The sequence below is a fragment of the Cryptomeria japonica genome, chromosome 1 (genome assembly GCF_030272615.1).
Source record: "Cryptomeria japonica chromosome 1, Sugi_1.0, whole genome shotgun sequence".
Classification (NCBI taxonomy): Eukaryota; Viridiplantae; Streptophyta; class Pinopsida; order Cupressales; family Cupressaceae; genus Cryptomeria; species Cryptomeria japonica.
This window is the reverse complement of record NC_081405.1, coordinates 196,630,798-196,702,886: the sequence shown is the minus strand read 5'-3', so window position 1 is coordinate 196,702,886 and position 72,089 is coordinate 196,630,798.

Here is a 72,089-nt window from a genome sequence, read left to right as displayed (position 1 = left end):
TGATGGTTACCCTAGGGGGTTGGGTTAGGGTTAGGTTAGTGGATATTTCTTTTATCCAAGGGATAAATGAATGTGCAAGGGTTAAATGGTTACCTTAGTCAAAGAAATAAATGCTTTGAAGAGACCCATGAGTCAAAAGGATGGTTAGGTTAGAGGAAAGTATCTAACCAAAGGTAAAAGGCGAGTTAACCATAAATGGTTATGTAAGAGCCTTTAATGGTTTGGAAGACTTTAGAGGTTAACCATTTGAAGACATAAAGCCTTTAATGGTTATTGAAGACTTTGGAGGTTTTTGAGAAGTGACTTCCTTTGATTTAGGAATGTGACAATGATTAGGATAGGATTAGGCTAATTAGAAGGAGTTAGAAGAATCTAGAAGGGATTTAGGCATGCAAGTGGATTTTGTAGGAGAATGCAAGTGGGAGGAATTTTGGGGTTTTCAATTAAAATAAAATCATTTATTTCAATTAAATGGTGTAATTTGCATTTGGATAGATATTTAAATAAATATTAATTTATTTAAATGTGAATGTGAATTTTGGATTTTATTTAAATAAATCTTAATTTATTTACATGAGAAAAAGGAAGATAAAGCATTAAATGCTTGAAGAATTTAAGGGAAACCTTTAAAGGCTTAAGAAGACTCTAGAAAGAAGCATTTAAGTTTGAAGACTTTAAGGGAAACCATTAAAGGCTTGAGAAGACTCTAGAAGGAAGCCATTAAGTTTGAAGACTTTAAGGGAAACCATTAAAGGTTTCAAGTGGGTGAGGATAAATAGGATTTTAAATAAATAATTTATTTATTTAAAATAGTTGTGCAACTTGCATTTGTAGGAAAATACAAATGGGTGGAGGATAAAGATGATTTAAATAAATGCTAATTTATTTAAATGTGAGAGATGGTATTTTTGGGGATTTAAATAAATATTAATTTATTTAAATGTGAGAGAAGATTTAATTAAACAAATATGATTTATTTATTTAATTAATGGTCTGAATTTGGTTAAGTGAATTAAATCAAATAAATTGAATAATTTATTTAATTAATAGGAGAAGAGGGTTAAGATGAATTAATAAATGTTAATTTAATTAATTATTGATTGATGGTCAAATAATCAAATAAATACTAAATATTTATCTAACTAAGTGGATAGATTTATGTGACTACATTTGCCCCTCTTTGAGATGGTGCGGTTTTATTGTGTCATTTCAAAGAAAGAAAAATAGGCGTGAAGAAATATGCCACAGAAATGTTAATTTAGTGGGTGGTATGCCCCCTCGAGAGATGGGCCGAAAAATTTCAAAAAATCGGGTGATCTCTTGAAAAAGAACGAGAAGTGGAGGGGAGGTAGAATAGAAGAAATTACCAATAATGGTGAAACAATGGAAGAAAGCAGAGTGAATACGGAGAAATGGCAAGCCAGTGAGTACCCGTAGGTTATGTAGGAGATACAGTGCAAATGTGGTGTTGTGCTTTTGATTGAGGCTATATAATTGATCAAAATGGTTGGACAATCTAGTACAATTGGTTAAATTGCTCCAGTCGAGTCAAAGCGTGATAGTTGACGTTAGTTCTTCGCTTGGACATGATAAAGTTTGAGTAAGTGAATCAAAGTGACCCGATGGTGACTTAGACAATTGATGTAATTGCCCGATGAAGTCAAGGTATTTGAAGAAAAATACTCATTGAGACTTAGACAATTGATGTAATTGTTTGTTATGATTGTGTTGTTAGTTAAATGAGAGGGGGGGTGAATCAGATAAACTCACAATTCAAACTTTTCATCAGATTCAACCTCGGTAGAACTTACTTGATATGCAACTATGACTGTAATTCATTCAAGCTCATAAACTAATAAACTTGAAACATCAAAACACATTTAACACTAGATTTAATGTGGAAACCCAAATAGGGAAAAACCACTGTAGGATTTCGAACCCACTAAGAAAATATACTCTTCTAGAGTATGCTTGGTTAAAAGCCAATCCTGTTAAAGATTACATAAACACATTTGCTAGATGTGACCCGGTCAAGGGATTTCCCTCAGATCTATCAAAATCTTGCACTTTGTTAGAAGTGACCTTGTCAAAGGATTTCAAACACTCAACTAGAATGTTACCTTGCTAGAGGATTTACAAATAAGACTATTAGGTTCACTCGGTTAAGAGATTTCCTATCACTTACAAAAATAAATAACAGTAATAAAATATATCTGCAACTTCACATCTGAAATGTTATAGAAGACTCTATGTGCTCAAAATAATCTTGTCATAAGACCTATCTTCCTCCTTGCTGGGCTTCTCACTCTGTTCTTCAATCATATCTTCAATCTTCTGTACTCTATAGTCACTTCAGCAGCATCATTGTTCTTCTATTTGCCCGCATACTTTGTTCATCAACTTTCCTTATTTATAAGCAATTCCTAATTGCTTAATCTCCTTAATCACATTTCCCATGATTAATATTAGCCATCAGATCTTCAAACTTGACTAGGTTCATTGAATCCTTCGAACTGAAAAATGTTTTATCTTGCCTTGAAACTTGTATACCTTCCTTGGTACTTGTGCTCGGTTATGACCGTTCAATCTATGTTGTAGATCTAACTCTTGAATTTTAATTGTCGTTGATCCTTAACAAACTTCTTGCACATCATTCCAATCTTCTATAAATCTCCAGCTCATTGGCATCCTTCATTTAATAATGTATTTATTCATCCAATGCATTTTGTTACTGCTCGGTTGATACTCAGTTAATTCTGAACTTTACTCGGTAGACATTCTCGTCTCGATTACTGTCTCGGTAGCTTTGCTTGCTGATGACACTCGGTGACTTCTTCCTTCTTTAACCGACAATGATAACCTTGGAGTTTACTGATTGGCTCCTTGCTCAGTAAAATAGAATAGTATCAAACCTTTACTCATTCTATTGCATGAAATATTTTCTCCTTCTTCGAATACACATATATAGGATATCAAAACAATCAAAATATCATAATCTCATCACTGTCTAACTCGGTAATAGTTGCCCATTGAATAACTTATTACTCCCCTTCATTTTCACATTCTTTTAGTGTCACTTACTGACATCTTTATACTCATCAAAACATACTTTTTAAGATATGACAACATCATACTGAATTGGAAAATCAATTGCTTGACATCAATGAAAAAATAATATTATTTAGACAATAATCATCCTTTATCAATTATATCATCAATCTCCAACAACCTTCTCAATATCCTCATACCAACAAACTTAATGTAATGCCAACATGTGTTTGATTGGTTGATCAATTGATAGTGTGTGTGTGGGATGGATGATTGTGGTGAATCATGGCAGCCCCATTGAGACTAAGTCATTATGATAAATGTCCGTTGTAGTCTAGGTTTTCCATAATCGGTTACCTATTGAGACCCGAAGATACTTGATCAGAGTATTTGTTGATAGTCTAGGTGTGTGTGAGTCGATGTGCCTGTGCAGATAGAGGAATTTGCTTGATTGGGTTGATGGGAAATGATGTAGGGTATGTGATGTTGATTATTGAGATGGGGAGGGTGAGGGGGGGTTCGATATTAGATAGAAGAAATGGAGGACCTATGATGCATTCCTATGGAAGAAGAGAAAAATAGAGTATCCATTGTCATTACTATGTATGCATGATATGCATCTATTATGAATGTATGGATGGATGGAATGCAACAGAATGCAATATATACAAATGAGATGAAATGACAATCCATAGTGCTTTATTTTTCATCATTGAGCATGGTAGTATCAATCTTGGACGAGGCAGTAGGAACCAAGTTTGGAGCATTGTACCTGCAAACAAGCAACATAAATAAATAAAGAATATGGACCCTCCATAATGGTTCATGCTCATATGGTCGAGGTATACGCTGTATTCAGCAAGCCGTAGTGATCCATGACTGTATTTTGCATAAGATCACGTAGCTTAGTGAACTTCCCACGTAGACACCATTAGTGCATGCCCCAGAACTTTATTGGAATAATTCAGAGAAGACATACAAACAATGCTTAGGAACCATCCCGACCACTCTAATCAATTGTGGATATCCCGGAGTAGCGTAGGAACCTGATATAAATGAATAAATAACCTACAAATCAACCAAGTACTTGATAGCTTAAACATAATTTTCTTGTCAAAGAAAATGTCATCTTGTCTTTGTTTTGGTAAGGAAGGATGCATCCTTGTTAAGACAGTTTGTGTGTTGATGTTGATTGTTTGGTTGATATGATAAGTGGTCATCGTTTGAGTATGTCATAATGTTTGTTTGGTATCTACTTGGATTCGTATGTACAAAGCGTTGCCATGTTTTTGATTGATTTTTGATGTTTTGTAATGTTTTTGGATTTTGATTGGTTTCCAATGTTTTTGGAATTTTGTGAGACATTTTTTAATATTTTTGGATTTTGTGAGACAGTTTTGAATGTTTTTGGAATTTTGTGAAACAATTTTGAATGTTTTTGGATTTTGTGAGACAATTTTGAGTGTTTTTGGATTTTGTGAGTGGTTTTGAATGAAGAACTCAATGAATCACAAGTAATGTGGAATCCACTTCCATCAAATAGGTTAAGGGCATTGCCCCCAACTTAGAGATGACTATGAAAAAGTGGGATGCAAGACACATGAATTACTATCCTTGATTGCAGATCAATAACAAGCCATGGTTTGACTGATGGATGAGTGGATGCAATGAATGTGATCACAACAAGTTTGAAAGATAATGGAGGCATAGCCTTTACTAGTGGCACCTGTTTGCCAGGTTTTCACCATCGCACTAACTCAAGGTGCCACCGGAGTGGTTGTTCACCATTTGGATGCATGATTTTCTTTACTATTTTGATTTTTTTTGTTTTTTCTTCAGGACATTTATCTAAATGTTTTTGGTGTTTTTCTAGTATGTATGGGAGCTTGATGCTCTGGACAACTTATGTATAAAACTGTTTGAGGTGCATGTTGTTGATCGGATCTACTAGCAGTTCTCCTTCTGAAGTAGCCAACTGATATGCCCCAGACCCAAATACAATAGTGATAACATTTGGACCCAGCTAGTTTGATTCAAACTTTCCCTGATGTTCTCTATTTGGTAGGTTATGAGGATTTTCCCTAAGAACAAGATCACCTACCTCAAATGTATGAGGTCTAACTCGGTGATTATAGCTCCTGCTCATGCACTGCTGATAGGCTTTGAGGTGGTTGTATGCACCTTGTCGCTTCTCATCAAGTAGCTCTAAGTCTTGAAGACGTGAGACTTGGTATGATGCATCATCTATGAGATTATGCAAGGAAACCCATAGAGATGGTATCTCAACCTCAATAGGAAGGATGGCTTCTACTCCATAGACCAATGAGTAGGGAGTTGTGCCTATAGGGGTTCGAATGCTAGTTCGATACACCCATAGTGCTGGGTTCAATTGAATGTGCCAATCATGGCCGACATCATTGACTATCTTCTTGAGGATTCTCAATATGTTCTTGTTCGATGCTTTGACCTGACCATTGCCTTGTGGGTAATAGGGAGTGGAAAAGCGGTGTTGGATATGAAACTTCTCACAGAGCTCATGGACATCCTGATTTTTGGATGGGAGTCCATTATCTATGATGATGGACATGGGTACACCATACTGGCAGATGATGTAATTTAGAATGAATGAGGCGATCTACTTGCCAGTGACTTGGGTAAGTGGAACAACTTCGATCCACTTTGTGAAGTATTCTATGGTGGTAATAATGAATTTGTGGTTGTTGGATGAAGATGGATGGATTTTACCCACAAGGTCAAGTCCCCATTGACAAAAGGGCCATGGTGTTGTGATTGGTTGCAATTCCTGTGCTGGTGCATGTATCAGGTCTCCATGAACTTGGCATTTCTTGCATTTTCTAACAAAATAGTAAGAGTCTTTTTCCATGGATGGCCAATAGTATCCAGTGCGCATGAGTTTCTTGGCTAGTGATAGACCGCTTGCATGAGTTCCACAGATTCCTTCATGTACCTCTTCTAAGGCCTTTGTTATCTCATCCTGTTCCAGACATCGAAGGAGAGTACCATCAATATTGCGTTGGTATAGGGTTTCAGCAATAATGGTATATCAAGCGGATTGGCGAATGAAGGTTTTACGTTGGTTATTTGATCGGTTAGGAGGAAGTGTGTGATCACGGAGATAGGTATAGAACTCACCGGACCATGGGGATTTAGAACCGATAAGGTGACATATCATCTCAAATTTGGGGATATCATAAGTGGGAATCCAAAGCTGTTCGACCAAGAACTCATAGCATGTTGAATTTTGTGGAAGATCAAGGAGAGATGCGATAGTATCCATAGCATCAACAGCTTGATTCTGATCTTGGGGTATCTACTCAAAGGTGATAGTAGTAAATGATGCCTTTAAATTGTCCACCATTTGCTTGTATGGCATGAGTTTATCATCCTTGGTCTAATATTCATCCATTACTTGGCGAATGACCAGTTGGGAGTCGTCATATATTTGTAGCTCTTTCAATTTCCATTGGATGGCTAGTCAGAGTCCTGTGATCAAGGCCTCATACTCTGCTATGTTGTTCATGCATGAAAATGTGAGCCCATAGACTTCAGAATGCTGTCACCTTGAGGTGTGATAAACAAGATACCTGCCCCTGAGCCATGCCTAGTGTATGAACCATCAAAGTATAGTTTCCATGTTTGTGCTGCTATGATCATGAATATCTCTTCATCTGGAAAATTGGAAATGAGAGGATGATCGCCTATGAGAGGTGCATCGGCCAACTGATCTCAATAACTTGACCTTTGATAGCCTTATGGTCCACATACTCGATGTCAAATTCACTGAGAATTATCACCCATTTGGCCAAGTGGCCAGTCAATGCTACTTTGCTGAGTAAGTATTTTAGTGGATCGATCTTTGCAATGAGTTGCACTTTATGTGTTAACAGATAGTGCCTCAGTTTAATTGAGTTCATAGCTAACTAGTGTGTGAGAGATGTAGTAAACAACACATTCTTTCCCTTCTGCATTGTGTTGAGCTAGTAGTACTCCCAATGTTGTATTTGTTGCTGAAATATAGATTAATAAAGTTTTATTGGGATCCGGTGGGATCAACAATGGTGTATTCATGAGATAGTCTTTAAGCATCGAGAATGCTTGCTAGCATCTGATATCCCATTGAAAGTGGATGTTCTTATGTAGCAGGTGTGTAAATGGGTGACACTTATCTGTCAGTTGTGTAATGAATCTTTAAATGGATTGTAGCCACCCTTGTAGTGTCCTTAGCTGATTGATGTTCTTTGGAGGTGGCATGTCCATGATTTCTTTGACTTTTGTTGGGTCGACCTCAATTCCTTTGCTTCAGACAATGTATCCTAGAAGTTTCCTTGAGGTTACTCCAAAGACGCATTTCTTTGGGTTGAGTTGAACATGATATTGTTCCAGTTTGCCAAAGATTTTCTCTAATATGTTCAGATTAGCTTCTCTTGTTAGTGATTTTTCCAGTAAGTCATCAACATAATCTTCCGTTATGGTATGCATCATATCATGGAAGATGGTGGTCATTTCTCGCTGATAGGTTGCTCCTGTGTTCTTTACACCGAAAGGCATTACATTCCAGCAGTATGTTCCCCATGGACATGTGAAGGCCATCTTATGTTGATCCTCTGGTGCGATCTTTATCTGGTTGTACCCTAAAAAGCCATCCATGAGTGAAAGCATGGCATTTCCTGCTGATAGGTCCACTATCATGTCGATGTTTGGTAGGGGGAAGTCATCTTTAGGACATGTTTTGTTTAGATCTCTGAAGTCAGTACAGATATGGATGGCCCCATTTGGTTTGCCGATCGACACAATATTGGATATCCAATCTATGTAATCAATTGGTCTAATGAAACCAACATCCAAGAGTTTCTTAAGTTCTGCTTTGACAAGTACTGCAATCTGGGGATGCATCTTGCGAAGCTTCTATTTTATTGGTTTATCTCCTTCTGCGATGGTGAGGTGATGCATGACTAAATCAAGATCAAGCCCAAGCATGTCTACATATCACCATGCAAAGTTAATCTGGCGCTTCTGGAAGAATTTGAGAAACTTGGGTTGTTCCTCTGGAGTTAAAAAGAGATGTTAGATGTATGTGGTGAGGAGTTTCAGAAGTCCCCACGTTGTATTCTTTGGTTTCCTCAATGAGAATTGTTGATCATTCCTATTGTGTACTATAGGAGAGAATGTCTAACCTTGCATCCTCAGGCACCTCAGAGAGGTTTTCGCCATTGGATAGGCTCTTTCTTTTTACTTTTGGTGGATCAAACAGTGCCACAATGTGGTTTTCACTAGAAGATCCAGGTTTTATTGTTATATTTTTGCAGTTGAAAGGTTTGGCATCTGCCCCAAAGTATGTTGTGCTATTAAGTTCAATGGCGAATCCAACTTTGTGATCCCCGCTTGGTATGTTATCCCATAGTTCCAAAAAGTCAATGATCACCTCATCATTTTGGAAATGGTCAAGGTAGGGGGATTAGGTTGGTTCCATTCGATGAGTTTAGGATGGATAATGGGCATTATCTAATTGATTAGGTTAATTTCACAAGATGTGTCAGTGAGGGTTAAGACATTGTGGTGAAGATCGTTGATGGTACTCTCCTTGTCAAAATCAGGCATAGGATGTGGCGTAGGGTCTGTGGAAGATGTTTCTAGTTCAAGAACCCAAGAGGTTTTAATCTATGCTTCTTCGTAAATAGGGATGTCTTTATGAGGTGGAGGTAGTGATGTGTCTTCCTCATCTGAAGTATTAAGTTGTATTGAATAAAATTCCCACTCATGTGAGTCGGTCTCTGAGTCACTTTCTAGTATCTGATTACTATACCATACTAGGATATCCTTTGAGTTAAACATTGCAGGTGTGATCGGTTGATGTACCATTGTAGATGAAATGATCGATGTTGCAGGAAGAATTATGGGGATCAGTGAATTCGATACTGGGAGTATTGGTAGTGTTGAATCTGCTGCTTTTGCTAGAATTGCTGGTTTTGTCGATACTGTTATGGGTTCTGATATAATTGTTGTTGCTGATGGTGCTATTAATGTTATGGCTGCTGCTGATGGGGTTGTTGGTTTCATTGGTGGGATGACTGGTATTGTGGATGGTTTTGCTAGGATTTTTAACCTCAATGGGGCAGTTGCTATGGTGCGTGATCAAAGGTGGTTTCTTTGTAGCAGGCTGATATAGAGGTTTGGTGGGTTCTCTTTTGAATCTAAGCTTAGGAAGGATCTCCTTTTGAAAGCCTAATCCTGTGTTATCTTTGGGCTTTAATTTTGGTTTGTAGTGGTTCATGTCGTCCTTGCTTGCAAGGTCCCAAAGCACTCTGACCATCATAACCCATTCATTGCATAATGAGAAGGCCTTTTCCATACTGATCCGTGGGAAGCTTAGCTTGTGGGATATTCATGGTGATAGGATCTTTATAGATCCATTTTGCTAAGTCCTTATCTCTGGTCTCTTCTTCTTGACTATTTCCCAGGATGAAAGGTGTCAAAGTACATGCTGACTTGATCAGTGGCATTTGAAGTAACTGTTGAGGTTTACCATGAGTTTTAGGAGAAGTGGCCATTTGTCCAACATAAAAGAGTTGGCTTAGATTGTAATCCCTAGGACCTTCCTCTGCTATTTTCATCTTGAGCTTCTCTTGCTTGGGTATAGTGGTGTTCAAACTAGAAAGAGAGGCTGGACTTACATATGATGTGGATGAGATGGCTTCTTTGTTGTTGGGAATGGTAATCTCTAGTTGATGATTTATATTATGACAATATGCAAAGGGATTTGCATCTCCTAGGATTGTAATTTTCTACACCATTATGAGGGAACTTGATACACTGATGGTAGGTGGATGGAACGACTTGCATGGTGTGTATCCAAGGTCTTCCTAACAACAAATTATATAGTAGAGGAAGGTCTAGAACTTGACATATGATGTGCTTCACCACTAGGCCCACTCAGATCGGTAGCACAACAACTCCTTTGAATGAATGCTTTGCATCATCATAGGCTTTGATTGTTATTATTTTGCGGGGATCCATTGATTCAATTGCATATCCCAATGCTATGACCAATTGTAGTGTACAAATATTCAGGCTTGCTCCATTGTCGATAAGGACTCACTTGATTCTATGTTGGTTGATAAATCCTTCAATATGGAGTGATGCGTTATGAGGTTTCTGGAAGGATGTGTTGTCACTTTCAGAGAAAGTGAGACAAGGTGATGACCTTAGATTTCCAACCATGGCTTGGAACTGATCTGTATTTAGGTTTACAGGGACTAATGCCTCTTAGAGAGGTTGATCTAAGATTGTTTTATGAGATGGGGATAGGTGCAATAGCTCTAAGATAGATATCAGTGTGGGCATTTTATCTAACTGTTCCACAAGGTTATACTTCTTTTGGAAGGAAGGTGTGCCTTGTGGAGCTACTTTAATGGTGATCTTGCCATGACATGTAACAACATTGCAGGTGGAGCTAGGATTTTTTATGGTAATAGTTGCAATTTGTTCACTGACATCATATAGGTGATTCATAGTGTAATTATAGGCGGCTCGCGTATAATCATTGGTATCTGTGTTTTGCCCTGAAGTGGAAGGACCCCTTTGATCTTGTGATGGAAGTAGATTTTTAAACATAAGATGATCATTATTTGTTGTTTTTGGGTCGTGTCCTTCGATTTCAATTTCACCTCGGTCAATAAGATCCTAAATAAGATCTTTCAATCTGTGGCAATTGCTTGTCTTATGCCCTTTCCCTTGATGGAAATCGCAATGTTCAGTATCCCTCCACCATGAAGGTTTGACCTGAGGTTCGTAATTTGATGTTTTGGGCAAGGTCACTAGATTTTGAGAAACCAACTATTGTAACACTATTTCAATAGGTTCCCCTAAGGGAGTGTATGTTCATTTTGGTTTAAAATTTTGCTAGTGCTATCTGGGTTCCTCTTGAGGTACATTGCGTCCTTGATTTGGGGGAGCAACTGTGTTATTCTTGAGTGGGGGATTTTGTCCCGCAAAGCAGACCATAGGTTGTGCACTTTTGATAGTCCTTGCATCCACAACCCCGTCATTGATGACATTTTTGTTTTTGTTCCAGAAGTTAGGTTTGTCACTATTGAAGCGCGGGTGAGGTGCATCTTTGGGTTTATTGTATATTTTGATAAGGCCCTTTTTTATGAGAGCCTTTTCACATTTTAAACCCTGTGTGATCATGCCATTGAAAGATTCTGTTCCTTTCATGTCTAAATGAAATTCAATTTCTTTGTTTAGGTTGGAAATAAATATTTCCACTAGCTCTCTTTCAGGTAGCTGAAGGGAACGTTTGCTAGACATTTGTCACCATCGTTGCAGGAAAGCTAAAAATAGCTCCCCTGGTTTTTGCTTAGTGTTACATAGATCGGCCATGGTGATATTTCATTCAATGTTATGTGAGTAATGTGCAATGAATTTCTGGACCAGTTCTTTGAATATCCTAATGCTGCCTATTAATTAGGAAAACCATTATGTGGTTGTCCCTGCCAAACTTTGAGGAAAGAGACACATTAGGTATGTGTCCTCATATGCCACTTCTAGGCATGCTAAATGGAATTCTCTAACATGATTGTGAGGGTATCCTTTTCCTCTATATTTTTTGAACTTAGGTGTTTCAAACCCTCATGGAAAAGGTGACATATGAAGATTCCTATCAAAGGGATAGGGACAAATATCATTAATTGAAAACTAGTTAGTTTTCACACCACTTTGAAGTTGTTGGGTGAGATTCTCCACTTGTTGCCGCAACATGTCTATGTCATTTGGAGGAGGAGGAGGTGGGGGATTTCCTTGATGAAGGTTGTATCTAATGTGATATCAACCTCTTTCATCCTCATTACGACTTTGGTGTTCTGATGCTTGCCTTAGTTGTGCCACATCAAAATTAGAGGGTAGTTTGGCGCCCTCTTGAGCAAGTCTTAAAAAGTGAGTAGCAACGTTGCTCCTGAGTATTTCGTCAAAAAGTCTATTAAAGAGAGGATTGTGTTGTGCCCTTTCTATTTCCGCAAGAGTAGAAGTACTTGGATTTTCATCATTTGTGTTTCCTCCAAGAGCTTCTTGGAATTCCATGATATTTTCTTCCTCTTCTTCCTCAATCTCTATTTGTCTAGATCTGGATCTAGTTTGAGCCATTTTGTTTACAAGTTTTGTTGAAGTTTGATGAAAATGATGTTGAGTTGGTGATGAAATGAAAGATTTATGTTTGGTGGAGTGTTTTGCATATGGATCTCTAACACTAAAGGTAGATGTTACCAAAAGCTCTTCCTTGAATTTCTTGTTTTGTTTGATTGACAAAGTTTGATGTGATAAGGTTTAGAGAGGTCTGAGATGTGTTACGGATCCAACTACCTAGTAATGAGAGGATGCACTCATAGACTAGTTTTAACCTGTGTAGAAATGCCTCTTAGGATGAGTTTATCCTAGATGTAGAGACACTCTAAAAATTGATGTGTTGTGTTTGATTCAAACAATATCGAAAGAGAACTTAGGACAAAAACCTCTTGATGTTTTGAGAGTTGGAATGGATTTTATGTGAATGTAATAATGGATGAAATGTTTTAACTTCAATAGAAACTTTGTGTTACAAAGGGACAAACTCTTCTTCTTCTTCTTGTTCAGGGGTTAGTGGTTCTACCCTAGCTGAGTTATATGTGATACAAATGTCTGGAAAGAAGGCATGATTGACCTTTCCTCCCTTATTTTGATGATAACTCAAAGCTCTACATTGAGCAAAAGCTCTGCGATTTAATGACTCTTGATCAAACTCGTTTGATTTCCCTTGAAGATATAGATGCATGTGATGTAAGAAGGTTCTTTTAGAGACCAAGATTTGTCTATTAAGATAGAAGAATTTCCTCCTTTTGATAAAAGCCATTGAGCTCTTTGTTTTTGATCTTTTTGTTGTTATTTTGAAAATGTTTGTAGTGAAAATTGGATGAACACTTGTTTTGGAATTGGATTTTGATTTTTTTCCTTGACAAGAAAACAAAGCAAGCACACAAACACAAGAATGTTGCCTCAAAAGGCACAAATAGGTGTGGGTCTAGATCAACCCAATCCTTTGAACTTTTTATGAACTTGTCCTTCAAATGTATTCTAAGTGTTTTTCCAAAGCTTGAAGTTGGCTCAATTTGCACTGGTCTTGACTTAAAATGAAAAACACTTCAAACACTCTTTATCCCTAAGGTCAAATGGCCAGTTGCGATAATTTCAGCCCATATCTTGATATTTCATCAACTTTGGTACTACATACCTCATGAATCCCATCGTGGAAGGTAAGGATGTGATATACTAAGTCTTGCATGAGCATAGCAAATAGATGATCCCTATGATGGGGGAGTCACCACTTTTATCAAGCCACAAGTGAATTTTCAAAAAGCTATGTTTCTACTCAGGGGAAATATGTATGGTGAGTATCTTGGGAGAAAAACCATCTATGCTCTTGCACTGAATTTATCATTAATATCCTCAATCAATAGAATGGGTGGGATACTACTTAAAGGTGTTTAGTAATGTTCAATTTTTTTCGACATAAGTTCATTCTACAGTGACTCACTTAAGAGCCTTGTAACTTGTGGTGGGGCCCATTTGTCCTTTCGGCAAGTTACACTATAGGAACAACTATACCCAAGGCTACAACTTTTGCTCTCACCTGATTTCTATAGTGGCTCAAAAGATTTACCGCGTGAGTTCGTTCCTAAGACTGATGTGTCTCTTGGTAGGCCTCTCTTAAAAAGATAAAATTTGAGTGTTACTCACACTTTTCTCTTGCACCTAGGACCACGAAAGCCAAGGGAGAGGATAGTGTGTGTTAGAGGTAGGACCACTCGACAAACTTTTTTTTGCACAAGTGTGTCAAACACAAAAGACACTTGTTCTTTTTAACTCATCATTTGCAATGTGATCTAACTATTTGGAGATATTGCTCCAATAGTCATGGTGTTCTTTTTATCCTTCAATGGCAAAATGTGTTGTAATCTAGGAATTGGAAATCCTCGTCAACTGAATTAAGAGCACTTTTTGCTTGAAGTAAATCAATTTGAGAACAACTTTGACAAATTGGGGATTCTTTTTAACTTGCACAAAATGAAGTGTTGATTGTAAATTTTAGTTTGATGCAAGAAATAAAATTTGCCTTGTTGATTTTAAGCACCAAAAGAATTTGTTCCTAACTTTGCAAAAAATAATTTTGTGTGTTTGTTTTTGTGATTCTTTTTAACTTTGAACAAGTGTGATTCTTTTTTAGAGCTCAAAATGAAAGATGTGGTTCTTTTTGAAACTCCAAATGATAGTGTAGTTGATTTTAACCCAAAAGGAAAATGAATTTATTTTATCCTAACTTGAAAGACAAAGTTAGCAATATGAACAAATTTATTTTCTAAGCTAAAATTGCTATAAAAATCCTATTGTAGGGGTTAGTTAAAACCTGCACAAAAGATAATTAGTTAAAAAAATCCGTATGTTTTGGTGGGCTTCTACAAGCCTAAAAATTTTGGTTTTCGATTACAAGGAATTTTCTTACAACTCTCTGTTACAATAGCTCTACTCTCTGTAAAAACAAAATCTCTATTTAACACGAAAGAGCAATAGTATAAACAATAGCGCTAAAGTATCAATTTGTGAAGGCACTAAACTGAGAACAAAAGTGCAAGAGCATGACCCGTGTGTCAATTAAAACATTCAAAAGTTAGTAGTCTTCAAAATGGTTTCTCTTTGATTCACGTCGGGTTCACCAAATGATGCTCTGTAAAAAGGATTATAAAATTTGTTTGATGACAACACACAGGAGAGCACAAGAAACAAATGTTAGTGTTAGCAACAAAAGATTATCCTAAATAGGCATATCAAGAGAGATATTAAGCAAGAAATAGAAAACATACAAACATAGAATAGATAAACTATACTCCTCCAAATGCTAATCAAGATGCTTATAGTTGCTCCTCCCTTGTTCCTCTCCTCTCCAAGTTCCACATGAGTGTAGCTCTTAGCTTTTAGCACTAGCCATGGATGCGATATGGAGATTCAAGATGGTTGAATATGATAAAAAAATGCTATACAAGTATAGATAATGATGCTATGAAATATCTCTATGCTATTACCAGTATAACAACAATACTAATGCTTCCTTCTTTTCTTGAGGAGAAGAGTTCTATTTATAGAAGAAATGGGGAAATGAAGGGTTAAGATTGAGCAATCTTAACAAGGGTTAGGATTGAAAGATATTCAATCCATGTGAGACTTTCAACCCAATCCCATGTTGACAAGTGTCACCATGAGTAGGCTTGAGAGGAGAGATAAGGAGCATTAAATGCTTGAGGGGACATGATGGTTACCCTAGGGGGTTGGGTTAGGGTTAGGTTAATGGATATTCCTTTTATCCAAGGGATAAATGAATGTGCAAAAGTTAAATGGTTACCTTGGTCAAAGAAATATATGCTTTGAAGAGACCCATGAGTCAAAAGGATGGTTAAGTTAGAGGAAAGTCTCTAACCAAAGGTAAAAGGTGAGTTAACCATAAATGGTTATGTAAGAGCCTTTAATGGTTTGGAAGACTTTAGAGGTTAACCATTTGAAGACATAAAGCCTTTAATGGTTATTGAAGATTTTGGAGGTTTTTGAGAAGTGACTTCCTTTTATTTAGGAATGTGACAATGATTAGGATAGGATTAGGCTAATTAGAAGGAGTTAGAAGAATCTAGAAGGGATTTAGGCATGCAAGTGGATTTTGTAGGAGAATGCAAGTGGGAGGAATTTTGGGATTTTCAATTAAAATAAAATCATTTATTTCAATTAAATGGTGTAATTTGTATTTTAATAGATATTTAAATAAATATTAATTTATTTAAATGTGAATGTGAATTTTGGATTTTATTTAAATAAATCTTAATTTATTTACATGAGAAAAAGGAAGATAAAGCATTAAATGCTTGAAGACTTTAAGGGAAACCTTTAAAGGTTTAAGAAGACTCGAGAAAGAAGCATTTAAGTTTGGAGACTTTAAGGGAAACCATTAAAGGCTTGAGAAGACTCTAGAAGGAAGCCATTAAGTTTGAAGACTTTAAGGGAAACCATTAAAGGTTTCAAGTGGGTGAGGATAAATAGGATTTTAAATAAATTATTTATTTATTTAAAATAGTTGTGTAACTTGCATTTGTAGGAAAATACAAGTGGGTGGAGGATAAAGGTGATTTAAATAAATGTTAATTTATTTAAATGTGAGAGATGGGATTTTGGGGGATTTAAATAAATATTAATTTATTTAAATGTGAGAGAATATTTAATTAAACAAATGTGATTTATTTATTTAACAAATGGTCTGAATTTGGTTAAGTGAATTAAGTCAAATAAATTGAATAATTTATTTAATTAATAGGAGAAGAGGGTTAAGATGAATTAATTAAATATTAATTTAATTAATTATTGATTGATGGTCAAATAATCAAATAAATGCTAAATATTTATTTAATTAAGTGGACAGATTTATGTGACTACAATTAGTGTTTTTTGTCTATTTTACATGTACAACAACCATTGAGCTATGTGGATTTGTTGAATGCACCTTATTCGCCCGATGATCGAGAGAGGGCAAAGGTATGTATCTCTACTTTATTTTCTTGATTCTATGATTATATGCACGTGTAAATGTGAACTTGTGATAAATTATAATCTTATAATTTTTTCATACAAGAAATTTCCATAGCTTCTTCATCAATGGCGAGCCCTCCTTCATGCATGGGAGAAGCATCTAAGGATCCGATACACTTTTGTTTGATATATTACATTAATTATTTTTAACCTACAATACTTATCATTATATTAATTGTATTTAATCTCTGATAATTTTTTGTATAGGTAATAGCGACAGTTTCTCCATCGATGGTGAGCCATCCTCAGTCTTTTGGAGAAGCATCTCAGGCACCGGTATGCCATTGTTCTCTATATTATATCTTTTAAGTTTTTTTGATGTATTTATGTTAGTACATTGTATTAATTGTACATTTAATCTACAATAGCCCCCTTCACGATTCAACCATAACGTGGATCCTTTTAAGTTTGTCTTCAAGAAAACTCCTAAGATTGACAAGGAGAGGAGAGCGAAGAAATTAGATCCGAGATCAGCCGATGAGGTAATCTACATTTCAATTGAAAAGAAATTATATTAAAATGCATAGCTATGTTGTTAATTGTGAACTATTTTCTACAAAAGAATTCTAACTTGGCTTTTGAATTGTGGTTTTGTAGCCATCTACAGAGCCATGTTTTGCATCGAAGAGGCTCGATTTTGATGATCCACCACAACTTTAGGATCATATAGTGTTAGTTATGGTCATAGAATGACCAATACATGTAGATGTATTCTACATTTATATTGTATATCGATTTGGACATGTCATATGCCACATTTTTGTAATACTTGTATTGACTTGGCAGACATGCCTTTTTTTGATATATATATATATATGTATGTATGTATGTATGTATGTATGTATGTATGTATGTAAATGTTGATATTTAATCCAATAAATGTGTATTGATTTCATTATTGTGTATTCGTTTTATTTTGTGGCTGCCCTTTTATAAAGTTAATTGATCATTTGCTTATGTAATCAACAATATGAATATAAACAACAAAATATATGATCTAAAACATTACAATTATGGAATATGATTTGATAAAATTTCTAAAATGTTGAATTAACCCTACAAAACTCATTGTTTTTAGTTCATTATTGTGTATTCGATGTATTTGGTGGCTGCCCTTTTATAAATTTAAATGAATATTTGCCTATGTAATTAATGATATGAATATAAACAACAAAAATCGATAATATGAATATAACCAACAATATGTGTGTGGTGCGAGAGCACCCTCATGCTCGCAATGGTCGAATTTTGGTTCTCATGTTTCAGGTCATTTGGATCAAAGATGTAAAAGTTGCTCAATTGTTGTCAAAGTTGCTCAATTATCGTCAAATTTGTCAAAGTTGCTAGAATTTATTTGGTTTGTCCTATGCACAAGCCAACATCATTAGCACATCTAGGTGGGCAGGTTTACTGTTGGAATCCAATAACACTAAGAGGAGGGGGGGGGGGGGGGGGGGGTGAATTAATGTTATACCAGAATGATCAATTTTAGTCTTATTAAAACATGCATATACCAACCGGTACATACAGAATTCAAAAAAGAAAAACAACCAATAAGCCAATAACATAAATGAGAATCATAACACATAGAATTATACATGAAAAACCTCAAAGAGGAAAAACCACAGTGGGATTTGTGACCCACAATATCAATCCACTGGCCATATGAAGAGATATTACAAAACATGAGGGGTCTGCAATTACAGGAAGACTTATAGCCTAGAGCACACTACTCAATCACAAAAGGAGCCTCATTGACTACATATAAATCCAGACTACAATCTAGAGAAGTGTTAAACTGCTAAGATAACATCTTCTATGCCAGAATACAGTTCTGGTTTAAGCTCTGTCTATTCTGGTTCGTAACCCTAAACCCTTTACCAGAATAACCCTTACATAAATATCCTCACATACATAATCTTTCTAACATATTTCGCATCTCCTTCCAATTACATATTCACATGATGATTCATATATTCAAAATAATCTATCTAATTGACCTATATATCCTATACAAATTATCATGCCTTATGTCGGCTTACAAAGATACATACAATATCAAATTACATGTCAGATAGATAACATAAATGCATAAATATTATAACCAATTGCCGGTGTCAGATCCAAGAGGTGTCCACCTCCAATACTGATAACCATATTTTAGACTATGTCGGTTTGCATTGTCGGTAACCAAAGAAATCCTTCTATCCTGCCGGTGCCGGTGTCGTGTCTGTAAGTGCCTACCAGTACACAATTGAACTAAAACATGAAGCTGGAACACAATACCATGTTGCCATAAATGACAACATAGTGAAACCAACCAATTGAGTGTCAATTTCCAACAATCTCCCCCTTTGGCATTGATGGCAACACTCATGTGAAAAATGGTCAAGGTTTCATCCTACCCGCTTCCCCTGAGTTGAATATTCAAATAATCCATACTCCCATATCTCCATAACTCCCCCTAATGTATACAAATCCTTCTATTCTTTCTCACATCTATATCACTCCCCCTTTGACATCAATTCCATCAAAAATTCTAAAAAGAATGTCAAAGATAAAGAAAAACTGTACAATGAATATCCAAAAAATATCTTAACTAAGCTTGACAAATTTCAAAAATTCCGGATAAGCCTTCTCCAATAGCTCAAGATAAGTATCCCAACCAGTTTTGAAAGTGCCAGAAATGGATACAAGTCCAGTTAGAACATGTGCAAATGACTCTTTTTCATTTACCTCTGTTGGTGTGGGCTTTCCCACCATACCCATACATTCTTTCTTATGTAAATTGAGTGAATCCAATTGGAGAATCACCAAGCCTCTCAGACTTCTGGCTCTTCTTATAATTTCATCTCTTTCCTTCTCAAGAACAGAAATTTGGATTTCCAAAATGAAAATTTGACCATCAATGGATGTAGTCAATGAAATCAATCTGTCAAAAGAATTAGCAATATTTGCAATTTTCTCCTAAAGTTCTTTTATCTTCTTATCCACATTAGTTGTAAGTATATCCGTGTTACAACACACCCTATAAATATTTGTATATTACTTCAAAGAATTTTCTATTAGTTTCAGCTTCTCATCAATCTTTTACTTCTTAGATTCAATCACCTGATCAAATGCAACTCTCTTAGCCTAAGTGAACCTCATCTTCTACAAGGATTGAAAATCCTTTGAAATATGCTTAGTAATTATCTTAAGCTTATCAGATGGGCTTGCTTCATTATCAATCTTGCACTCTCAGACTAGTCTATATAAAATAGTGATTGACTCATCAATAATCCCTTTATCTGTAGATCCCTTTTTCATTAGTTTTTGTGTTGCCATCATCACAAGTTCAGTAGGACTCATCTTTGTTATGGTTTTCTTTTCAACTTGTGATGTTCAATTGACAACAATGATTGACCAACTATCGGTTCCCTGTCGGATTCCCCTTTCTTCTCCTTTGATGTTTTATCCTTTATGACTTCCTCACTTGCACTGGTGGCTTCACCACTTGGTGTTGTCTGTGTAACTATCGGTTCCTCTGTAGGAACTATAACATCAACCTGTACATTTATATCTAGAGGACTGTTATCCTCAATATTAGTATCCTGTACAACATTAACTTGTTCACTCTTTGTATTAACTAGTATCTCAATATTTATCTATACATCTGTATCAACCTGGGGCTTAATTTCCACTATCTTAATATTTTTCAAAATTGAGGGTGAAGTACCCATAATACCCTTTCCTTTTCCTTCAGCCGGGGTGTCTACAGTGTTTGTCTTGGATTCTAGTGAAGTAAAGAATCCTCTGTTCTCTCCAAAGAATTTAATCCATGCTTTTTGAGTCTCCTTTATTATTTCATTTACCCTTCCTAGCATCAGACTAGTTATTCTATGTTTTCTATTCAAGACTTTTCTATCTACCACCTTAAGTGTCCTTTCCATTTCCTCTGGAGCAATAGTAACATAAACAAATAATAACTCTTGAATTTCAATATGTTTGTCTTCTTGCATAGCTGACATTCTTCTAGCAGCTAACAGATTATAAAATTTAGTTGGTATTTGATTTTCTATTTCTATTAAGGCTATCTTATAAATATCCAAGTATAGTAAGACTTCTTCCTCTACCTCTATTTGTCCATCATCCTCTAAGTATTCATAATAGACCTGTACATTCTTTAACATGCCATCCTTAGTGATTTCATCTACTAACTCTACATAATTTTTAGGTGGAATGATAGTCACATTACGATATTGAATTGCTAAATCAATGTCACTCTTCTTCTTCCTCTTTGCAGTACTAGATGTAGCTAAAGGTGTTTCCTTTGGTGCTTGCTTCTGTGTCGATATTTTGAATGTAACCTTCCTAACCGGTTGATTTTAAGCTTCAACCTTTGTTTCCTCTATTTTCTTCCTTACAAACCTCTTAAATGCTAACAGTGTGTCATCCTCGGATTCAGACTCTGCAGTAACAAGCTCAATGTGTACTTCTTGATTCTTCCTCTTCCTGCCTTTCTCTGGGACAACATCAATTAGTGCTTTGATGTCATATGAGACCTTCTGAACAAATTTGCTAGCATTCCCTTCTTGCTTCTCTCTCTTCTTCTAGTTGAACTCAGTTTCAACCTCATGTGTTTTCTGTTGTGTTGTACCATAGGGCTTCTCTGCCTCATCAATAGGTGCATCAATCAACATTTTTGCATAGGCATCAAGAATCTATGCATCCACCTCATAGCCCATTTCTTCAATCCAAATATTTTGGGGCTTAACTTCTTCCATAATTGTCTCATCTTTCTTTACCATGAAGCATATGTCAGTTGAATATTTTTCCACATTATGCTTAGGAACCCTTATCCTAGACTTCATAGATTTCTGGAATGCTTTGAAATATCCCCAAACTTTATCATCTCTCTAACTTCCTAAAGCAGCAATTGACTATTTCAATTGTCTCCCTACTAGGATTTCAAATGCCCATTGTCTCTTACCAAAACCGGGTGTATCATTCATGAACATTAAACATAATATCAAGTTGCCATACTAGAAGGGTCCTTTCTTTTCTCCCTTAATCTTTCCTAGGTTTATTAATAACTCATCTAACATCCAACCACATAGATCCAATTTCACATTCTCTCTCATCATTTTGCATGCAGCTAAAATCCAGGAACTAGAAACTGAATTCAGTCGGTTTTACTAAGTTACGTTATACCTGATGATCATGATACCAAATCTGGTGTTCATGCCAATAATAGTTCTCACTCTCATTGATCTCCTATCAGATGTTGTGCTAGTGATTTTGTTCATGAAATCACTCGAAACCTTCTTGTTTGGATGTTGCCCAACCGATAGTAAACTAGTGATTGCCTAGATGACTTCCTTAGTGATTTTGTAAGGTCTTTCTAACCCTATAAATTCCCCATGTACTCTGCTCAAAATAGACCTAATTATCTCATCTTCAAATTCTAGAATATCCAAAATGTCGGTAAATCCTAAGTCTTCAATGTGATTGTATGTCAGTTTGATCTTTCCAGATTCACCCATTAGCTCACTCATGTACATGCTCTTAATTTCTAATGTTCTCAAGTCCTCAACGTGACAATGAATATATGCCCTAACATCTTCTACATAGACAACTCCCTCTGGAACAAAGAAAAATACTCCAACCAAATCTTCCAGGGTAGCCACATGTGGATACTGCTTGAAAATTGGCCTGGGGTGGTCTTTGAACTCTACTACAATTGAGTTTGCAACAAAAATAGGAATAGATGATGATCCCGCTTCCATGTTTAAAAATAAATACCTTTTGATCACTCTCGATGAAAACCTCCAATAAATTCTTCCAAACGTTGGTGAAATCGCTCAAGAAGAAATCTGATTGCTCTGAAATGCCTTGATTGCCCTTAGTTTCTCTAAAATCACTCTGAATGCAAGGTGATTAATAATAAATTCAATTCGACCTTTTAACCTCTGAGGAAAAAACCCTAATCTTCCATTGACATAAATGACTACTGGTGAAAGATATCAGATCTCGCATAGAACATATCCATGCTGGATAATCATCTCCAATGTGTGGAACATCTTCTAGAACCTCTTCCTGGGGCATATGCAACATGTTCATGAATTTTTCCTACCCCTAAGGCATCTGCCTCATCTATCGGATGAGCTACTTGCTAGTGTAGGAGCAACCTCTTCTGTCAGGTAAGTAACTGGGGCACTTCCATATGATAATTTTTCTTCAGTCTTCCTAGCCCACCTCTGAGTATGATCTTGCCAGATTTCACTAACCTTCTCTTTCCCTTTCTCATTTGATCCTCCATTACCAACTGATGGATTTCTGCTTCTACAAAATTTAGTAATATGTCCAACCTCATTACATGCATAACATGTAACATTGTCCCTTTGAATTGCTTTGATAAAATTAGTGAAATTGCTTGACCTGCACTGATTAGCCATATGTCTAAATTTTCCACATGCATATTATTTAACATTCATTCTACAATCTTTTATCTTATGACCATACTTATTGCATTTAGAACATTTACCGGGAGCAGAATTAGGGTTCTGATTTTCTCTGTTTCTACATTGTCTAGCCATGTGACCAAATCTATTGCAAACAAAATATTTACCATTAAATTTATAAGCATTAAATTGCCTTGCTGGTGCCTTATGGTTTTGATCTTCATTATTAGTATCGGAACTTTGTCCTTGCTCAAATCCAAGTCCACTGGAATCTCCAATTTGCCTTTGTCTCTTCAATAACTCATCTAGCTATGTTGAGCTAATCTTGAATTTTTCTTTATACTTGCAGTAGTTAGATCTTCTCTTAAAATTATCATTTGTCTCTCAAGCTCTTGTTCATTACTCTGGGATTGTACCAAATAAGTTCTCAACATATCATTCTCATGAACCAAGCTACCACATTCTTCAATTTTGTTCTTCAGGGATACAACAAGATTTTCTTCCTTTTTCTTTCGGTCCTCAATCTCCTTAGACATCCTCATAGTTATAACTTGCATTTCATTTTTCATAACCATGTTCTCCTGACTCAATTTCTGACATTTTTCCTTAAGTGCATTTTTATCTTCATCATCTTGACTTTGCAAAAGTTCCTTTCTCCTAGCTTGAGCAGATGATAGCCTCTCTTGTAGGACAAGAATGAATTCCTTAGTAGAATTTAATTCATCGTGTACCTTTAATTTCTTCAATCTTTCAACATCATAATCTTCAAGTTCCATCTCAAGTTTCTTCTCTAAACTCATATCCATAGATTTTGGATTCAGGATCTTCCTCAAGCCACTAATACATTTTAGGCTTCTGACAGAGAAGGTATATTGTGAACAAATTTGAATTTTTTTTGAAAATTGCCCGCATTCATCGGAATTCTAATGATAATTCAATATATGTTTTCGACAGAGAAGGGATTGGCAATGAAATTTGTTCTTTTTTACAAAAAGTGTCTGCGTTCGTTGAAATTCTGACGACGGTGGTCATTACTTAAAAAAAAAGACCAAGACATTTCAAATCATTTTCATGGCCTCTTCCCATTCTCACGTTGTCACCCCAATAGCATACTCCCACCTTGAGTAAGCATGAACCGTGAACCATTTTGATTGATTAATGCCAGCTCCAAGCATTCTTGGCTCATGGAATAGGGTTTGCAAAAATGGGAGCAATGTCGGCTCATGGAATAGGGTAGGTGTAAAGCTCTGTCAACATCCTCTAGCCTATGTGAAAATGGGAGCAATGTCGGCTCATGGAATAGGGCATGTTCCCGGGCATGAATCATATATCGTATGAATCGACATCCTTTTTGGGGATTTATTTTTTTCAAAAAATAGTTCATATGTTTTGTTTTATGCTCCCACATTTTGCAGACATATCTACCAGGGCATTCACAACTACAACATTTGAAAATATCCCTTAATGTTTCGATTGATGCCCAGACCCTATTCCAAGGTTCCAATTTCAAATGTGTACGAAGAGGGTGCTGGCAAATGGTTGTAGATTTTGGTTCTACACCTACCATGTGCATTTACCTTAAGGTTTCAAAAATATTTTCAACAAATCTACTTTTTGCATATCGTGCATTCCATGAGATGCCATTTTTGTGAGGAATTTTAGCAGTTTGAATTCCTTGTTGATGTCTTCACAGTATTGAAATTTTCTAAAGAATTTTAAAAGGTCTATTTTGTGAAATCCCAATGATCATTGTGTTCGACTAAAGACCAATAGGCTTCATTCCCCTTCTTTCATTCATTAGTATCGGTCACCCATGTATTTTGCACCTGCAGATAGTGATGTTTTTGATTCTCCATTGGCCTGGGTGCAGGTGTAAAGCTCTGTCAACATCCCCCAGCCTATGCAAAAATGGGAGCTTTGAAATGGCACACCGACTATTTGATAGATTACCTCACATAAATTGGAAGTTTTTGAACAAGTTATGAACATTTATCATAGGATAAATAATAAAGGAATTTTGTCACATGTTGTAGCTGCAATTGCTAGGGTACATGTTTTAAAGATGTTTTATATCATAGAATCAACATTCCAATGGCTATTTATTTTTTAAAATTTGGATATCGTATTCCCAACTCATGTCTATTTTCATGAAACTATTCCTTTTGGCAATCAAAAAAAGCCTGAGAAAACTACACAGGGCTTAAACCATTATTCATAGCCCCTAGAAAATCTCTTCATTACCAAAAAAACCTATTCATACTTGAAAACATTATTCACACCTAAAACATTATCCATGCCTAAGACATTAATCACAACATCAAATAATATTCATAGTGTAAATAAACACTATTCATGTTTAAACTATTGTTCATAGATTCATTTAACCTAAAAAATTACTCTAGAAGCTCTTGAGTCCAAATTTGTTGTTCTCTATATCAATTATGGGGTTTGAAATCTATTTAGTATGATTGTGTAATATCTCTTGTCCAATGATGACTAAAAAACAAGGAATTTTCGCTGTCAAATCTGCAAGAGTCCTCAAAAAATGGGCGTATGATGATGCAACCTCAAATTCCTCTTATTTCATATCTAATCAAACAAGTGCCTCATTGATAGTCATAAATACATGTTATAGGCAGCTAATGTAAAATTACATGGATTGTCACAATAATGTATCAAAATCAGACTTCACTAGATTATTGACATTTTATCAAACATGTCATGCAACCTCTGAAAACATATTACAGCTACAAGCCCATTCAAATCTTATTATAAACCAGTTCCAATGCAATCATAGGATCTTTACATAGGATGACTACCAAGAGACATGCTACTGATTTTTTGAAGACATTAGACAGTCACTAACTGAAGCATATATCTTCAAAGTATAATGAAAGAAGAGGTCTAAAGAACCTGATTAAGCTATGCCCAAGTCTGGCGATGTAAACACCAACATTACTCATCCGAAATAAAGCCATGTTAGAGTTATGATCTTCAATACTTTCTCTTAGACAAGAGATCAAATTAAAAAACCACATGATTACTACAATAAATTTATTTTCTTATTAAAAATATAAATAATTACATTAGATATATATTCCACATAAAGAAAAGAAATGATGAAAATTATTTGTGTCTTAAATAATGAGATCAACAACTAAAAATGGGAAAATAATAGCCTAATTATGACTCCCTAATTAGTATAAGATACTATTTCCAATATTATACTAAGGATAAATATTCAAAAAGTATAATAATTACACTAATACATATATCACTCTGATGCCTTCCTTAATTTGATATAAGGTCTCTCTATCCAAATATGAAGTCTCAAGGGAGTTGTATGTGTCAATTATTCAAGCTTCTTCTAAATCTATTCCAACCTCTTCTTCCAACACATGTCTTGATGATGGTTGAGGATCTTTAAACTTTGAAAATATGAATGAACACACTCCTCTAGACATGATTTAAATACCACATTTAATTATACACATGGATGCAATGGACATGATTTAGGATGTGTGCAATGAAGTGTGGAGGTTCATGAGAAATATACATTACATTTTTCTGAAGAAGATTTAGGTTTCTATCCTCCTCCTTTGTTGACATCCCCTCCCCCATTGTCTAATATATATATGACTTTTCCAACAACTTTTAATCACAACAAGAGATAATTTTGTATGAGTTTATTAAAGCCAACTTTATTACTCTCCCCTTGAAAAATGGAAGAAAGAACTATAAACAAAATTAGGACAATCCTTTTTTCAAGCATCATCAACTATTCCACTAATGAATGTCATGATTTGGAGATTAAAATTAAACAACATATTGTAGTATTAGTAACACTTAAATAATAGATGACAATGAGTTATACACTCATCATATCCCTTCTAAATGACATTTATAACCTATTACATTTTTATCTTGCTATATGACATCGGTAGCTTAATTACCTATTAGGGGCTCATTTGTCATTCATGGTACTACGATTTCATGTACAATCATACTTGGGAGGAAACGTAATAGCCTAGTTCTTCTTGTCTCTACATTGTGGAGCAAGAATAATAGTTGTCAATTATTCCTCTTTTTTAAGGATCCACTTTACCTTTGTTGATTTTTATATTTTATTACTTGATATCCTTTCTTGCATAGAATTATCCTCAATCCAAATTCTCTCCTTTCTTGGATGTGTGTGTTCCCTCATTATGACCTCTTTCATTATTTTGTAGGTAGATAAACAACGACATCAACCTCTCCTCTCTACTTATACACAAAATGGCTAATTGAAACCACTTCATATACACAAAATGTCTCCTTGCACTGATTGAGCCTCAAAAATGTGATACCCTTGTTCAACAAGGGTTGCTTTCATGCTCAATACAAATATGATCAAATTCTTTTGTAGTTTTGCCACCATCATAATATCATTTTGCTATTGTTAACATCATATATCCTCATGTTAGGCTGACAATTTATTAGGCTTTTCAATTTATTCACTCTTTATATGTTAGTGACTACCTTTAACTTATGAACCTTCAAATGATTCTTTGAATAAATCATCATAATGACCTCAAATAAATCATCATAATGACTACCTTTAATTTTTTATTGTTCCACCCTGCAATTTTGTATTTGAGGTATGTAAAATAGTTGCTCTGTAGAGTTTATTTATCTCTCTAAATTCTTTTGGTTGCCTTCATTTAAATTATGTAAAGTTTCCATGATTTCAAAAAATAAAGATTTTAGGAACAAGGTTTGATATGCAAATATTTCTTATATACCAGCACAACAATTGAATGTTGGTGGTGTTATGGATATTTTAATATAGACCTTTAAAATATAGAAACCCTTGTTATAAAATCTTAGAACTGATTCCAACACAAAGAAGTAGGGTTATTTTAGAGATTTTGGAAGTAACTATACATCAAATTTTGGGTGCCTTTGAAAAGAAAGTGGTATGATGAAATCTTTGAGCATAAAATAGATGAAATGCACTCCATACTACTACTGCACAATATTTTGGTCGATGATATTTTTAAAATAGTAAAGGAAGGTGTATGGAACAACCAAATTATTATCATTATAAACAATGAATATTTTAAGATCCTTTTTATGATGTGTAAGTTGATAATATTTTATGAAAGGTCCCTAAATGAATACACTTTAAACTGATTTTAGCAATGACTATCAGATGTAGACAAAATGAATGCTTTTTGGATTAGGATGGTACACAAAATCTACTATCAAAAGGTTGTCAAAAATTCTTGGGACTAGGAGGTGTGAACTGGCCTACTCTTCTTCTTTTCATGCCATCAAAATTTGAGTTTGATTGTCATCATTTACTTTGCCAAATTCTTCACACATAACTCCTGAATCAATTTCCTACACACAAAATGATGAAAATAGGTTTGTTGATGGGGGCTTTCCTAGGTCAAATCTCGGGTTGTGAATTAACCTTCAAGTATAAGGTTTTCCTTTTGAGGGAAAGGATAGATCTAATCTAAAAATGCTTAAAATTGAACATGATACCTTGATGAATCTTTCTTGAATCCTCACACAAGGTTTTAGGATGTCATTTAGACTGTTGATCATGAATGTTGTGCTTTAACTTGAATTCTCCTTCAATTCTTGATGAATGCTTGATTGCTTGTTCACTTGGAATTGAATTAATTTAATAATTAAGAGATCACTTGAATTGTAGGTAGACCACTTCAAATGATAGGGTAGGCTTCCTTTTATACCTGATCATACATAAAGTGTTTGAATTTTTCTCACACATGAGGCAAGAAATGAGAGGTCATATTTTGGGTCCCAACCATGAGTACCAGGGCACCTAAGGTGTCCTAGTCTTGTCAATTTAGGATGGGACATGCTAAAGTGGGCATCAATGTCTCAAGATCAGATGGACCTTAAGTGATTGTCTCCCTTGCATATGATTTTTTTGGGTGATAAGCTTCACCATTCTACTCACAATTATTTTATTAAGTCTCAAATATAGGAATCATAACTTATTAATGATGTAGTGAAAGTCCTTCATGAAGGACTTCTAGAAGTATTTTTGGATGAGTCTTTGTCAAGTGCAGAGAAAATACAATTGATGCTTAATGGATTTAAGGAACGTGCTTTCAAATTGGAAGCCAAAGTTTTGAAGGATGTAGAGAAGAAGGTGGAAGAGAAAAGACTAGAAGTTTTGGTGATTAGATGTGCAACAACACATATCCAACTACAAAAAAGAATAATTTTTTTTTTAGAAAATTGTAAGGGGTGTATTGGTGGCATACATGTTTTAAAAGAAATGGCCTAAATATACTAAGGATATTAAGGGTCACATAGATATTATAGCATCACAAATTGTACAACTATCCAATACTATAGACATGAAGAATGATGCAGAATGAAACAAAAGGCTTCAAATAGAAAACTTGTACATGCAACTAAATCCATTTACTAATTAGAAGAACAAAATTAAGAAACGGTTTGATCATCTAAGAGATGTTGTAGACTTGCAACTCACCAGCTACTTAGTTTTTGCGGGTAAGATTTTTTTTGTTTTGGTTATGGTTGTGGTGTTTGTAGGGAGACATTTACAAATTTATATCTATTTTCACTATTTAATGGTTTATGGGTTTGTAATGGTAATTTAATGTTCTTTCATATTTTTGTATAGATACTTTATAATAGCCTATTATGGTGATTTGTTCTATTATGAATAATGTTGTGGGTCAGATGAATTTTCCGTTGGTGCATGAAAGCATTGCATGAGTTCTACTTTTAAAAATTATAGGAAACATTTTTAATTTATTTGATTCAACATTATTTTTTAAAAAGATTATCAACGATGTTTCCTTTCTCCAAGAATTGGATCTAGGATCTTTCTGTCAGATAATATGTAACATCCAATGACTAAATATTTTCTTTACAAATTCTTATTTTATTTAATTATCATCTAAGCGTGAATTATAATTTATATCTATGCGGAAGAAGAAGATACAAGCTGAAGACTCATGTGCAAGTAAATTTTGTAAAAGAAAGAAAGCAGGCATTATCTTGAATGACATGGAAACAAGCTCATCAGCTGCCTAGAAGAGATAAATTAGAGAAAATAAGAGGGAAGTGTTAAAGGTTGATAAATACATAAAGAGTATGCAATACAAACAAATAATGTCTGGAGTGTGTGATGTGATGTCTCTAATTTATGTCTGGAGGGACTAACTGGTTTTGAAATCCCTGGGAAACTTATTGGGCCATGCTTGGAGGAAATCAATGTGTTCATGCAAGGGCCACCTTTTTTCTATTATGAGAATGATTCTTTTGCATAGAAGGATATTTGGAAGATAATATCCAAAAAATTCTATAGTGTGGAACCAGAGTTGGTGGATTCGAAGTACTTTTCGGCTTCCAGAAGACCAAGAGGTTATGTAGACAGTTTCCCAATAGAAGGGAGATTTCAACCATTACTTCTCCCCCCCATGAATATTGAGGAAGTAATTCCTCAAACAAAGGATGGCCTCCATGGGATCAAAGAAAAAAATTGAATTGCATAGACTATAGACGATGTGGTGGTGTCCTTTGTGAAGAACTCTGCACTATAATTGAAAATTCATGAGGGAAACTGCAAGATAGTGAATAGAAATACATTCTTGAAAAGTGTGAAGAATGGAACTTGGTTTGGGTGGGGCCAGGTCAGGTGGCTCCTCTAGAGGTTGGCGAGATAGAAATTATATTAGGATTTGAAAAAGATCACACTCGTGGAACTTCATGTGCGACTGATCGATTGTGTTGTTTAGGTAATGCATTCCAAGTATATATAGTTGCATACTATTTATATGACTTGAAAGCATTTTATCCTGATGACATTAAATTAAAGCACTTTCTCTTCTATCTGGTATTGGTGGAGCAGAGGTTGCATTGCACCGACCTAGGATACATATTTTCACAGATATAACACAAGTTAAATGTATCCCAGGTCGATGCAAAGCAACCTCTACTCCAAAGATCACCAAAAAATAGAGAAAGAACTTTAATTTAATGCCATCAGGATAAAAGGCTTTAATCAAGATAGATAAATGGTATGCAACTATATCTATTTGGAATGCATTACCCAAACAACGCAATCGATCAGTCGCACACGAAGTTCCAAGAGTGTGATCTTTTTCAAATCCTAATATGATTTCTATCTCGTCATCCTCTAGAGGAGCCACCTGACCTAGACCCACCCAAACCAATATCCATTCTTCCCACTTTTCAAGAGTGTATTTTTGTTCACTATCTTGCAGTTTCCCTCATGAATTTTCAATTATAGTGCAGAGTTCTTCACGAAGGACACCACCACATCATCTAGAGTCTATGCTTCAATTTTTTTATTTGATCCCATGGAGGCCAATAGTCCTTTGTCTGAGGATGTTCTTCCTGAATATTCATGGGGGGAGAGGTAATGCTTGAAATCTCCCTTCTATTGGGAGATTGTGTACATAACCTTTTGGTCTTCTGGAAGCTGAAAAATACTTCGAGTCCACCAACTTTGGTTCCACGCTATAGAAATTTTTGGATATTTCCTTCCAAATATGCTTCAGTGCAAAAGAATCATTCTCATAATAGGAAAAAGGTGGTACTTGCATGAACACATTGATTTCCTCCAAGCCTGGCCCAATAGGTTTCCTAGGAACTCCAAAACTAGTTAGTCCCTCTGGACATAAATTAGAGACGTCACGTCACACACTCCAGACATTGTTTGTTTGCATTGCATACTCTCTATTTATTTATCACCCTTTAATACTTTCCTCTGCTTTTCTCCAGTTTCTCTCTTCTAGGCAACTGATGAGGTTGTTTCCATGCCATTCAAGATAATGCCTGCTTGCTTTCTTTTACAAAATTTACTTGCACACGAGTCTTCAGCTTGTATCTTATACTTTCGCACAGATATAAATTATAATTCATGCTCAGATGATAATTAAATAAAATAAGCATTTGTAAAGAAAAGATTTAGTCATTGGATGTTACATATTATCTGACACAAAGATCCTAGACAATTCTTAGAGAAAGGAAACATCATTGATAACCTTTTTTTGCAAATAACACTGAATAAAAGAAATAAAAAAATATTTTATTTAATTTTTAAAAGTAGAACTCATTCGATGATTTCATGCATCGACGATAAAGCCGTTTGACCTGCAACATCTGATATAGTCAGAATTTTGATGATAACTAAAGAAACATCCAACAAGGATGTTGTATATCCGACGTCACTTCCTTGTCGGACAATTGTCGAGGAGCAAACATAGCATATATCAGAATTCCGACCGTAATCCGTCAAATTTTTTGGTTGGGAGAGAAAATATAGTCGATGTCAGAAGAGTTCATAATGTCATCAAATGTTCGATGCAAATGGCATCATCAGGAAGACCAACGATGAGTTTTCGATGGTTAAATTGGTTGGAAGTCCGATGTGGAGTCGTTGGACTTCTTACAATTAGCCATTGGAAATTAGGCCCAAATGTACTAGTGAGCTATTAAACTTCCTCCAAGGCACAAGGCTTTGATACTAATTGTTGGAATCCAATAGCACTAAGAGGGGGGAGGGAATCAATGTTATACCAGAATGATCAATTTTAGCCTTATTAAAACATGCATACACCAACCGGTATACCAATACATACAAAATTGAAAGAAGTAAAACAACCAATAATCCAATAACATAAATGAGAATCATAACACACAAAATTATACGCGAAAAACTTCAAAGAGGAAAAACCACGATGGGATTTGTGACCCACAATATCAATCCACTGGCCATATGAAGAGATATTACAAAATATGTGGGGCTTGCACTTGTAGGAAGGCTTACAACCTATAGCAGACTGCTTAATCACAAAAGGAGTCTCACTGACTATATATAAATCTAGACTACAATCTAGAGAAGTGTTGAACTACTAAGATAACATCTTCTATTCCAGAATACAGTTCTGGTTTAAGCTCTGTCTGTTTCGGTCTTTAACTCTAAACCCTTTACCGGATTAACCCTTAGATAAATATCCTCACATACATAATCTCTCTAACATATTTCACATCTCCTTCCAATTATATATTACCATGATGATTCATATATTCAAAATGATCTATCTTACTAACCTATATACCCTATACAAATTATCATGCCTTATGTCGGCTTACAAAGATATATACAATATCAAATTACATGTCGGCCAGATAACGTAAATGCATAAATATTAAAACCAAGTGTCGATGCCAGATCCAAGAGATGTCAGCCTCCAATACCAATAACCATATTCTAGACCATGTTGGCCTGCATTGTTGGTAACTAAAGAAATCCCTATGTCCTGCTGGTGCCGGTGTAGTGTCTGTGAAGTACCTGTCGGTACACAAGTGAACCAAAACATGAAGCCAGAACACAATACCATTTTTCCATCAATGACAAAATAGTGAAACCAACCAATTAAGTGTCAATTGCCAACAATTCTCCTCTTGTGCATCCCAAAGTGTTGTAATGTCAAGAGCCATACCCTACCGGGGCGATCTCTCAAGTGCATTCAGTCCAAAAAAATGTCAAACTTTGATAGACTATATCTTCCAATCTAGGACATATATGATTCATTCATTTGAACTTGTTTGGTCATCTAAGGCTCCTCTATAATTTCCTATATCAGTTTTTGATGACTCGAAGCCATTTTCAATTGGTAGCATTTTTTCGCTTGTTGCAAAAACTGTCAGTTGCATGCAATGCAAAGTTGCAAGATAGGCTAGAATTGATTCGGTTCATCTTGTGCATAAACTGACATCACAAGTGCATCCAGGTGGGTAAGTTTTCACTAAGCATGTTCCTCTCATGCATCCCAAAGTGTCGAAATGTCGAGAGCCATACACTACCGGTACGGTCTCTCAAGTGCCCTGAGTCCAAAAATTGTCAAACTTTGACGAACTATTTCTTCCAATCCAAGACACATATGATCAATCCATTTGAGCCTATGGGGTTGTGTGAGGCTTCTCTACAATGGCCTATCTTGGTTTTTTATGAATCGAAGCCATTTTCAATTGGTAGCATTTTTTGTCTGCTGCAAAAACCATCAGTTGCATGCAATGCAAAGTTGCAAGATAGGCTAGAATTGAATCAGTTCGTCCTGTGCACAAACTGACGTCACAAGTGCATTTGGGTGGGTAGGTTTATGCTAGGAATTCTCCTCTCATGCATCCCAAAGCACCAAAATGTTGAGAGCCATACCCTACCAGCGCGATCTCTCAAGTGCTCTGAGTCCAAAAAATTGTCAAACTTTGATAGACTATTTCTTCCAATCCAGGACACATATGATTAATCTATTTGAACTTGTGGGGTTGCATGTGTCTCCTCTACAATGGTCTATCTTGATTTTTGACGACTCGAAGCCATTTTCAATTGGTAGCATTTTTTCATTTGCTGCAAAAACCACCAGTTGCATGTAATGTAAAGTTACAAGATAGGCTAGAATTGATTTAGTTCATCCTGTGCACAAACTGACATCATGAGCATGTTTGGATGGGAAAGTTTACACTAGGCATGCTCCTCTCATGCATTCCAAAGTGTCAGAACATTGAGAGCCATACCCTACCGATGAGATCTCTCAAGTGCCCTAAGGCCAAAAAATTATCAAACTTTGATGGACCATTTATTTCAATCCAGGACACACATGATTAATCCATTTAAACTTATGGGGTCATGTGAGGCTCCTCTACAATGTCCTATCTTGGTTTTTGAGGACTCGAAACCATTTTCAATTGGTAGCATTTTTTGCCTGCTACAAAAACGTCAGTTGCATGCAATGCAAAGTTGTAAGATAAGCTAGAATTAATTCGGTTAGTCCTGTGCATAAACCAACATCATGATTGCATCTATGTGGGTAGTTTTACGCTAGACATGTTCCTCTCATGCATCCCAAAGTGCTGGAATGTTGAGAGCCATACCCTACCGATGTGATCTCTGAAGTGCCTTGAGTCCAAAAAATGTCAAACTTTGGCAGACTGTTTCTTCCAATCCAGGACACATATGATCAATATGTTTGAACCTGTGGGGTCATGTGAGGCTCCTCTATAATGATCTATCTTAGTTTTTAATGACTCAAAGCCATTTTCAATTGGTAGCATTTTTTCGCCTCCTATAAAAATCGTCAGTTGCATGCAATGCAAAGTTGCAAGATAGGCTAGAATTGATTCGATTCATCTCGTGCACAAACCAACATCATGAGAACATTTGGTTGGGTAGGTTTATGCTAGAAATTCTCCTCTTGTGCATCCCAAAGTGCCGGAATGTCGAGAGCCATACCCTACTGACACGATCTCTCAAGTGCCCTGAGTCCAAAAACTTGTCAAACTTTGACAGACTATTTCTTCCAGTCCATGACACATATTATCGATTTGTTTGAACCTGTGGGGTTAAGTGAGGCTCCTCTATAATGGCCTATCTTGGTTTTTGACTACTCATAACCATTTTCAATTGGTAGCATTTTTTTTCCAGCAACAAAAACCATCAATTGCATGCAATGCAAAGTTGTAAGATAGGCTAGAATTGATTCGGTTCATCCTATGCACAAACTAACATCACGAGCATATTCGAGTGGGCAGTTTTACACTAGGCATGCTCTTCTTGTGCATCCCAAAGCATTGGAACGTCGAGAGCCATACCCTACCAGCGCGATGTAGAAGTTGCTTGACAACTTTTTTGACAATAATGACAATTTTTGCTCAAATTGTATCTAGACTCAATCTATGACTCCTATGACCTGATAATGCTGATAATGACTTAAATAATTCTCCATGATTATACAAGAATCAAGAATGCTTATGATTGAATTTATGAACAATGGTCATGATTGAACTTATCAACAATGGTCATGATTGACCTTATCACATCACATAAACTCAATACATAGTCACAAAACATAGACACAAAAAATCTTATCACATATTATTCAGTAGTTTGCCTCTAAATATGGTCAAATCAGCTCTTTGCTATTTGAATATACAAAAAAATCTCTTAAAAATCATCTCATGGGCTTTTATACAAAATTTGGTATTACAATATGTGCGATTCATCTCATCACCATTTTAATATACAAAATTTGGCATCTAAATATATATAAATCAGCTCATTGCTATTTAAATCTACAAAATTATTCCCCTAAACATGTACAAATCAGCTCATGGGTATTTATATATACAAAAAATGAATATAGAATAATTCGTCGATGATATATACAAAATTCTCAAAATCATTCTACTCTGAACCATAAAATCAATCAAGTGAGCCTTAAGGATCGACTCTAATCCGTATTGTGTCAAGTATTGGCTCATGGTCAGATTCATGAACTTTCCATAAAATCTTGTTATGAGGTCTACCATGATACCTCATCAAATGAATATTTGTTGCAACAACTAGGTTAGAGAAATGAAGAATATGTCTGTGTGTTTCAAAGTCCTCAAAAAACCAAACATCAGAATTCTTGAGGGGGTATCTCCTAAGACATATTCCTGTCAGGACAACAGACCCTATTGGGTACTCAATACCCTCTCTGTCAATGATTATACTTGTCATTTTTCTTTTAGGCTCAACACAACGACACAAAAAGTAATTTGTTCCTTCTTCATTGTTCTCTTCTGCAACAACAACATACACATGGCCTACATTTTATAAAGTGATCATTAATACCAAACATAAAGTGTGATGTACAACAAAATGAACCAAAAAGAATACTTGCAAAAAACTTCACTAAAAAAATCACGTGAATCCACTAGGTTGGATACATGGTCAAAATCCACTGATGTATCCATCTGGATCAATTGTAGTGCTTTGGGAATTTGATATGTATCAATGGGAACCAACGATCTACAAGACCATTTGTCAACCCACTCTTATGATTCACATTCTTCCCACATAAAATACATACATGAAGAGAAAAAACATACGACCTGGCTCGTATAAATTATGAGTGAACTTGCATTTGAACTCATAAATGAGTGCATGTCACTTGATCCTACAAGTGTACAACAATCTAGATAGTTTTCAATGTTAGATTTAGTGATCAACCAAAAATATCTATGAACCATTGATGTACCTGGATTACCTGGACCCATAGTAGAGTTACACCATAGCACAATTGTTCCTGCATCTATTAACTTAGCACCACCTTCGTACTTCAATTCTTCTCTAGCTAGGGCTCTTTTTACACATGCTCCTGCACCATAGTACTCTCCCTTACCATGTCCTGCCTTAGTGAAATTTCCAAAATGTTGTACACCACTTGTCATATGTATCCTTGTCAGCCAATAAAACATCATTGCATTCTTGAATTGTGCGGTGCAATTATTTGACCATATGATGTGTTCGTTGTATTGTATGTTTCTTTCCTTTAAATTATCATAGAAAACTTTAAAGCATCTTTGTACAAAATATGATGAATGAGTATGATCATCACTTATGTAGAATTGATACTCTCTTATCACCCTTCTATCCTCCTCTATGTTATCATCAACATGCATGAATGTTATGTGTACAAAAATAGAAACTTGTGTAGAATGATAATACATATATTGCACTTCATTTTGAGGTGTAGTTTATAATTTTCAGTAAAATTAACGATAGAGACAATGGTGCCAAGAGGAAATGTGTCCTTACATAACTTGAATTTCTCATCTAACCATCGATCTCTATGTGTATGCATTATGTACTCATAAACTAGTTTCTCTCAAAATATTTTCATAAATTCGGCTACACATATATCGTTTTTCACTAACTCACATCTCTTGAAATATTTTCCATCTTTAACTCCATATGTGTTTGTCTTGTATTTTCTACAAGAAACTAGTTTCATACCAATTTCATGTGTGCTTTCCAAATGTACACATCTTGGTAAACATTGTAAACCACCACATATAGCACAAGAACCTTCCAAACAAGGCATTTTATAATAAATGCAACCATCATGTCTATTGCATAGCACACTTGAAATAAATTATCTTTCTGACTTAGGAGGTGCTTGTATATTGCATTCCTGCAAAACATCGCTAGAGTGCAAAGTAGAACAAATATGATGAAAAATATCGTAGTGCATGGAAAATTAAATATGCATCCTACAACAACATGTGGTGCGTACATGATTAATCTTAACATAAAAATGTTTTGCCATTTCAAAAAATCTTTGTGAAATTCTTATTTGAGGAAAATTTTCAAGGAATCTTTCATAAAATTTTGTTTGAGTCATATCCAAATAGTGTTTGGCATGTGACTCATGATTTCTAGACCCCATTCACCTTCTAACAACATCCTTTTTGTTGGGTGAAACTCTTGTGTTGTCATGCCAAAAAATTTCAATTAATGTTCTTAGTGCATCACCAACAACCTTGTCTTTGTGTGGTAGTCTACCCAAGAATACCCAAAGAGAGTTATTGTTAGGTTCATCTATTTTTTCCCACCTTTTTAATGCTTTACTTAATGTTGTTCTACTAACATTTAATGACTTACTTGTTTTGGTTATCAAACAGTCCTTTTTTATTTTCTTACTCATTATGGTTGATGTAATGACATGTCAAGTAGCATTAGAATCTTTAGTACATGATTTTGAACCAATATCTTGATATGCATCAAATACATTTCTCATAATAGCTCTTTTGCTGTTACTTTTGGATGATCTTAGGCCTAAAATTTTTACTGTCTCTCTCTAAAATTCAAATTTTTAATCATTTGAACTATTAATTGACATCTTCCGGTTTGATTTAAGTTTTCAAAATAGTTTTTCCATATTCTTTTAACCATTCTCCTACAAGTTCGTTCATTCATTTTATCAGGCATTGGCTTCAATATATTCTCATCAATGTCAATTAGATACTTTGGTTTCCTACGAATGATTCTAGAAGGTGTTAACATCAGTGCATTGTGTGCATTGCATAGAGATGTATGTTCATCATTTAATTGATTATTCAATGATGTCTCTTCTTCAATTTCATTACGTCCATACGATTTTCGTGTCATAAAATTGTGACCCTAGGAATTTTTGACTGCATTAGGGTGCTCACGCATGTGAATTCGAATTCCGTAGCCTGATCGGAGATCAAAGATTGCCCAGCTTGTGAAAAAAACTTCTTCCTTGGCCTCTGCATCACCCCGACCGCATTCTGCCCTAGAGAAAGGGGTAGGAAAGGGGAATGGCACCACTGTCCCCCCTTGGATAGGGGCATGGTGCCCTTGTTCTCCCAAGATAGGGGCATGACGCCCCTGTCCCTACCTTATTTTAGGATAGGACCCTTCTTAGAACATGCATTGTGGGTTGTGCCTTGGGTGGGAAACTCCCCCGATGTCGGTCTGTGACGAAAATAAAATCCACCAAACATGTATTTAAGGGGGCATTCACTCTCTCATTTGCATAGGTTGGATAGGTCAAAGTTGGATATTTTCAAGCGATCAAGCATTCAAGCATTTTTTTCTAGCATTGAGCATTCTCAAGTTTCCCTTCAAGGATAGGTGTTGCAATAAAGTCAAGGATTCAACCATTGAAGAGGAGATTGATTTGAACATTCAATTCCACATAAGCATTTCTATCAATATTGCTACTACAACCTCCCTTGAGGTGATTTACAATTCAGTCTTTCATTTATATCTACTTGCAAGTACTTCCTTTCATTACTTAGTTAATTCCAAAAGTGGGGTTTGACCTAAAGGCAAACCCCCAATCCCAACCCATTTTCCTCTCTTTTTTTGTGTAGGTTGCAGGTGTGCACCTATACTTTTGGATTTGGGCTCCATTTGCAGAGGCAAAAAAATCTTTATCATTTTTTGGATTTTTTAAAGGACCGTGTACATTTCCGCCACAATCTAGGTAACTTTTCCTCAAATTCGCAGGGCGACTTTGTCTCGATATTTCACTTCCGGATCTAGGTGCACAACTTCATCCCATATTTTGATCTCAAGTTATAGTTGATTCTTTGTTACTTTTTCACTACATAATTCAATCAATTTTCTTTCTAAATCAAACAAGGAAAAGGGGGATCAACTTAGCATTCCCAATTCATTCAGAATTAAATCTACCATGTTTGTGTGGAGAGATTGGATCTATTGAATTATCTTCACCCCCTTCCTAATGTAATGGTGAAAAGTGCTCAAATGGTAATCAATAGTGAAACTTTCATCTCTTTTTGAGGGAAAGGGTAGTTTTCCTCTTGATGTATCATTCACCATTTTCCCTCCATTAAATTTTGGTGAACCCGACATCTTGCATTCTTTGCTTTGAACAACATTGCATATTTTTCATTTACAAGTTTCAACTTTATGAAAACTTAGTGGTTAATTCATTCAAAACCCTAGTTTTTAAATTTAAAATTGAACTTGTGATTTGTAAAAATTGCTTATGGTTATCTTAGCTCTGAAAATTGTTTTGATTGTCAAATTCAATTTCCTCATTGTCTTGTTCAATTTGCAATTAAAATCTATAAAATTAAGCAGTTACTTGTTAAAACCCTAATTTTCAAAAATCATCTTGAACTTGTGCAAAAATTGGATTTCCATTTAATTTTCTGATTTTTGATTGTTCTTAGATTTGTTTATAATCCAACAATTCAAATTTTCAATTTCCCCCCCTTTTTCCCAAAATTCAAATTTCAAAATTAAGTGGTTAGGTAATCAAACCCTAATTTTTAAAATTAATAGGATTTTGTGTGAATTTCAAATCAATTTCACACACAGTCAAATTTCAAAACATTTTTCAAGGTGTCCCTATCCATTAGGTTTGACTGTTTTCAAAATTGTAATTCAATTCCTCTTTTTCTTCAAAACCCTAATAGGGTTCTATTTTCACATTTGCGCCTTCATTTCTCCCATCTAGAGGTTGTTAAATTCGCCAATTTGGGGGGTTAGCTTTAAAATCATCATAATATCCATCCCTGAAAATTTCAAAAAAAGTTGGTCAGACCATGTGTGTTCCCACCACGATCCTCGACTTTTTTCCTGAAATTTTGGGAGACTTTTATGACTGTATTTAATAGCCTAAATCTGAAAGATTGGTTGATTTAATCATTTTTTTATTCCTCTAGAATCGGAAATACCTTCAAAATTCAACATTTTAAATTTCATGGAAAGTTTTAAAATTAAGAGGTTAATTATTGTCTGCCTTGATTTTAAAAATTCTAATTTTAAAATTAAGTGGTATTCCCTTGGCCCTAATTTTAAAATTCTAATTTCCTTTCATTTTTGGAAATTGTGTTATCCTCTTCCTCCAACAAAGTTCAAATTGTGTAATCATTATTTTCTTGGATTTTACATTCCCCAATTTTGTAAACTTTGTTCTACAATTCAAAATTCAAATTTTCTTTCTAGTGTATGAGTTTTACCACTATTAGTCCTACCTATCCTATCCTCATTAGATGAAGCATTAGAATTAAGACATCCCTATTGGCATATGTGCAGAGTTTGATGACATGATGGGTTTGTATGTTGTCATTGATGTCAATATGCTAAAGTATGAACCGATATATTGAAGTAAGCAAACTGGCAAGTGAACCGGTATGATGGTATGAACCGGTATATGCAAAAAGTGAACCGATATGTTGGAGTGTGAACTGCTATATGCAAAGTTTGTATTAGAGTCTCAGCTTTAGGATTTCCAGTTGATGCATTCCAAGTATGTGTGATTCGACCGACGACATCCTGTGATGAGTTAGCATTGAAATGAAGATTTGATCGTGTTGCCATGTTAGCCTTGTACGCGTGAAGAATCTCCTTGAGGATCTTGCATGAAGAAGATTGATTCTATCTACCTCAGGAATGTGCAAAGTCTCAGTAAATGGTGGAGAGCATGTTAAGGGTTATCAACTTCCAGAAGTGGTAAAGAACAAATGATGGAGAACGTCTTGAGATTTGCTCAAGATTGTTTTACTCTATGTAATATGTTTAAATAGTTAGGATTGGATCGACAGTATTGTTAACCTAGATGCTTAGGGTTTTAGGTTTTTTCCACCAACCTAATTGTTGTCTATAAGGTCGATGATGATTTTCATTTGAAGTTATTGGCAAATGAATGTATGTGAAGTGATTCTTGCCAGACCGGAGAAGTGAGTAGAGACCTACAGAGTGTGAATTGTAGAAGTAAAGGAACTGAAGCAGATCTGCCTTGGCATTAAGTGTTGTTATCAGATTAGTGTATTACCTATTGACTTCTAACCATTTCAGCGGATGGAAAATCCCTTTACCAGGTAGCTTTAACAGGCTTTTTGTAAATCCTTTAATAGGGTGACTCAAAATCATTGAGTTCTTCAAATCCTCTTACAAGGCAACCTTTAACAGGGTTTTAACCTCTAATTGGGTATTTAGCCATCCCTTAACTGGGTGATCCCTAGCAGGATCGGTTCCTAGCAAAACTTGTTGTAAAGTCTTTAACCAGACTAGGCTCCTAATAGAGTGGATTTCAGAAGAGTTCAAGAACAACTTGTGGGTATTCATCCCCATTGTGGTTTTTCCCAGTTGGGTTTCCACGAGAAAAATTACTGTGTTATGTGTGATTCTTTTGCGTGTGATGTTTTAGTGGTTTCTATTAAGTGGTGAAGCATGCTGATCCAATGGTTATTGTATTTCTGATGTATTACTTGCTTAAGCATATGGGTGAAGTTGAGATGAGATATTAGGCTTTGAGAAGATCTAGATGTTACTGGTTTATGTCTTTTACAGTAATACTATGTTTTACCGGTAATGCCTTGTTTTAGATCGGTGATATTATTTACCAGTCAGTGCAGTATTTGTAGTTTAAGTTATTGAAGAAGTTTTTGTCCATACTAATTCACCCCCCGCCCCCTCTCAGTATCCGTTGGGTATTTACTATTCATCATTATTCATCAATTGGTATCAGAGCATCCTCCAGGTCCTCTATGTTATAAGCTTAACTGCTTGAGGAAAAGATCCTATTCTAATGATGAAGAGGGAAGGTCCTCAGTTCAACAGAGATAACTTTAAGATATGGAAGGACAGAATGAAGATATACATTAAAAGCTTGGGTGCTCAACATTGGAAATATGTTGAGAATACTTATGTTGTCCCTACCGGTACTCTCACCGATGATCAAAGAAGAGAAATTCAAGAGAATGGGCAAGTCATGGAAGCTCTTATCAACATTCTATCTGATATTGAGTTTAAAGATGTTCAGGATAAAGAAAATCCCAAAGATGTATGGGATACTCTGGAGACTATATATGGCAGTGATGAGCATGTGAAGCAAGCTAAGGAAGAAAGACTTAGAGGAAAATTTGAAGACATGCGGATGGTTGAAGAAGAGACCATTCAACAATATGGGATAAGAATTAAAACTGTTGTTGGAGACATCAAGAGTGCAGGAGGTACAATCGATGATTCCACCATTGTTAGCAAAGCTTTGAGATCCTTATTACCAGTCTATGCAATAAGGGTTGCCGCTCTTCAGGAGTTGAGATCTATTGACAAGACAAAGGTATCCCTTGATTCAATCATTGCTAAGTTGACCGCATATGAGCTAAACAGTTATGATGGTAGCATTCAGAAGACTGAATTAGCCTTTAGAGCATCTGTTGCACTATCTAGAAAGGGAAAAGAAGCTAGTACTAGCTGTGAACCTAGACAAAAAAGGGATATGGATTATGAGGAGATCCTGATGGAATTTGAAGCTCTTCTTGCCAAGAGACTTCCTAAGGGAACCGGAAAATATAGAGGTAAGCTCCCTTTGAAATATTTTTCTTCCAATAGAATAGGACACATTGCTATCAACTATCCCAATAGTGATAATAAGGACAAACCAGAGAAGTTTAAAAAGTTCAAAGGAGGAAATATGAGAAACTGTCTTGTTGCAGTGAATGAAGGTGTCAGTGATGATGAATCAGAAAATGAAGAAAGTGAAGACATAGTGTTTGTAGCCGTTAAGGAAGATGTGTCAAACAAGAAGGCTCTTGTCTCCTGCTTTGATAATTCTAATGAGTGGATTATTGATAGTGGATGTTCTCACCCCATGACTGGTGACCGGACAAAGTTTCTATCACTAGAAGAGTATGATGGAGGTGTATTCCTATTTGGTAATGATGCACCATGTATGGTAAAAGGCAAAGGGTCCATCTCTTTAAATGGAAAAAGCAATGCTGATAATGTGTATTGGGTAGAAGGTCTTAGGCATAACCTTTTGAGTGTTGCCACCTTTTGAGTGTTGCCCAGTTGAATGATAAAGGACTCACTCTGGAATTCAAAGATGGAGTGTGCAAAATAAAAGGAAAGAGTGGTGAACTGATGGCTATCGGTATGCAGACCAAAGGTCACTTATTTTAGTTAAATACAAATATTAGTCAATGTCTAATGGCTAAGTTTGATGACTGTTGGATATGGCATAGGAGACTTTTTCATGTAAATTTTGATAATATTATAAAGGCCAGTAAGATCAAGGCAGATAGAGGATTGCTTGTGCTGAACAAACCAAAGAATCCTTTGTGTAGAGAGTGTCAACTGGGGAAAATGTCTTCCTCAACCTTTAGAGGTAAATCTTTCACAACAGATAATTTATGTGATCTTGTGTATATTGATTTATGTGGTCCTATGAAAACTAGGAGTGTTCAGGGAGATAGGTACTTTATGATTCTTACTGATAATTGCTCAAGAATGATGTGGTTCACATTCTTGAAAGACAAATCTGAAGCTTTTGGAAAGTTTAAAGCCTTCATAGCACTAGTTGAAAAGGAAAGCGATAAGAGGATTAAATTCCTTAGAACTGACCAAGGAGGTGAGTTCGCTTCTGGAGAATTCAATAAGTACTATGAAGAGAATGACATCAAGAGGAAACTGTCTGCCCCCCAGACTCCACAATAGAATAGCCTAGCAGAAAGGAACAATCAGACTGTAGTTGAAGCTGCCAGAATGATGTTGATTCAAGGGAAGGTTGCTCACACTTTTTGGTGAGAAGTGGTGAGCACTGTAGTCTACACTATGAATCGGGTACTTGTCAAGAAAGGTAAGGATAAAACTCCTTATGAGCATTGGACTGGTAAGACTCCAATAGTAAGCTACTTTAGAGTGTTTGGTAGCGAGTGTTATATCAAGAGGAGTGAAAACCAGAGCAAATTTGATGCAAAATGTGATGAGGGAATATTCCTAGGGTATTCCACCAAGAGAAAATCTCACAAATGTTTTAACAATAGAACTCATAGAATTGTTGAAAGTATCAATGTTAGAGCTGATGAAACCTCTGAGAAATCTGAGGAAACCAACAATGAGTGAGCGGTAGATGAACCGAATGTAACCTTCTGGGAACTGGTTGCAAAACAACCAAGTACAAGTAACAGTGCTCCTACACCAGTATATGCTGATGAAGATGAAGATGAAGAAGAAAAGAAAGAGGAATAAGTGAAGATCATTCCTAGGTATGTAAAGCTGCATCATGATCCAAAGAAGATCATAGGGGATAAGGATGGAGGAATACTTACTAGAAGAAAGGTCAAAGATAATTCTTGCATGATTTCTAAATTTAAGCCCAAAACATTTAAAGAGACACACAAAGATGAAGACTAGATTAAGGCTACGGAAGAGGAACTTGACCAGATAGAAAAGAATGGTACATGGTCTTTGGTACCAAGACCTGAGCACAAAAATTTTATTGGCACCAAATGGGTTTTTAGAAACAAGCTGAATGAAGATGGCATAGTGGTAAGAAACAAAGCAAGATTGGTATGTAAGGGGTATGCTCAAGAAGAAGGAGAAGACTATGGAGAAACCTTTTCTCCAGTAGCTAGATTGGAAGGAGTTCGAATGCTACTTGCATATGCAAACTTCAAGGGATTAAAGTGTATTAGATGGATGTGAAATCTGCATTCCCGAATGGAATACTTGAAGAGGAAATGTATATAGAGTAACTAGATGGGTTTGTCCTTTCAAAAGACAGTGATATGGTGTGTAGGCTACATAAAGCCTTGTATGGATTGAAGCAAGCACCTAGAGCATGGTATGAACGTTTACACTCCCATCTTGTGAAGATTGGATTTGAAAGAACAAGTGAAGATAGTAATATCTATCTGAAGACAGAAGGAGATCAGATTTTGATCTGTTAAGTGTTTGTTAATGACATAATTTTTGGTGGAGATCACAAGATAAGCCATACGTTTGTAGATGAAATGAAGAAGGAATTTGAGATGTCACTAATCAAAGAGATTAAGTTCTTCATTGGACTATAGATTCAACAAATGAAAGATTGTATCTTTATCACTCAGTCCAAGTATGTCAAAGAGGCGTTGAATACCTTTAACATGGAAGACAACAAACCGGTTGGTACACCGATGATGACCGGTTGTAAATTGTCAAAGGAAGATGACTCAGTGTTGGTTAGTGAGAAGGAATACCAGTCAATGATTGGTAAATTGCACTATGTAGTACATAGCAGACTGGACATTGCATATGCAGTGAGCATTGCTGCACATTTCCAGAAAAGTCTAAGAGAATCCCACTTGGTAGCAGTCAAGCGGATTCTTAGATATCTGAAGGGAACTATAGATTATGGATTGTGGTATTCATACAATAATGATTTCAATCTCAAAGTGTTTACTAATGTCAATTGGGCTAGCAATGTGGACGATCGGAAGAGCACAATCAGTGGTGCATTCTTTCTCAGTGGTAGACTAGTCTCATGGATGAGCAAGAAGCAGAGTTGTATCTCTCAGTCCACAGTAGAAGCAGAATATGTAGCAGCATTTATGAACTGCACTTAGACAATTTGGATGAAGCATGTATTAAGTGGTTTCAAAGTCCTTATATCTAAATCGGTGAGTATATTTTGTGATAACACAAGTGCATTTAATATTTCCAAGAATCCGGTATTGCATGCTAGTGAAGAGGGGAAAGGACTTGTGAGGTGGATTAGATAACAAATATGCAAATCAAACATATAATCACATGAAATCCAAAGACATAATTTGAGATGCTCAAAACAAGGACAAATGCATATACCTCACAAACCAATACCTTCTCCTTCGGATGGAGCTTAATGAAGTGAAGGAACCCCTTGATGATGATCCACTTGATGTGCTCCTCTTGCTTGCTTGATGTGGATGACTCTCCAATGTTGTGCACAATATGAAATGGATTTTAGGAGGATGATATGGATAAAGTGGTTAAGTATGGATGAGATATGATTTGGACATGATAAGGTTGCTAATATGATTTCTGAAGCTCAAAAGGGCATCATAAGATTACTGAACTTGGAGATGATGAATGAAGGGATGTAATCCTCAATTTATAGGAAGAGGAGAGGAAAAATGGATGGCTAGGATGGATTCAAGATGAAGGGATAGGATTGCTTGTGAGCTCCTAGAAGGCCCAAGAGAGGGTGTGGAGACCAAGAGATATGCCTTAAAGGCATTTCTTGTCTCCACGCTCCTCAAGGTACATTGGGAAGACTTCCCAAGGTACCTTGAGAAGAGCAAGGTGCATTGGGAAGACTTCCCAATGTGCCTTGAGAGGAGCAAGGGATGTGACATTCCTTGAAGAATGGGGAGGAGGAATTTAAAATTCTCCAAAAAGGGATAATCATGGGGATTGGAGGAATAAGGAGGAATTAAAAATTCCTTGGGAGAGGAGATGCCTAGAGGATTGTGAGATTTTGAAAATCTCACATTCACCTAGGAAAAGAGCATTTAAAGCTAGTGGTTGGATGGAAGGGACAAGGAGTTGACTTTGTGGCTAATCATGATGATTAGCCATTAGCAATTCATTAGGAGGGGAATTAGAGGAAATGTTAGGTGGGATTAGGATTTGTAGGAGGATTTGACTAGGAGAGAGAATGAGTGGAGGGAATTAAAAATTAGAAGAATAAGGTTAAGTGAGTTTTAGGGAGTTTCTAGAAGAATTTATTAGGTTAATGATGAATTAAGAAGATGATTTGTAGGAATCATCTAGGTTAACTAATTAATTGAAATTAATTAGCCAAGAGGAAGGTTTGTGAGGATTTAATTTTTTTAGAAGAATAAAGAAAGGGATTGATTTATTAAATAAATCAGTCACATACTATAGTGACAATATTAATTATATTTAATTAATATTGAGGAGAATTTGAATTAACATAATTAATTAATTAATTATGTGAGGAATTAAAAATAATTATTTTTAAGTGTCTACATTTTGCCCCTCTTTGAAGCAAGGTGTGATGACGTGTTGATTCAAAGAATTATCTCATTTTTTTAATTTTTTTTTATGATGATATTGATTTGATAGGATGCCCCAACTCTTGATTGCTAAATTCTGGTATGATGATGCCCCCTCGGGAGATCAATTGACATAATTGATTTTTGGAGTTTTGTGAGATTGATATCCTGATAGATTTGGTTTGATTTCTGCAACTATGGTTTGATGGAAATGCAAGTTCTTAGATTAGCTTGATGGTTTAGGTAGGTAAGATTGAAAAATCTTGTTCGATTCGATTGATAAGATCTAGATTCAGTCTGGTTTTAGGAAGGATTCATCCTATATAAGACAAAGATGATCAAAGCGTCTGGTTTCAGGATGGATTCATCCTGTATAAGACATAATTGATCACAATGTCTGGTTTCAGGAAGGATTCATCCTATATAAGACATGATCAGAGCATCTGGTTATGGAAGGATACATCCTGTATAAGACATGATTGATCACAATGTCTAGTTTCAGGAAGGATTCATCCTGTATAAGACATGATTGATCACAATGTCTAGTTTTAGGAAGCATTCATCCTGTATAAGACATGATCAAAGCATCTGGTTTCAAGAAGGATTCATCTTGTATAAGACATGATTGATCACAATGTCTGGTTTCAGGAAGGAATCATCCTGTATAAGACATGACCAGAGCATTTGGTTTTAGGAAGGATTCATCCTCATGATTGATCACAATGTCTGGTTTCAGGAAGGATTCATCATGTATAAGACATGATCGATCACAACGTTTAGTTTTAGGAAGGATTCATCCTGTATAAGACATGATCAGAGAATCTAGTTCCAAGAAGGATTCATCCTATATAAGACATGATCAGAATTAGAATTAATTATGTGAGGAATTCAAAAAATAAAATAAAATAAAATTTAAGTGTACATTTTGTCGTTGTGTAGAAGATAGAAGGAGAAAAGGATGCCCCAACGTAAGGCATGGGAGGTGTATGACCCCTTGAGAATTTTTTCGAAAAAGAACAAAAAATTCTCAAAAAAAAGAGAAAGAAGAATCAGGGTGGAAGGGATAAATGAGGAAGAAATATGAAGTAGTCATGAAGAATTTGGAAAGAAGAATAGGAGATACGAGACTATGGAGGAGAATGGGCCCTCACGGGGGCCCATATAAGCCACAATAGACCCAACGAGGGGTCATTGCCACACACAAGCCTTGGAGCCACTCGGAGTGAAGAAGGAGAGAAGGAGAGATGGATTGCATTCCAGTTCATGATCATTGCACGGAGAGGATCCAACAATTCAATTGACCAAGGAGCTATGGACCATCGGTGAGTAGGTCTATCTCTCTTTTGAAATTTGTGATTTTAGGTAAATTGTAGGTCTAGAAATGGGATAAAGAATAGGTGAGGTGCTCGCACTAATCATTGTTTCAACGTGCATGCTTCTAGACTAGCACGAGTGCTTGTGATCAGTGCAGGCACTCGCTAAGAGCTGGTGTGGATAGGGGAATTTGGGAGGGCTATGGGGGAACCAGTGCGGGTGCTCATGTTTCAGTGTAGGCGCTCACGCTTTGACGTGGGCACGTGCATTGAAACGCGAGCACCCAAGGAATTACGCGGGCGCTTGCATTGATGAGTTTTGAAGGGGAAAATAGAGGAAGAAAAAAAGGGGGGGTCTGTTGGCGCGAGCGTCTGCAAAACGGCACGTGCATCATGGTTTTGGCGTGAGCATTGGGTAAATCAGCACGTGCACCTAAGAAGGGGGGATGCACTTTTTGTTTAGAATTTTTGGCATGGGAGAAAGGGTATGGGTGGTTTGGGAGGTGAGGAAAGAATTTTTGGGCATGAAAATAATGTTTTTGGTTTAATGGATGCAGGTGGAGAGGGGACCGCTGTCTTCGAGGAAGCATTGGCCTCCCATGATGAGTCTCTACCATGAGTTAGCCCATGATGAGCTGGAGGTTCTAGATGCATTGGGATTACATTACGTAGGCAGGTGGCCCAAGATTCAAGCGCATACTGCTATGATGACTACATTGGTAGAGAGATGAGATAGTCGGTATAACACCTTTCGTTTACCGACTGGAGAGGTGACCATAACTCTATTAGATGTTTGGAGGATCTTGAAGATCCTCATTCGTGGCGTGATCCCTGAGTATTAGTTGGATGTGGCTGATTTTTATCTAAGGAAGGTGTGCAAGTATGAGATGCCACCAATGCTAGATAGGAGCAGGATGCACTTGGGCCAAGCAATGGCCATTTGCCAGATTTCGCAGGTGGTTTTGGTGATTTGCAGCTTTTTGAGTGGGCGGATTTTGCCAGATTTGGGTGGACATGGATTTCCTCTGGGGTGGAGTAGATGTGTTTACTTCATGGTGTATGATGGCGTTCAGTATGCATGGGGCTCTGTGATTTTGGCCCAACTTCATCATGATATGCACTTGGTGACCTACAGAGAGTATACCAGTTTGTCCGCAGGAGTGACACTATTACACATCTGGGCATGGGAGCATATTGCAGTGACTTGACCACTAGGTGTTCAGGATAGGTGGCCATGGTAGTCATTTGTGGACAGGTACGGGGGACTATTGCACTACACATAGACAATGTTTGTGTGGTTTTGGAGGAGGATTCTAGATGAGCTGGCGCAGTTCACATGGAGGCCATTTTTGGGGTGTGAGTGGTGGAGGGATGATTGGTAGCTTCACTGGGCAGGGGTTGAGATGTGGATTTTTGGCAGGTTAGTCTATATCATGGAGTATTATGCTCCATTCAGGGTGGCTCGACAACTTGGGCAGGTGCAGGATATAATGGGTGATATCCTAATGTATCCCTGGATTACATGGGAGGTCAGATATTGGGGGCCACCAGCGAGTCCCTTGGATGGGCAGACGAGCTTCCAAACAGCTTTTGATATAGTCTAAGATGAGTGGATGGGAGCAGGGGAGGACCCAGGTATGACAGGTGGATACAGGAGCTGGTGGGAGGGGCACTTGCCAGTGTGGCTTACCATTCCTAGGGTTTTGGATGATGAGGAGTTGGAGCCGAGGGTTGATTAGGTAGTGGGTGGGGAGGATGATGGCCGAGGAGAGAGGGTTGTAGTTTGGGTAGGGCATGGTGAGGGCGGAGGGGAGAGGAGAGTTCGAGTTGTATGGTGGAGGGCTCTAGATTAGGAGGAGGGGGATGGAGGGAATGCTCCAGGGGAGCCTGTGGAGGCTGCAGTTGGTGAGTGAGAGGAGGCTGCAGTTGGAAAGGGAGAGGTTGTGCCCATGGATGTTCCTAAGACATAGGCAGAGGAGAGGGGAGGATCGACATAGGTTGATTTTGATCAATTATAGCAGGAGCGGGATAGCTATCAAGCGAGGCTTCATTCTATTGAGGATGAGCTGCAGGTGGAGAGGACTCGGAGGGAGAGCCTAGAGGCAGAGGTGGGGCAGCTGACATAGGAGATATCTGATCTGATAGAGAGTCTGCATACAGCTAGGATAGAGGTGGATGCCTTGAGGGTGAAGGGGGAGGAGGCAGAGAGGATGCTGGAGGAGTCCCGAACAGGTATAGCTATTACAGAGCTCCAGGATTCTCTTTGTTGGTAGGATGCTGAGTTAGAGGGATTACAGGCTAGAGTGCAAAGGGCAGAGGTGCATGTGATACGGTTGCGGGGGGAGAGGGATGCAGCCCGCCAGACATTGATTCTTGCAGGGTTGTCGCAGATATTTTCTAATCATCTGCACCAACGAGAGAGAGCCGAGAGGTCTACTCAAGAGGCACAATATTACAAGGGTTTATATCATGGATAGTACCTACAGGACAGTGAGCACCCTCGTACACTAAGAGTGTGTGGTCTCATAGGACCTAGAGTCAGCGCACGAGTCAGAGTCAGCGCACGAGTCAGAGTCAGCAGACAGGGGGGTCAGTGGGTTTTCAACCACCAGCAGGGGGAGTAGGAGGAGTAGGAGGATCGGGTGGGGGTGGTACAACAGAGGGGGGTGAAGAGATAGGAGGGGAGAGCTAGCTCCTTGTATTGCTTGTGTATTATATTTTGACCCTTCGAGGTGATCATTGTATCATGATAGACACATTTTCCTCCTTATATATATATACATGATTTGATTGGTGGCAAATGATGTGTAGCATTTATTGTGATGGATTATTTTTTGTTTTTCTTATGATGTCATATATGGATGCAATCATGGATGTGCTATGCTGACCTATTTTGTGATGCAGAGTGGATGCTTATATATGTATGTTTATGATGTGTTGCTGACATAGTTTTTGGATGCAGGATGAGTGATTTTATGCTTTATGTATAAATACACATGCGTGAATGATTTATGATGCAGTCTAAATGTAATGCTATATGGATGAGTGTATCTTTTATTTATGTGATGCAATCTTATATGGTAAATGTTTTGTGAAAAATATGATTGTCTAAGAAATGCACTCTACCTGATGTGAATGGTTTAATAAAAAGAGGGAACATGCCAATAATAACACAATGATCTTAGATAGAGAATATGGAATAGATGGGAAGTGGGGGAAATTGAGAACTCCATGGGATTATTGAGTTTAGGATTTGATGGAATGATGGTGAGATTTTGTGCACAACAAATGTGGAGAGCCAACCTAGTTTGATATTGCCCTGAGTGACTTGCACCACTGATTATAGAAATCAGGGTGCCACGAGAAACCCAAGGCGTGGACCGACTCTTTGGGCAAATGGGAATTTCTTGCACACAACAATGCAAGTGTTAAGAAACACTAATACAAAGTTGTGGGTTTGTGCAAGGAAACCCTCAAACACACCGATACCTCTTATACACGAGAAGGTAAGTGTTGACAAACACTAGTACCAGATCGTCGGTTTATACAAGAGAGATCCAAAACATGCCCTGCTATGAAAATATACCCTAGTATGCACCTATTGTAACTGTAGCGTCCTAAAATTGTGACACTTACAATTTCGACTGCATTTTGGTCTTCACGATGGTGACGCAACACGGAACTTGAATGGAGACCCTGAAACTTGTCCACGACACCAAAAACTGCATTTTCAAGCACCCTGGCCTGAACCTCCTTTGCAACCTGCTGTCCCGGGAGGTGGGACCAGAGCGCCCAGCGCCCTGGTCCTTCAGGACTAGGGCGCCCAGCGCCCTGGTCCCCCAGGACCATGGTGCCCAGCGCCCTGGTCCCCCAGGACCATGGTGCCCAGCGCCCTGGTCCCTGGCCCTATTTTGGGCCCGGTCTCCTATGGGACTTCGGGTCTTTTTGTTTGCAAATTGGAAATTAATGTTTCCTGGTCGGCCCAAGGTCAGAAAAATCAGTCTTTTAACCCTAATTGGCAAGTATATAAATGGAATTTTCCTCTCCCATTTGGGTAGATGAAAAAGGTAAGAAGGACATATGTGTACAAGCGTGGAAACTATACTCAAGCATTCAAGCATTCAAGCAATTGATCATTTCAAGTCTCCATTCAAGGCTAAGTGTTGCATTCAAGACAAGGATTCAACCATTGAAGAGGAGATCACTTACTACATGCTACATACTACATACAACATACAACATACAACATACAACATCTATACCTTCGCACATAAGGATACAAACATCCTTACAACAAGGTATTAGTACTTGTTTTACATTACAGACATTTACATTTACAGCATTGCTCATTTCTTGGTTAATTCCAAAACTGGGGTTTGACCTAAAAGGCAAACCCCTAATCCTTAACCCCCCAATCGTCTTCACTTTTCTGTGTGTAGGTTGCAGGTACGTGGCTGAAATTGAAGATCTGGAATCCTTGTGCAGAGATGAACAGATCCCCCTTCGTTTCGCGGATTTTTCGGAGGACCGTGGCGCTCGGGCGCCATCGTCCTGGCAACTTTTGCTCAAATTTGCAGGACAGCGCCGTATCGACATTTTACTACTAATTCCAGGTCCGCAGCTTCATACTATATCCCTAACTCAGTTTATAAGCGAATCTTTGTCACTTTCTATGCATTCCTAGCTTAATTCTTCTATCAACATTCTTTACAAAAGAGGGTAGCCTTGCTGTCTTAACCCTTGAAACTTATTTAGCATCCAATCTTGCCTTGTGTGGGATTGGATCTTGTGGGTTTCAACCCCTCTTTTGAATGTAAAGTCTCCCAAGTGAAAACCATTAACCCTAGCAACCTCCCTTCTCTCTCCTTGGAGTTGGAAGAGGGGAGAGCAACTAGGGTTCGACTGATTTTCCGCTTTACATTTTGGTGAACCCAACGTGAACATCCTTTCTGATTATTCATGGTTAGATCTGAAAAATTTGATTCCTTGATTACATTTCCATGTTTGATCTTTTACAAATTTTAGAGGTTGATTGCATGAAAACCCTAAATTTTCTTTTTAGTAATTAAGCTTGTGAAATGTCTAAATGTTAATGCTTGTTTCGGATCTACCCTTCTATTACAAATTATCAGTTCATATTTGTGCTTTAATTTTGAAAATTAAGTGGTTAAGTGTTAAAACCCTAATTTTTAAAACCCTCTTGATTCAACCTTTGTCCGACAATTTCACTGATCAAAACATCTCCAAATCAGCTATAACTTTGGATTCCGCAATAAAATCACAATATCTTTCATCCCTGAAAATTTGGAAAAAAGTTGCAAGGACCGTGTGCACTCCGAGCGCCATCGTCCCCGACATTTTTTCCAAAATTTTGGGAGCTAGATCTTACTGTATTTTCCTGCTAAAATCCATAATTTTGGCTGATTTTATCAATTATAACACTTTCAAAATTAAAGTCAAAGTTGGTCTAGGGATTGCTTGGATTAACACTTCTAATCATTCAAAAATCATTGAAATTGAAATTTTGTGTCAAAATTGTGTTCTTACTGTCCTAAATCTGAAAAGTGTGTTTGCATTCATTCGAAATTTCAGTGCTTTATTCAAATTCTTGCAATTTGTGACTTTTGAAATTAAGTGCTTAATTACAACAACTTTAATTTCCGCTTTCAAAATTGAATTTTGCGTGAAATTGAGTCAACTTTTAAATTTCAAAACTTGCATTGCTTTTGGTATTCCCTCTAAAATCATAAAATTCAAAATTTTAGTTTCCCTCTCTTTTTCAAAATTCAAATTTTGCATTTTTCGACAATCTTGGTAGGGTTCAATTTCGAGATTGCAACTTTAATTTGGCCTATCTATAGATCGTATAATCACTCAATTTTTTCAGATTAGCTCTAAAATCATCATAACTTTCATCCCTGCAAATTTCGAAAAAAGTTGCCGGGACCGTGTGCACTCCGAGCGCCACGGTCCCTGACATTTTTTCTGAAATTTCGGGAGATTGTCTTGATTGTATTTAATAGCTTAAATCCAGAAGATTGGCTGATTTTACTGAAATTTGCTACCTCTAAAATTCAAAATTTTCTCTCTCTCTCTAGTGCATGAGTTTTACAACAATAAGCCCTACTTACACCATTCCCGTTAGACGAAGCCGTAGAATTAAGTCTTTCTGAGGTTTAATTACTGAGGAGATGGAACCTAATTTGAATAGCCTTTTTAACGAGGACATGGGTAATTCCTCTAATCCTCCTAATGATGAAGAAGCTCTCCATGAGGTTTCTATAGAACAACTTTCAAAATTGGATAACCAATTTGACGATTTTCGACAATGGATGTCTCAAGAATACCCCGATAGTCAAGCTCTTCCTTTAATTGAGGGTCTAAAACATATGCTTCAAAGTGACAAGAATGGAATTGATATTTTGCATGGTATTGCACACATTGTGGATTCGAATGTGATGCCTATGAAGAGTTGTGCCGAAACTTTAGGTTATACACAACCTCCCACTCAAGTCAATCACTCTATCCCTTTGACAACTTCTATTGCTAGCATACCTACCTTTACATCAAACATAATGACTACTTCTATACAAGACATTCCTCCTATGATCACCAGTCATGGGGGCAATCCTTCTTCTTCAATTAACCCTCTTCCTTCATTCAATCCGACTTCTTCATTCATTCCTTCAATGAGTGTTCCTATTACATCTTCACAAATGAACATGACACAAGGGGGCAATTCATTCAATCATTCCATTCCTCCTTGTAGTGTTCCTCCTGTCCAATCATCTCCTATGACTAATTATCATAGAGTCCCACCACCTTACTCTTTGCCTTCTTTCAATAACATAACACCTCCATCTCAATCCAACACATCTAATATGAATTCTTCGACTGAAGCGACAATTAACAGTCTTGCACAAACTGTCTCTTCTTTACAGCAACAAATTGGCTCTATGAATCAATCTAAGTTTAGTGTGCCCACATTTGATGTTGCGAGCCCACTTTCTCTTGACATTGTTCGAGCTATCCCTCCTAAACATGTTGAAATCCCGCATTTGGAGCTTTATAATGGTAAGGGTGATCCTCTAACACATGTTAAGACTTTTCAAACAATATGTACTGATTTTGCTTATGACCAAAGGTTGCTTGCAAAACTGTTTACTAGGACATTAAGAGACAAAGCCATACAATGGTATTGCTCGTTGCCTTCTTATTCTATTACTTCTTTCGAACAACTTGTAAATGCTTTCATTCAACAATTTCAAAACAATATAAGTCCTAAAGTTACTTTGATTGATTTAATGCATTGTAAACAAGGTGTTAAAGAAAAACTGACTGATTTCATTGGTAGATATAAGCATTTGTATGCTCAAATTTCTTTTCCAGTGCCTGATAATGATATTCAAAGAATCTTTATTTCTAATTTACAAAAAGATATTCGAGACAAACTTCTGTTTTCTGAGTTTACTTCTTTCCAACAGTTGTGTGCAACTCTTCACAATTATCAACTGACTGTGAGTCAAATGGAACAATCACATCCTATGGCTCCGAGTGATAAGGGTGATAGTAGTCAACAACCATTTGGGAAGTTTAAACCGAACAGAGATTCCATCAAATTCAATGAAAACATCATCAACAACAATGTGAATGCAACATCAGGTGTGCCTCCTATTTCTAAATTTTTCAAGAAAGAAAGAAAGTATACTCCTTTGAATGAATCATTGCATAGTATTATGAATAAGTTATTGGAACAAAATGTGCTTACTCTTCCTCCTATAAGGCAAATTGATCCTACAAGGATTACTTCACCTTATTTTGATAACAAATCTTTTTGTCAATTTCATCGTCAGCCTGGGCATGATACTGAAAAATGTTTTTCTTTAAAGGGTAAAATTCAAGATTTGATTGATAATAATACTATTTCTGTTTCTGGAGTGAATGATAAAGGCAACACATCTATAGCTCCTCCTAACCAAAATCTTTAGATTTTTACTGATCCATTACCTTCTCATACCTCTAATGCGATTGAGACTAATGATTCCTCTCTCTCATCTGATGGTCTTGTGTCTATGACTCCAAATGTGATTAACTTTGTAGAGCAGCAAGAAAACCCTAAAGAACCTTCCATCACATTTGATTCTAGTGAAACCATTAGGGCACCTGATGGTCCTTTATACATAGTTTCAAAAGTCAAGAATACACCTTGCCATGGAGTGCTTATTGATCCTTCGTGCATGATTAATGTTATTACTGAAGAATTTCTTTTTACTTTGCAATTGAATCAAGTGATCTATGACAAAACAGATGTGGTTGTGAAACTATTTGATGCATTTTCTTCTCCTGCAATTGGTTCTATTACATTACCTATTGAGATCCATAACAAATCCCTTGAGGTGAACTTTGCTATTATTCCTTCATCCGAACAATTTCGTGTGAAGCTTGGCTATCCTTGGCTATCTTCCATGAAAGTTATTGCTTCTCCTATTCACAAATGTTTGAAATTTCCCTATAATGGTGAAGTTGGTACTGTCAATCATAGTCTCTTTAAACCAGCTGAAAGAACTTCTAGCGTTCCTATTGATTATTTTTGGCCTAAACAATTCCAATCCCTTCCTCCACGAAGTGATCATCTTTTCAAATCTTATCAAAAATGGAAAACAGATATGATCCTATCTTTAAGTGAACCTAGAACACCTAAACTTGATATTCCTATCGTTCTTGAGAAGGAAGTTCTTCCTTTGAAAGATAAAACTAATGTCTTTCCTCAAGAAGATTCCCAACCCATCCCTATGGATGTGAATATGTCTATGCCTAATAAACCTTCTAAAAGTAGACCTATACCTCCTCGTCATGATGGACTTGGTCTTCTTCCTAAACCAAATATTCCTCCTTTGTATGGAGCAGTTCTTCCTCCTTTTTATAGAGAGAAGAGACCTTCTTCTTCTCCTATTATCCAGCCTAAGAGACCACAACCTAAACACCCAAGTGATAAGGATGAGAACATTCCTCCTCCTCAATCTTCTCCACTTCCTACTAAGACTAGACGAAATCGTTCTGCACGTGAATGCCGACGAAAGCGTCGTCTTAGGGCTCAAGCAGCTGCTTCTCAAACTTTACAATCTCCAAAAACACCTTCAACAAGCATTATTCCATTTTCTCCAAAATCTCCTAAACATAAGATGCATGATGGTCTTGATCCTGTGCGGATTAAAGACCCTATTTTTATAAATCTTGATGATGCTATAGATGAAAATGTTATTCATAATGAAAATGTTACTCCTCTTGCTTCTGATAGTGAATATGAACTTGTTGATATTGATAACCATTTATCTAATGAATTTTCTAAAGCACTTATCCTAGCTCCTAGACAAGAACAACGTGGCTTGGAACATGAACATAGCCCTTGTTTGGATCTTGTGATAGCTCCATCTGCTGTGTTGGAAGTTCCTCCTCTAGCATGTTCCCTGCCTTCCCGAAACATTGATCAACAAGATCGGGGGGTAGATGACGTGCTAGACTAGTTACATTAGCATAGCAGATTCTCTCCTCCTCTCTTGTGTTACTTCTTCTATATGTTATTCTCATTCTTCTATTTGTTGTCCTTAGTGTTGTTTACTTGTTGACGATGCAAAGCATTGAGATCTCTTTTGGTCTCTCTCATGTTGACTCAAAAGACACATGTGTTCCCTTCTTCTAGGTGGCCTTCCTTGATTGGGGAATGAAGAAAAATTATGCATACATACATATGATATATATACATGACTTATCATACAACATACTGACCCCGAGGAAAGCGAAGTCACCTCGTGCTTTGTGTTTTGTGTCTATTATCCTTGGGTTTATCTCACACTTGGGGGCTAAATCCTTGCGATAACGTGCTCCTTTCCTTTCTCATTTCTTATGTGTATCACTATGTTAAAACAATCACCCCCGTTGAGGCATGTGCGATCGCTTTAACGTAGGGGGGCATACACCCTGTCTATCCCTTCAGGATACATGAAAATTTCTTGGCGAACTTAGCTTTGCCTTGAAAATTTTTGGTATTTCTCTTGCATGACTCATAGTGAGGGAACCTTACTACTGACAGTCATGGTTCTCCCTCGTGATCTTCTCTTTTACTTTGTCAATCGAAGTCGTAAGATCCTTAGTCCACTAGGGGCTTGGTGTATCTTGCCTCTTTGACATGGTGAAAGTCTTTCAATGTTGTTTCCTTGTACTTTACTAGAAGTATGAGCATACATACTCCCGCTAAAGTGGGGGCTAAATGTAGCGTCCTAAAATTGTGACACTTGCAATTTCGACTGCATTTCGGTCTTCACGATGGCAACGCAACACGGAACCTGAATGGAGACCCCGAAACTTGTCCACGACACCAAAAACTACATTTTCAAGCACCCTGGCCTGAACCTCCTTTGCACCCTGCTGTCCCGGGAGGTGGGACCAGAGCGCCCAGCGCCCTGGTCCTTCAGGACTAGGGCGCCCAGCGCCCTGGTCCCCCAGGACCATGGCGCCCAACGCCCTGGTCCCTGGCCCTATTTTGGGCCCGGTCTCCTATGGGACTTCGGGTCTTTTTGTTTGCAAATTGGAAATTAATGTTTCCTGGTTGGCCCAAGGTCAGAAAAATCAGTCTTTTAACCCTAATTGGCAAGTATATAAATGGCATTTTCCTCTCCCATTTGGGTAGATGAAAAAGGTAAGAAGGACATATGTGTACAAGCATGGAAACTATACTCAAGCATTCAAGCATTCAAGCAATTGATCATTTCAAGTCTCCATTCAAGACTAAGTGTTGCATTCAAGACAAGGATTCAACCATTGAAGAGGAGATCACTTACTACATGCTACATACTACATACAACATACAACATACAACATCTATACCTTCGCACATAAGGATACAAACATCCTTACAACAAGGTATTAGTACTTGTTTTACATTACAGACATTTACATTTACAGCATTGCTCATTTCTTGGTTAATTCCAAAACCGGGGTTTGACCTAAAAGGCAAACCCCTAATCCTTAACCCCCCAATCGTCTTCACTTTTCTGTGTGTAGGTTGCAGGTACGTGGCTGAAATTGAAGATCTGGAATCCTTGTGCAGAGACGAACAGATCCCCCTTCGTTTTGCGGATTTTTCAGAGGACCGTGGCGTTCGGGTGCGATCGTCCTGGCAACTTTTGCTCAAATTTGCAGGACAGCGCCGTATCGACATTTTACTACTAATTCCAGGTCCGCAGCTTCATACTATATCCCTAACTCAGTTTATAAGTGAATCTTTGTCACTTTCTATGCATTCCTAGCTTAATTCTTCTATCAACATTCTTTACAAAAGAGGGTAGCCTTGCTGTCTTAACCCTTGAAACTCATTTAGCATCCAATCTTGCCTTGTGTGGGATTGGATCTTGTGGGTTTCAACCCCTCTTTTGAATGTAAAGTCTCCCAAGTGAAAACCATCAACCCTAGCAACCTCCCTTCTCTCTCCTTGGAGTTGGAAGAGGGGAGAGCAACTAGGGTTCGACCGATTTTCCGCTTTACAGTAACATACCTGGATATGGTAAACCCAGGCAGTCGTAGATAGTTGCAGTCTTAGGGCAAAAGATGCAAGTCTAAATGAAAATATCCAACAAAATCTAACTAGTCAATTCTTCCATGACCAAATGATACCTCTTGCCAAGAGTAGGACTGGGATGGGGGATTAGGTTGCCAGGCGAGGGAAGGAATCATCCCTAGGGCAAAGTTGACTTGTGGATTTAGGCAAGTGATTTTTATGGTTTTGGAAAGTGACCTGCGAACTTGGGATTGTTTCTCAAGACTTCTTGAAGCTTATAGGTAGGCATTGAAGCTTAGTTTAATGGGACATTCCTTGTTCATGATTCAGGCGAAGAATCATCATCATACGTGTGTTTTATTACGAGGTGGAAGGGAGGACTGGACATAGAGTGATTTGTAGTGTCGACTTGATAGACACTGGATCTAGTTATTTACCTTGGCACCTGCATGGAGGTTTTCACCAAGGTACTTGTCCATAGCACCACAAAGTGGTTTTTGCTGGTGGACGGATTGTTTTCTTTTTTTGATTTTCTCTTCTTTTTTTTTGTATTTTTCTTGATTTTTTTATTTTTTTGGATTTTTGACAATTTAAGACTTTCTGAGGATTAGACATAAAATCTTTTGAGGTGCATGATATTCATTGGTTCATCCAAAGGATCACCTTCAGGAGTAGCCAACTGATAAGCTCCTAATCCATACTTTGTTGTGATTACATATGGTCCAATACTATTAGGCTCAAACTTGCCTTTCTTTTCTCTTTCTTGTAGATTTTTCTAATTCTCCATGAGGACAAAATCACCAATTTGGAATTCTCAGGTTCTGACTTTTTTATGATAACTCATGCGCAGATGGGTTTGATATACCCGGAGATGATTCAAGGCCTTGAGGCACCTTTCATCTAACAATTCTAGCTCTTGTAAGTGGGCAATTCTGTATTCCTCATCTGGTAAGATATTTTGCAGCGATACCCTTAGAGAGGGGATCTCGATCTCAAGGGGAAGGATGGCTTTGGAACCAAATACTAGGGAATAAGGAGTGGCACCCGTGGGGGTGAGGATGGAGGTGCGGTAGGCCCACAACGTAGGATGGAGTTGGAGGTGCCAATCATAGCCCGCTTCATTGACTATCTTTTTGAGGATTTTTATTAGGGTTTTATTAGAAGCCTCCACTTGGCCATTGCCTTGGGGATAATATGGAGTGGAGAAGTGGTGTTGGATGTTGAATTTTTGACAGAGTTCTTTGACATCTTGGTTTTTAAATTGTTTTCCATTATCTGTGATAATAACTTTTGGAATGCCATATCGGCATATCAGGTAATTCAAGATGAATTTGGATATCTGCTTACCAGTGGTAAAAGTAAGGGGGATAGCCTCTACCCACTTGGTGAAATACTCGGTGGCGATTATAATGAATTTATGTCCATTGGAAGATGGAGGGTGGATTTTCCCAATGAGATCGAGCCCCCACTGTGAGAAGGGCCATGGTGTAATAAATGGCTGCAATTCTTGTGATGGTGCATGAATCTTATCGCCATGTTGCTGGCAAGGGATGCATTTCTTCACATAGTTATATGAATCTACTTCCATTTTAGGCCAATAGTATTCTATTCTCAAAAACATTTTAGCCAATGTGAGTCCACTTGAGTGTGCCCCACAGATACCCTCGTGTACTTCATGTAATGCCCATTCCGCCTCTTGTTTATCTAAACACCTTAGGAGGGAACCGTCGAAATGCCTTCTGAATAGGGTATCTCCAAGAATGGTGTAACGAGCACATCGGCAGATGAAGGTTTTTTGTTAGGTTTTAGTTAGATGTGTTGGAATGGTATTGTCTTTGAGGAAAGCGAAGGTTTCTTGGTACCGAGGGGACTCGGGACCAAAGAGAACACACACCATTTCAGACTCTGGTAGGTCATATGCTGGTATAAATAGTTGCTCAACCAAAAACTCACACTTCTGACTGTGTGCTAGCATCTGAAGGAGGGAGCCAATGGTGGCCATTGCATTTGCAGCCCTGTTGTTAGTTTGTGGGATTTGATCAAACTTGATTGCCATGAAATGTTGTTTAAGATCTTCAACCATGGTATGGTAGGGAAGGAGTTTATCATCTTTTTTCTGGTACTCATCATTGACTTGTTTTATGATGAGCTGGGAATCACCATAGACTTGTAACTCCTTTATTTTCCAGTGGATAGCCAAGCGTAAACCTATGATAAGGACCTCGTATTCTTTTATGTTGTTGGTACATGCAAAGGCTATCTTGTATGATTTGGGGATGCCATCTCCTTGAGGTGTGACCAATAATACTCCTACCCCCGATCCATTTTGGGTGCAGGAGCCATCAAAGTATAACTACCATGTGGAGGATGTGGTAAATAATGAACTCATCTGGTAATTCGGTGAGGAGAGGATGGTCCCCTGGAAGTGGAGCTTCAGCCAACTGATCTGCAATGACTTGTCTCTTGATTTCCTTTTTGTCCACATATTCAATGTCGAACTCACTTAAGAGCATGACCCATTTAGCGGTTATACCAGTGAGAGCCGCTTTTGACAAGAGATATTTAAGTCGATCTATTTTAGCAATTAGCTTTGTTTTGTTGTTTAGCATATAGTGTCGAAGTTTCTACGTGATGAACACCAATGCTAAGCATGCTCTTTCAATGGGGGGATAATTGAGTTCATACCCTACCAATGTTCGACTGATGTAGTAAATGGCATGTTCCTTTCCTTGATCATCTGTTTGCACCAGTAATGCCCCCAATGCCACTGTAGTAGCACATATATACAAAATAAAGGGTTTTCCAAGGGTAGGTGGCACCAAAACTGGAGGTGATGCTAGATATTATTTTAGTTTCTCAAAGGCCTTTTGACATAAGCAATCCGATTTGAATTTTGTGTCTTTATGCAATAGGTGTGCAAATGGATGGCACTTGTTTGCTAGCTGTGAAATGAAACGTCTGACTGATTGGAGTTTTCCTTGGAGACTGCGCAGTTGTCTGAGAGTCTTTGGTGGAGGCATTTCCATAATAGCTTTTACCTTTGTGGGATCGACCTCGATACCTCTGTAGGAAACAATGAATCCTAGTAGTTTTCCCAAGGTGACGCCAAACACACACTTTTTCGGGATTTAGGCACAGTTTGTATTTTTCCAATCTTTTGAAGATCTGTTTTAGAGTGGGGATGTGTTCTTGTCTTGTCTTGGATTTGCGTAGAAGATCATCCACATAGTCCTCCATAATTTTGTGCAAGAGGTCATGAAAAATTATTGTAATTGCACATTGATATGTAGCTCCAGCATTCTTAAGGCCAAAAGGCATGACTCGATAACAGAAAGTACCCCATGGTGTTGTAAATGCGGTTTTATGCTAATCCTCATCTGCAATCCTAATTTGGTTGTATCCAAAAAATCCATCCATAAGTGACAACATCTCATGTCCTTCTATAAGGTCCACAATCATATCTATATTGGGGAGCGGGAAATCATCTTTAGGACAAGCTCTATTTAGATCTCAGAAATATGTGCAGATGCGGATCCCCCAGCTGGTTTGCCAACAGGTACAATGTGGGAAACCCATTCAGCGTAGTCTATAGGTTTGATGAATTTTTCATCTAACATCTTTTGGAGTTCTGCCTTGACCAGGAGTGCAATATGTGGTTGCATTTTGCACAATTTTTGTTTTACAGGTTTTGCATTTGGGCAAACAACAAGATTGTGAACCACCAAGGCAGGATCCAACCCTGGCATATCGGCATAGGACCATGCAAAATTGATTTTTACCTCTGTAAGGAAGTTGATGAAATCTTGTTTCTCTTTTTCCATGAGGGACTGCAATGAGAACATTTTGTGGGATGACTTTTGTGCTAATGTAGATGATGTATGTTTCTTCTATCAGTAAATTCGATCTATCCTATGGAAGGTAACCAATGTGTGAGACATGGACTAGCTCTGATACCATGTGAGATTTTGCTAAGATCAAGAGGCAATGGAAAGCACAAATAAGAGAGACAAAATATATGATAGAAATAAACTATATTCTATCAAGATGAAAATACTGATCAACTGGATCATCAATCGATGTTCAATTACATACAATGAATATGAGCCTTCTTATATAGGCAAGGCTATATGGATATGTGAGCACACAAACATGACATGTGGCTCAATAATAAATAAGGGTAGGTAGGAAATAGGTGTGGGTAGGTAGGAGAAACAATATAATATTCCACATGAGGTGGATCACCCACTGAATGTGGAGTGTAACAACAAGATAAGTCCACAAAAGGTGGAAATTCTCCTACATAAACTATCCCAATGTGACACAAACACCCAAGTGTCTCATACCCAAACTACTATGAAATGCATGTACCTAAGTAAACTTAAGTAAGGTGTAATAATATCCATGATGAATAATTATTTACACCAATACCCCCCCTTAAGTGTAACTTAGGGGAATGCACTAAAGTCTAAATTGCAACTAAGTAATGCAAGATGGGTCCTGACTATGAGGCCATGTTAGGTACCCATGTACAAATGCAAATGCATAAAAACCAATGCAAGGAAATTTCTCACAAAGCGGGGAAAGAGAGAAAAACCCAATGGGAAAAAACCCTCCCCCAAAAGAGAGATGAAAACTAGATACAAAGAACTCTCATAGAAGTATGTGAAGGACAAAACCCCATGTGAGGAAAAAGTCCCCACCCAATATGAGAGAAGAAGAAGAGAGACTAGGAAGCCCCCCCTCAATCTGGAATCTACACCAATGATAGAAGCTTGAAGATGAATGAAGAAATTGCTCCATGAACATCAAACGAAATTCCCCCCCTTAGGAAGAAACAAAACCAAAAGTGGATCCAAAAAGTCTCCCCAACCATGAAAGGAAGATGGAGAAAAAATACTCATGATGAAAGGAATCTCTAAAAACTACTCAAGTGTGCCCATGTCGATGCTGAAAGGCACCCCCTCCAAAGGTGGTAAACTATACCACACTGCTGAAAAAGGCACTCCATGATCTAGTGGAGATGAATGTAGAACAATATCCAAACTCATATGTCTCCTCAAAAGATAAAGAGACCTCCTCCAAGTGTTGGACAAAAGTATCCACAATCATGTCAACCTCTAAACATTGATCATGTAGAGAATGCACAAGAGGGTCAGAGTGATCCCTCACAACAATCAAAGAAGGATCATCTTCATCAAAGAGAAGATGAATGTCATCAATGGTGTCTCCCAAATTTGCAATGTAGGAGTCCACAAACAGACCTGCAATGTCTATCAAGTAGGCATCCCAATCAATTGAAGCTGGAAGACATAAAATATCCTGCTGCATTGAATCATAAGAAGGTAAAACTTTCGCACTAGCTGGATCATCAGGTGCAATAGGTGGTGTGATATCAATAGAAGGAGATGAAATGCAAGGCTCAAGAACGGCGTCACATGTGAGAATCCCCAAGTTCAAATGCCCAAAGTTCTCCTCAAAATCTGAATCATCAACATAGAAAGAATCAACCTCATCAATAGGATCAAAATCTAAAAAAGAGTACAACCAAGATGCATGATCAACCACCCCAATCGCAATGATAGCTCCACTCTCCAAGTCTCTAATGATAACTGAATTAGGTTTAAACTCCACAATTTTCCTAGTTGCCCCATGTGTGAATTGATAGATGGAAAGAAGATTATTTGTCAAGTGGGGTACACACAACACATCATTGAAGGAGTTATCCCCAAAGGCAATAGATCCTTTCCCAATCACATGCATGTATGTATGATTGCCCATCAAAATTTGTAGCATGTGGCAAGGCTCAAATGTAGAAAATATAGACTGCAAAGATGCCATATGATGAGAAGCCCCTGAATCTAGAAGCCATATCCTTGAATCATGACTTGTAGTAGCACAAAGAGCTTGTCCCTTTCCTTTATCTATCCCAAAAGAGTGATCCTTTCCTTTGTCCCTAGAAGAAGAAGCCGATGTAGACATTCTAGAAGGTAGGTTGATTCTATTCTTCTCAAGAAGATTCTTCATATCATCAATATCCTTCTTATAACAATGATGTTCATCATGTCCCGACTTCTTGCAATATCCACAAAAAAGATTGTCCTTATATGATTTCCTCTTAGGTGAGAATGGTGAATCACCTTGTTGTGGTGAGGAATATTGTGCTCCATCTTGTTGTGGTTTTGACTTAGGTTGCTTGTGATTCTTGCCTTTTCCTTTGATTACTTTGATTTCCTTTGTTAGCCACCAAAGCTGGTGACTTTGAAGATTTGAGAATCTCCATCATGGTCAACTTAGATTGCTCAAGTATCAACATCTCCATGAATGAATCAAATGAGGGAGAAGTGTATGAGGAACCTTGAGCTAACCTATGGGTGTGAAAGCTAGATACAAAGGCTGTATACTCTGAAGGAAGCTTGTCCAACAAGTTATAAACCAATTGAGCATCTTTTTTGTCAATTCCACAATCCTTTAGCTTTTCTCTTAGCTCAGTTGCTTTTGTGACATAATCTTGGATTGTATCAAAATCCTTTGGATTCAAAGTTGTGAGTTCACTATCAAGCTTGTAGCCCTTAATCTCATCAATATGACCATACAATTTCTTAAAAATATCCCAGGCCTCTTTAATTGTTGTACACTTATCAATGTGAAAAATGAGGTCATCTGATACATAATTTCTAAGAGTTTCAAGTGCCATAGCATTCTTATTAAGCCATTCAATTTGAGCATTAGGATCAACCTTAGGATCAGGTGGTGCTGTAATAGTTTCATTTACATAATGAATGAGTCCTTTTTCCATTAGTGTACTCCATGCCTTAATTTTCCATGATGCATAATTATGAGGAGTTAAAAGTGGAAATTTAGGAGAGCCCATAGCACCAAAATGAAAAATACAATATAGAGAGAGGCACAATCACACAAGACACCCCCCCAAAATACTCAATCAAGAAATCCCCCCAAAATGGTGATTTTGGCACTTTATACTTAGTGCATATACAATGGGCCACTTGTAAAACAAGGCAAAGTGGACTTCTGATTTCAATTTACAACTTCTCAAAATGAGATCTAAGAGACTTCAACAAATACTGCTAGTGATCTAAACTAAGATCCAAGCAAAATGCAAGTACCAAATATGCCAAAAATGGCCAAATAATGAAAGTACAATTTCTACTTAAAATCACTGCAAACAGATGCCAGATTATGAAAGTAAATGAAAAAATATGCACTTTAAAAAAAAATGACACCTGAAAAGGAGTCCATATGAATCCAAATGAAGCCTCCAAAGTTGTAAAAAATGGGATTTCACGATTTCTGAAAAACTTGTATCTGAAAATTAGAAAAATCCTACACCACTCTACAGATCATGAAATTATACCCCAAAACAAAAAAAATTGCTCGAAAAAATGAGTCTGGATGAGTGAGATATCGCTATTTGAAAAATGCCTGCAAAATTATAATTTCTGGAAAATTTCCACCATAGCGTCAAACTTCAAATGCCTGTAGATTTGGCCTCTGAAGTCTGATTTGGATGAAACAAAAGGCAAAACTGACTTTCTTGGACCTCCTCAATCCAATGATAACCTTAGATTTGGCCCATCAAGCTTAAATAATAACTTGCAATAGAAAACTCCAAAATGCAAACCCCAAATAGCATCAAATTTCTCTCAATTAGAAAACCAATGACACTCTAATGGCTCTGATACCATGTGAGACATGTACCAGCTCTGATACCATGTGAGATTTTTCCAAGATCAAGAGGCAATGGAAAGCACAAATAAGAGAGACAAAATATATGATAGAAATAAACTGTATTCTATCAAGATGAAAATATTGATCAACTGGATCATCAATCGATCTTCAATTACATACAATGAATATGAGCCTTCTTATATAGGCAAGGCTATATGAATATTTGAGCACACAAACATGACATGTGTCTCAATAAGAAACAAGGGTAGGTAGGAAATAGGTGTGGGTAGGTAGGAGAAACAATATAATATTCCACATGAGGTGGATCACCCATTGAATGTGGAGTATAACAACAAGATAAGTCCACAAAAGGTGGAAATTCTCCTACACACACTATCCCAATGTGGCTCAAACACCCAAGTGTCTCATACCCAAACTACTATGAAATGCATATACCTAAGTAAGCTTAAGTAAGGTGTAATAATATCCATGATGAATAATTATTTACACCAACACAATGGTAGGGAGGTCAAGTCCCTCATCGTCAAGTGCCTTTTCCAGGTTTTCACTTTCAGATACGCCCTTTGTTTTTATTTTTTGTTCATCCAAAGGTGCCTTAGGGAGGTTTTCACCTAGGGAATCATGTCTTTCCTTTTATTATCTTTTTTTGTGGCTAAGGGTATTGTCCTAATTACCAAAGCATCCCTTTTCATGTAGTTGTATATCCTCGATTCTGTTACAATCTTCCAGATTTTGCACCGTCAAGAGAGCAATGAGAGCATTATCATCTGTGCAGATATCTAAAGTGGGTTAGTCTCATTAGCCCTAGTCAATGAGTTCAGGATGGACAAGATGTAGCTCATGTGAAGTGGGAGGGTTTATGGGGGTGATGGTATTGATGCAAGCGTCAAAGAAGATATCTTTCTTGTATTCATAAGGCATTTCATGGAATTCCTCTTCATCAACACTTTCGATATCCAAAGAAGGACTAGAAGGGGCACCGACGATAGTAATTTTAGGTACCGGGGTGTACCCTAAGCCTCTGTTGCATTTGTTGGAGATAAGATTTATGGGTTTTTTTCTTCTTTTCTCCTTTGGTCCCAGGTCGTGTCCTTTGTAACCCATTTTTTCAACTATGGCAGATGCTTTTGGGTACATTTTTTCCATTTTTTCAACTATGGTAGATGCTTTTGGGTACATTTTTTTGGATACTTCTGCTAGATCATCATCCTCTTCCCGGAACAACCAGGAAGAGACATCTACTTCAAGGCTCTCCTCATTAAGTGGGCCCTATTACTAGAAGATGGTATTTTGGCATTGTATGACTAGTTTTAGGTCCTTTTTGAGCTCTTTTGGTTTGCCAAATGACTTAGGAGAGAGAGGGAGGTTGCCTATTAATAAGATGTCCTCCAATTTGTATTCTCCAGAGCCATTGTCTAAGATCTTGATTTGATTATCTGGTTGGGTTGAAGTGGAGGCAACATTTGATGTGTTAGATGGAGGCATTGGCGAGGGTCTATTTAGTGGACAATGATACGGATGTTTCCCCTCTAATAGTTTGCAATATTGAAAAGGTTGGGGATCAACTTTGATAGTGATTTCTCTTCCATTATAGGGGAATTTGATGCATTGGTGATAGGTGGAGGGTACGGCCTGCAAGGAATGAATCCATGGCCGCTCGAGGAGAATGTTGTAGGGGAGATCAAGATCTAGTACTTGGCAAGGGGTTTCAATTGTAATGGGGCCCACTTGAAGAGGCAAGGTGATCATGCCCTTTGAAACTCTTTCTGCATCATCATATGCCTTTATTGTGATCCTTCCTAATGTGTCTACCAGATCTTCAGAAAACCCCAATTATTTTATTAATTTGTATGTACACAGATTAAGCCCGGATCCACCGTCTATCAGGATATGTTTGACCTTATGCTTGTGGATAAGAGCTTCAATGTGCAAAGGTTTGTTATGGTCTTCATCTTTGAGAGCATCTTTGGAGGTAAATACAAGGTGCTACTCAGAAGCAAGGTTTCCAATGAGGGCTTGGAATTGGGTGGCATTGATGTTATCAGGAACGCATGATTCAAGAAGGGCTTGTTCCAAAATTTCTTTATGAACTGGTGAAGTCTTGAGAAGTTCCAAAATGGAGATCTGTGCGGGGGTCTTCCCAAGTTGGTTAAGGAGGTCATATCGGCGAGTGGAAGACATGGGTGCAGGGTTTGGTGGGGGAGGGACTCCTTGGATGGTGACTTTACCTTGGCATGTAGTTACATTGTAGTCATTCTGGAAATGGGAGTTGGAAGGTGTGGCGCCTTGAATGACTATCCTAGCACGATTTGGTCTATTTTGGCAGGGAGGATTAACTCCTTGGATGGTGATGACATTGACATGATTGTTTGCAGGTTCAATGCGACCTACTAAAAAATCAAATCCAGTTATGTGATTAGTGTAGTCATAACCCATTGTGTTAGATGATGAGCCTTTTCCTTTATCATGCTTCGGGAAGGGTTCCTGGTACATTTTGAGTTTGTCATTGTTATTACCAGGTTTTGCATTTGCTACTTCAATCTCACCCCTATCAATGAGATATTGTATGTAGATTTTCAGTTTCATACACTTTCGTGTATCATGCCCCTTGATACGATTGTATTCACAATACTCATTTTCGTTATACCATCTTGGTTTAGGTTGATTGGGGTCAAACGAGCGAGTGATTGGAAAAACCACTGCACCTACTTGGACAAGTTTTTGAAACACCATTTCAATAGGCTCAACCAAAGGAGTGAAGTCTCTTGGAGTCCCATTATTCGATTGAGGTGGTTGTCCCTGGATTGAGACATTGTTCTGAGGTTTTTGGGATTGATTTTGATTGTTTTGATTATTGAATTGATGATTATTGGTGGTGGATTTTGGGGGAGCGGCCACGGTTTGGACCCGCTTTGCATTAGTTACACCATCATTGACCATGTTTTTATTTTTAGACCATAATTTTGGCTTGTTGTTATGATAAGAGGAAGAACTTTGTGTCGACTTTTGGTAATGTTTCAAGGTTCCTTCCTCCAACAAGACACATTCAAGGGCGAGGCCCTTATCGGTCAATTTTTTGAAGGATTTGATACATTGGGATATTAAGGGTCTCAAAAGTTCAGGCACCAAGTTCTTTTGAAATATCTCAATTTGATGTTGCTCTGGCATGTCCCATTGGAATTTCTTGAT